The sequence below is a fragment of the Daphnia pulicaria genome, chromosome 1 (genome assembly GCF_021234035.1).
Source record: "Daphnia pulicaria isolate SC F1-1A chromosome 1, SC_F0-13Bv2, whole genome shotgun sequence".
Classification (NCBI taxonomy): Eukaryota; Metazoa; Arthropoda; class Branchiopoda; order Diplostraca; family Daphniidae; genus Daphnia; species Daphnia pulicaria.
The window spans coordinates 29,693,488-29,765,576 of NC_060913.1; the positions used below are offsets into that span (position 1 = coordinate 29,693,488).

General features: G+C 37.6%; 4 long non-coding RNA genes across 4 annotated transcripts; 2 read left to right on the plus strand and 2 right to left on the minus strand.

Annotated features, from left to right (window-relative positions):
- Positions 1-25,599: 25,599 nt before the first annotated feature.
- LOC124321167 lies at positions 25,600-49,715 on the minus strand. The gene is made up of 3 exons (XR_006914169.1): positions 49,638-49,715; positions 42,309-42,317; positions 25,600-25,611 (listed from the first exon to the last, which is right to left on the minus strand). It is a non-coding gene; the product is annotated as an uncharacterized LOC124321167 (long non-coding RNA).
- Positions 29,965-30,308, minus strand: LOC124321168. The gene is made up of 3 exons (XR_006914170.1): positions 30,245-30,308; positions 30,089-30,192; positions 29,965-30,030 (listed from the first exon to the last, which is right to left on the minus strand). It is a non-coding gene; the product is annotated as an uncharacterized LOC124321168 (long non-coding RNA).
- On the plus strand, positions 29,968-30,656 carry LOC124321166. Its single transcript, XR_006914168.1, has 3 exons — positions 29,968-30,047; positions 30,141-30,220; positions 30,589-30,656. It is a non-coding gene; the product is annotated as an uncharacterized LOC124321166 (long non-coding RNA).
- A 17,587-nt stretch (positions 49,716-67,302) lies between the features above and the next one.
- On the plus strand, positions 67,303-70,058 carry LOC124339292. The gene is made up of 3 exons (XR_006918017.1): positions 67,303-67,323; positions 67,392-67,488; positions 69,976-70,058. It is a non-coding gene; the product is annotated as an uncharacterized LOC124339292 (long non-coding RNA).
- The last annotated feature ends 2,031 nt before the right edge of the window (positions 70,059-72,089 follow it).

A 72,089-nucleotide genomic window follows, 5' to 3' on the forward strand; every position in this document is an offset into this window, starting at 1 on the left:
CCACGACCGAGAGAAGACCCAATGGTCATACGAAGGAATCTCGACCATTCTCTCAGTGCAGTATGTGCAAAATTTTTCTTTGTCTGTCCAAGAAAAGAAACTGCTTTTTGGAATTTCACGATGATCGCATACTCGATCCAACAAAGGCTGCTGCTGAAACGATACTTGCTGTCGATCCTGAAGAAGACATCGCAGTCCAAACTGTTGAAACGGATCCTTTGGGGATTTATCCTTCATCTGATTCCTCTGAAGATTCTGATTTTGACGTGCTGGACAATGGTGTAAATGATGGTGTCCTTTTAGATGAAGACGAATGGCTTGAATAAACTGTTTTATATTGTATCAATTTGTTATTTTACTGAGTTTGGGGATCTGAATGAGCGGTCACCAGCACGGGCAAAAGCCTGGATTGATATCAACTGAAATAGGAACGGTCGAAAGAAATGGATTCGAAGCGGATGTTGGATGTAGCTGTTTGGAATAAGCGAAAATGAACCAGAAGTGTCCGGTTCAGTAGTTTATTCCTTCGCTCCTTTCCTTCCGCCGTTTCAAATGGATTCATTTTGATTCCGTTTTTGGCCGAGAAAAATGAGAAAGAGAAAAGACGAAGAATTTCCGAAGTGTCAGATCATTTTTGTTTTCATCTTTCGCCTTCTACTCGCTGAAACCCCTAAGACGTTTAGTGCGAGCCGTCTGAAGGGACATTTTTTTTGTCCCGGCGGACGGCAGTCGCTTGGAAATTTGGCCGTTTTTCGGTGACTGAAGTGCCGGTCGGGATTTTCCTGACGGGACAAAAAACAAAAAAGCAAAAAAAGTACAGTAAAAAAAGGAATTTTTTATTTCTTTTTAATTGAGTGGTTTGAGACGTCCTTAGCAATCTGTACTTTTAATTTCAGTCAAGCACGGCCAAAATAACTTTGGCGTCGAAAAAGGGCTAAGGGAGCTTTGTGGAATGGAGCGAAGACAAAGAATTGGGAGTGACCTGTTCGGCGTTGGTTGTAGTTTCATTTCCTCCGTGGCAAAGCTCCTTTCCGTTCCAACGGTTCATATAAATTGATTGTGAAGTCGTCCAGGCGCTATTAGTGCCCGTGTAATTAAATTTTACACATAGCCTCTTGTACTTTATTATCCGTGCGTTGATTACTGCTGTCTCGTGAGGAAACTCAGAAGAATCAGCCCCGGTAACTCCTGCATGTGCATGCTTTTCCCCTGCATGAAAGAATAAACCGTCGTATAAGACTTAGGACGTAAGGCAATTCGTTATCCTTTTGGCGAATTCACAAAGACTAATCGTGCCTTTTCTTTCGATTCTGTATTTTCAGATTGATTAAAAATGGCGGGAAACAATAGAAAGAAGAAAGACCCAAGAACTAGGAGGTCAAAAGCGCTTAAAAATTCTGCCAAGAAAGCCGCTGAAGCCTCTGCATTAAAGAGGAGGCAGCAGAAAGAAGAAAGATAACGTTAAGCTGGAGATCAAGAGCCGGTAATCGATTTTGATACTGTACCGGAGGCTCAAGATAAGGAGGAGGAGGCGGTTGCCGCCGAGGAGCCAGTCGAGGAACCGGTTGAGGAGCCGGTTGAGGGGCCTGGTCAGGTGTCGGTTGCTTCCCAGTGGCAGGAGCTTGATCAGCATACGGAAAAAGAGTACGAACCATCTGCCTCAGAGGATGAAGAACAAAATTCTGGGACAGAAGAAGAGGAGCCGGTGGTAGAGCCATTAACCCCGAAGGACCTTAGAGTTCGACTTGAACGATTGGTTCTATCACCGGCGACGCTTCAAAGACTTACGGAGAAAAGAAAGAAACGTGAAGACAGTTCAGAGAGTGGTTCCTCCTCACCGAAACGAACCAGAAGTAAAACCAAAAACCAACTAGAGCGGGGTCTTCTTCAGAAACGGCAGATCCCGATGATAAAGTGACACGGTACTACATAGGAAAAAACTCGGTCTCACGAACACGACTTTGAGGTGTCGTGGGCCTCGCGTGCTTACAGCGCATCCATTCCGGTGGCCAAAAAAACAGACTCGGATTCGGCCAAGCTGAACATGCAAAAGAAGGCCGATGCCAAAAAAGTCGCCCAACATAAAGCCGTCAACCGGAATTGGAAAGAATGCAAAGTCTGGGGCGACGTTGGGAGACAATCACGGGCTGATGATGATTCACCGAGGCCTCAGTTCCAGGAAAGGGCAATTCAGTTTGCACCCCTAGAAGAACCAGGCCCCGTGATGTGTCAATTCAATCGTTTTTCGAATCCCCTCGGAGTTTTCAAGTCGATGCTTGGTGGTGAGGACACTTTGTACCTTCTTCGGGAGGCAACAAATGACTACATCGCTGAATTCTGGAGTTCAAGGAAGACGCCACCGTCTCGAAAAGTGAGTGGCAAGCCTGAAGGCAGGTTAATCGGCCCGCGGTTGCCTGCTGGAGGTTTTGTCACAGACCACTTGTAGCCTTCTTTGGCATACAGTTCTTGATCGGATATCACCGTTTGCCCGAGCTTTCGATGTTCTGGGAGCAGCAACCAGACGCTGGTCTCAGGCTCGGAATAATTCAACAGGCCATGACTCGAGAGTGATTCAAATTCATAACCAAACACATAGCTTGCGCAAGCCCATGGGATGATCACCAAACACATCATAACGGTTTTCAAAATAATAAACATGACGTGAATCGTCGGAAACCGAGGATGAAGAAGAACACACCTTGTTGGTAGGCTCATGGACACTAGGCCGTCTGATTCCTCCGAAGCGGAATAGACAGCTTCCATGTCTTCCAGTGGAGCAAATTCAACTTGAAAGTATATCTCATCATGATACTGGACAAAGCAATTTCTCTTCTGCCCGAGCCATAAAAATACATTACATCGTTTGCATATTTAAAAAGGTCTTGATTGCAATTTGTTGTGTGTCGTTGCCTGGCACAACTCCAACATGTCCTCTCCGACTTAAGACAAGGCTGTGTCTGAAACTTTTTCATGTAACAGACAAAGCCATGTCTTAAGTTTTCCTTATTTTTATTACATTGCCTCCTTATATTTGTTATACATTTATTTTATCCCTTTTCAATTCACAGCATAAAATTTTCCAAACGTTAATATTCCCTTTCATAATTTTATAAAAAAAATTCTGTTTCAATGGTATGGGTTACATAAAAAATTTCAGACACAGCCTTATCTTAAGTCGCAGAGCATATGTTGAGGGTTGCACATTTTGAGAATTTTTTTTCTTTTTAACTTAGCATTTCTTTAAAAAACTTAAACCTTAGCGTAAAGCAATTATCAAGTTTACTTCAAATCTAAGAATCTTTCATTTAAAAAATACTTCAGACAAAGCAACGTCTTCAGATTTTATCTATTTTTACGAAAGCGCTATTACCATGTAATTTTGGGGATTATGCAAATTTTTACTAACTAAGAATTGTTTTATTAAATGCGATTCCTTATGAAGATTCGCATTTAATTTTAAAAAATTTAAATTAACTTATTATAGTACCCAAGTAGAAAAAATAATGTGGCTAAACAAGGAAAATCTTTGTTTTTTTGTAATTTAAGTTTTATTTAATAAAGAATAACACAACTTATTTCTTTTTTAGTAAAGCAATCTTTATTGTTGTTTTTTTAAGCCAAAAAAGAAATTTAAAAAATTCAGACAAAGCATTTTCAGAAGAATTACCTTATTGTTTCGATTCGTTCGTTCGGTTAACGGTTCTTTATGGGAACCCAAAACCGGCACTTTTTCATAATACAAATACTTTCAAAATATTTATATATAAATCAGAAAACAATTATATAAATAAAGATGTAAGATTAAAACTGGTAAAAAGTATTATATAAAGAATTATGATTTTCACGAAATTTTGACTTGTCTGAGTCATGGCTACAAAAACATAGGTCAAAACAATAGTTATCCTTAATAAAGGTATACTAAAATGGGATGTGAACCATGATCCTCTTCGTCATCAATCAGCGCTATAGATCTTATTGCAATTCAAAAGTAGTCAAGAGTACAGGATTAGTCAAGCATAAAACCATTTCTAGTTCGGCTATAGGCCACAGTGGCAGTGGCAGTAGGCCACGATCGATAAAAACATCCTCCTCCACCATATTCGTCAATGGAGAAAATTGATGAACGACACGAAGGCCTCGTTCTTCAAATCGAAGATTGATGAAATGGGTAACGACAGGCGTGGCTTATTCCAGCTGCTGGACAAATGTCTATCGAGAGACAAAGTGTCGAAGCTTCCCGTGCATGCTGATCCGGCCACCCTGGCTGACCGGTTTGGACGATACTTCGATGAGAAAATTGTCAACATTCGTGCAAACCTGGATGCCAAGAATGTCCCTTCAGTCGACTCGTCTTCATCTGCCCCGAACACTTTCTTATCCGTGTTTGAGCTGGTTTTACCCGCCGAGATCTGTGAAATTGTTGACAAATGTCCGGCCAAGTCTTCCTTTGTCGAGCCCGTTCCCACCAATATTCTGAAGATGATTATTCATGTTCTTGCTAAACCTTTTGCTAGCCTTATCAATCTCTCATTGTCTAGTGGTGTCTTCCCTGACTCTATGAAACTTGCCTCGATTACTCCACTGCTGAAGAAAGCTTCTTTGAACCCGGAGGAGCTTTCTAATTTTCGTCCTGTTTCTGGTCTCTCATTTTTGTCTAAACTTCTTGAGCGAGTTGTGCTCAGAAGGTTAACATCTCATATGTTATCGCTCGACTTGATGGTGCCAGTTCAATCGGCATATCGGGCTAACCACTCAACAGAGACGGCTCTACTGCGAGTCATGAACGATTTTCTGCTGGCGGTCGACGAAGGGGATGGTGCAGCATTGGTGCTTTTGGATTTAAGTGCGGCGTTCGACACCATCGATCATTCTGTGCTACTGAGCTGCTTAGAGTGCCGTTTTGGGCTCAATGGTGTGGTTCTTGACTGGTTTCGCTCTTACCTTTCTAATCGGAAGCAATCAGTCCGCATCAGTGGGAAGTCTTCAACACCATCGACTTTACTATTCGGCGTCCCACAAGGATCAGTTCTTGGCCCAGTTTTATTCACTATTTATCTCAGCCCACTTGACGACATTGTCTCCCTGTTTGAGGTGCTGCGCCATTACTTTGCGGATGACACCCAACTTTACAAAAGATTTCGGATCTTGGCCGACGGTTCTGCTCAGCGTGCCGCTTTTTCCTGCCTGTCTGACTGTGTTAAGTCCACAAATTCATGGATGGTTAGAAACAAACTCCAGCTGAACGCCGGTAAGACGGACGTACTTATTGCTTCCTCTGCCCGCTCCAGAAAATCTAAACCGGTATCGTCGCCCTTGGACGTCTGTGGTGAGCCGATCACTCCCTCTCCGTTTGTGAAAAACTTGGTCGTGATTGTCGACTCCCATTTAAACATGGAGCGCCAGGTGAACACTGCTTGCCGAAATGCGTACTATCATCTCCGTCGCATTTCGCGCATTCGAAAATTTCTGGATGCAGCCGCCTGTAACCAGCTTGTTTGTGCCCTCGTCATCCCGCATCTTGACTACGGAAACTCCCTCTTCTATGGCCTTCCGGATTACCTTCTTGACAAACTACAACTAGTGCAGAATGCAGCTGTCCGTCTGGTAACTCAGACTAAGAAGCATGAGCACATTACGTGCAAGCGGAAAAGTCTTCATTGGCTCCCAATTCGTCAGCGTGTGATGTACAAAATTGCTGTCTTGGCCTATCAATGTGTTAATGGTACTGCCCCATCGTATCTATGTAAACTTGTATCCCCAAGGTCTGTTAATCGTCGCCTCAGGAGTTATAGTGAGATCTCACGTGATTTGGGGGTTACGGTGAAGCTACCGGGGGCGTACGGGTCTCGTAGTTTCACTTACGCAGCGCCCCAGATTTGGAACAGCGTCCCCATTGATCTAAAAATGTCTCCCTCCATCGAGAACTTCCGAGCCGGCCTGAAGACCCATCTATTTAAACTTGCTTACCCCGACTGATGATTGTAATCCCTGCCTTTGATCAGCGCTTTTGAGCATAATTAATTGGAAAAAGCGCTTTATAAATACAAACTATTATTATTAGTGGTGCGCATTGGCGTAAGCTGCGCACGACATTTGGCTATGTCGCGTACTTTTGAATTGCAATAAGATCTATAACCACTACATTAGTTCTTGTACCATGGGAAACTATTTTGAAACGGAATTGATTGTTGTGTGTCATTGTTTTTGGCGTGAAATTTTTTTTAATCGCGATATTTGGTCGTTACCAAACCTTGGCTTAATATACCCTTCCCCCACACGCAGATGATCACGAAGAACGATGTTGTTGAAAGTTGGGCTTGATCCACTTTCCTTTAAGTTACATAGCCAAAGCTAAAGCAATTACACCGACATCAGTTTTTCTTAAGAAACCTTTTCATAAGTGCAATGTCCTCCGGCGGTAAATTTGGTTTTCACGCGTAGCCTCCGGCGGTTTGCACGACAGAGGTTCACGCATGGCCTCCGGTGGTATATTTGCAGGATAGAGAAATCCCGTACACACCTTCACATGACCTTGACATGGCAAGTCTCTGTAAAAATCAAAACGAGGGAAGCTATTGTGGAAAGTGGAATTTAGACCTAAGGTGGAAAAGTTGTAGTCACAACCGCCAGATGTCACCAGTCGTTAAGCAATTATTTTAGCAGTTTTTCAATTTTTACGGGAGTACTAATTAAGTAAATGTATTTTTTTTTCTGGTCGCACCGCATATTTTTAGTCTAATTGTTAAGACGAAAAAGTCCGAAATCTGTCGTAAAACGCCCGAGTTATGGAGTGTTACAGACAGACAGACAAAGTGACATGGTTTTATTTTGCCCTTCAGGCTCGCAAAAAAAAACGAGCAAGCGCTTAAATAACGCTACTTAATGCGCGTCGCTCTAAATTATTTTTATTATTTTATTTAATGCGAAGAAAAACTACTGCGGTTGACTGCAGCGAATGGTCAGACGAGTAACGCGAGCCCGTCCGTTTTTTCAGTGCTTGTCGCTGGTCCGTCCGCTATTTAGCGCTGTCGCCCGTCCGCTGTTTTCGGCGGCTCATTAATATAAGCGAAAAATAATCCATTCAAATGTTTTGCGCTAGATTTAGCGCTTTCTAAGCGCGCGTGGCGCTAGCGATTTGTTTGCGATAAAGTTGCCCACGATGCGCTAAATATATATTTAGCGCAATTTATTTCATTGTATTATTTACGAAACGCGCAAGCGCTTCGTTAATTTAAATAAACGGTTGTGACAGGGAAAACGATTGCGGCGACTGGACAAGTAGCGGACACGCGTCCATAATTTTCGCGCTTGCCTCGAGTCCGTTGATAACTTACAAAAAACGCAAGCTTTAAAATGAATGTTTAGCGCTTCTTGCGCGATTTGAGCGTATTATTTTATCATATATTTAAAAAAGCGCAAGCGCTTAGATAACGCTACTTAACGCGAATTGCTCGAAATTTATTTTTTTATTTAATGCAAAGGAAAATGACTGCGCTGAGTCGCTGACTGGTCAGACGAGTAATGCGAAGCCGTCCGCTATTTCCACTGCTCCTTCCGGTGTTTTCGGCTGATCATTACGCGAAAAATAATTCATTCAAATGTTTCGCGCTAGATTTAGCGCTACCGAAGCGATCGTGAGACTAGCTGTGTGTTTGCGATAAACTTGGCGCGATGCGCTCAATTTAGCTCTATTTATTTCATTATATTTTTTAGGAATTGGGCAAGCAGTTCGTTAATTATAATAAAATGGGGCGAAAGGGAAAACGATTACGTCGAATGGAAGAGACGGGACGAGAAGCGCGCGCCAATAGGCTACATGATATTAGCGCTTGCTGCGAGTCCGTTCGCTATCTTATAGCGCTAATCGTCGCCCTTCACTGTTTTAGACGACTCGCTGGGCCAAAAATTTTAAATTGTTTCGCTGAATCTAGCGCTTTCCAAGCGCGCATTGCGCTAATAATTAACTTAAGATTAAGTAGGGCGCAATGCTTCAAATTTAGCGAATTTAAATTCATTGCATGATTCATTGCAAATCATTTCATGCAAATGAAGTCAAATATTTCGCGCTAAATCTAGCGCAAAATATATTAATTTCATTATTTTTCGTGCTAAAAGTTTATTTGAGCAAGTGGAGCGCGTTTCTAAATTATGTAATTAATTTAATTGCGCTACGTTTAGTGCATTGCACGCAAGTTAATATTAAGTTCATAATAGCGCCACGCGTTCTTAGATAGCGCTATATACAGCGCGAACAATTACACATTTTTTGCGCAGCGAGCCGCCTGAAACACGATAAGCGCTACGACAATAAGCGAACTGACTATTGATAAGCTCCGAAATAATGGACGGGCACGCGCTATACTCGTCCAGTCCCTGCAATGGTTTTATTTTCCGGAACCATTTAGTTTAATTGACGAAGGGCTTGCGCGTTTCGAAAAAAAATGCGATGCAATGAATTGCGCTATATTCAGCGCATCGTGCGCAAATTAATCGCACATACATCACTAGCGCCATGCGTGCTTAGACAGCGCTATGTCTAGCGAGAAACATTTGACTTCATTATTCTTGGCGCTATGAGCCGCCAAAAACAGCGGATGGGCGACCTTAGCGCTTAAATAGCGACGGGCCCACGCTAAGCAAGCGCTAAAAAAGGACGGGAGCGCGCTTTTCGTAATATATATTATATAAAAGGAATTGCGCTAAATTTAGCACATCGTAGTTTATCACAGGTAATTCACTAGCGCCATACGCGCTTAGATAGCGCTATAGATCCAGCGCGAACAGGTTAAAATAATTGGCCCAGCGAGCTTATTCATAATGTATGGGCTTATCATGTACGGGTGCACGCTTATCGTCCATTCACCGCAATCGTTTTCCCTTTCGCAACATTTTATTAAAATTAACGAACCGCTTGCGCGGTTCGTAAATAATACAATGAAATAAATTGCGCTAAATTTAGCGAATCGCCCTCAAGTTTATCGCATACCAATAGCTAGCGCCATGCGTGCTTAGATAGCGCTAGATCTAGCGCAAAACTTTTGAATGAATCATTTTTCGCTTATAATAATCCGCCGAAAACACCGGAAAGGACCAGCGGAAATAGCGGACGGGCTCACATTACTCGTCTGACCAGTCAGCGCAGACGTTTTCCTTTGCATTAAATAAAAAAATTTAATTCAGAGCGATTCGCATTAAGTAGGCCTATAGCGTTATTTAATCGCTTGCGCTTTTTTAAAGATATGATAAAATAATACGCTCAAATCGCACAAGAAGCGCTAAACATTCATTTTAAAGCTTGCTTTTTTTGTAAGTTATCAACGAACTCGAGGCAAGCGCGAAAATTATGGACGCGTGTCCGCTACTTGTCCAGTCGCCGCAATCGTTTTCCCTGTCCCAACCATTTATTTAAATTAACGAAGCGCTTGTGCGTTTCGTAAATAATACAATGAAATAAATTGCGCTAAATATATATTTAGCGCATCGTGGGCAACTTTATCGCAAACAAATCGCTAGCGCCACGCGCGCTTAGAAAGCGCTAAATCTAGCGCAAAACATTTGAATGGATTATTTTTCGCTTATATTAATGAGCCGCCGAAAACAGCGGACGGGCGACAGCGCTAAATAGCGGACGGACCAGCGACAAGCACTGAAAAAACGGACGGGCTCGCGTTACTCGTCTGACCATTCGCTGCAGTCAACCGCAGTAGTTTTTCTTCGCATTAAATAAAACAATAATAATAATTTAGAGCGACGCGCATTAAGTAGCGTTATTTAAGCGCTTGCTCGTTTTTTTTTGCGAGCCTGAAGGGCCAAATAAAACCATGTCACTTTGTCTGTCTGTCTGTCTGTAACACTCCATAACTCGGGCGTTTTACGACAGATTTCGGACTTTTTCGTCTTAACAATTAGACTAAAAATATGCGGTGCGACCAGAAAAAAAAATACATTTACTTAATTAGTACTCCCGTAAAAAATGAAAAACTGCTAAAATAATTGCTTAATGACTGGTGACATCTGGTGGTTGTGACTACAACTTTTCCACCTTAGGTCTAAATTCCACTTTCCACAATAGCTTCCCTCGTTTTGATTTTTACAGAGACTTGCCATGTCAAGGTCATGTGAAGGTGTGTACGGGATTTCTCTATCCTGCAAATATACCGCCGGAGGCCATGCGTGAACCTCTGTCGTGCAAACCGCCTGTGGCTATGCGTGAAAACCAAATTTACCGCCGGAGGACATAGCAAATATGAAAAATTTTCTTATGCGAATTGATGTCGGTATAATGGCTATAGCTCTGGCTATGTAGCTTAAAGGAGAGTGGTTCAAGCCCGACTTTCAACAACATCGTTTTTCGTGATCATCTGCGTGTGGGGGAACCTATGTTGACCTATGTTTTTGTAGCCATGACTCAGACAAGTCAAAATTTCGTGAAAATCATAATTCTTTATATAATACTTTTTACCAGTTTTAATCTTACATCTTTATTTATATAATTGTTTTCTGATTTATATATAAATATTTTGAAAGTATTTGTATTATGAAAAAGTGCCGGTTTTGGGTTCCCATAAAGAACCGTTAACCGAACGAACGAATCGAAACAATAAGGTAATTCTTCTGAAAATGCTTTGTCTGAATTTTTTAAATTTCTTTTTTGGCTTAAAAAAACAACAATAAAGATTGCTTTACTAAAAAAGAAATAAGTTGTGTTATTCTTTATTAAATAAAACTTAAATTACAAAAAAACAAAGATTTTCCTTGTTTAGCCACATTATTTTTTCTACTTCGGTACTATAATAAGTTAATTTAAATTTTTTAAAATTAAATGCGAATCTTCATAAGGAATCGCATTTAATAAAACAATTCTTAGTTAGTAAAAATTTGCATAATCCCCAAAATTACATGGTAATAGCGCTTTCGTAAAAATAGATAAAATCTGAAGACGTTGCTTTGTCTGAAGTATTTTTTAAATGAAAGATTCTTAGATTTGAAGTAAACTTGATAATTGCTTTACGCTAAGGTTTAAGTTTTTTAAAGAAATGCTAAGTTAAAAAGAAAAAAAATTCTCAAAATGTGCAACCCTCAACATATGCTCTGCGACTTAAGATAAGGCTGTGTCTGAAATTTTTTATGTAACCCATACCATTGAAACAGAAAATTTTTTATAAAATTATGAAAGGGAATATTAACGTTTGGAAAATTTTATGCTGTGAATTGAAAAGGGATAAAATAAATGTATAACAAATATAAGGAGGCAATGTAATAAAAATAAGGAAAACTTAAGACATGGCTTTGTCTGAAATTTTTTATGTCACCCATACCATTTTAACAGAAAACTTTTTAGAAAATTATGAAAGGGAATATAAACGTTTGGACGTTTATGCTGTGAATTGAAAAGGGATAAAATAAATGTATAACAAATATAAGGAGGCAATGTAATAAAAATAAGGAAAACTTAAGACATGGCTTTGTCTGTTACATGAAAAAGTTTCAGACACAGCCTTGTCTTAAGTCGGAGAGGACATTTTGCACAACTCGCACCTCTCTCTCTCCTCCCCGAAGATGGGTAGATGTAGGCCCATTTAGCTGAAACGGATGTCGTCCCTAACGCTCATGCGACGTTTCCGCCACTTTTCGACTGTTTTAGCGGAACGGTGAATGCTTGGCATCATTCACCCTGCTCTACCAGTTTGGTTCTTGTTTTCATTGATGGCGTGGGTCAAAATACCCATCGTGACGTTCCGTTTGAACTCGAGAAGCGTCAGCGAAACTTCAAAAATTGCCAGTCAATTATCCTCGACCTAAGTCAAGAAAAAGTGGAAATTATTGCTTGTATGAAAATCTAATTTCCACATGTGCGAACTCACCATATCGTTGAAGCATATCCAGCTGTTGACCAGACATGTTTCCAAGAGAGAGTATAAGAAACGGTGCCACCATTTCTTGGCTTTATGGTATCTCTAGTAGTAGAAACTCAGCTAGTTCACCGTCTTTAAACCGCCCATGTTATGGACATAATCGTCAATAGCTTTTTGACAAGATTTTTCGGAACAAACCATTACGCGCTTTCTCAAGACCTTGACAATATCTGAGCCGTGATAGTTGGAAGCTACCCGAAACGCTTTCGTGTCTCTCCAGACGAAGATTCCCTTTCGGCATAATCCGGGCTGCCAACCGAACTTGGCTGAAAATTCGTCCGGCCGAAGTTTCGACTCGTTCTTCGTCATGATGGGCTGGTTAACCCGACTCGGAAGAATCGTTCCAATAGCGTTAAAACCGTTTTCGCAGAGCTTGTCTAAAAGGGCAATGCTCGTAAAGAACCGGTAAAAGGCCATTACGAAACCTTGATCTGTCTTGGGCTGACATGCGTTATTACGTGATCTTCCTTTCCTTCCCCAAGCTTAGCTCCATGGTATCAAACTTAATGAAGTATAATGCGTATGGACTTATGCGCTTTCCAAGAAGCAGAAGACACTATCCAATTCAAGGCCCCTTGGGGGTCTCTTAGCAACCGACGTTTGACAGTGTTCGAGAATCGTCAATACGTCGTAGAGTTGCTGTTCTCTCTTTCTCTGTGTCGACTTCTTGGTGTCTCTCTTCTTCGCTCGTTCCCCTCTAATCAAGTCGTGTCTTGTTTTGTCCGTACAAAACTTTTGTGTGACTACTACTTTGTAACTTGTAAGTATTGTTAGTGGCTTTCTAGAGCCCAAACTTAACCAACAATACAATATTTAACCTTGTCTGATCTTAAACTTTAATAGGTTATGGGCCCAGAATAACGTTTTCAGTATGGCAAACCCTTTGAATCATAATTTCTCCCTGGAAATTGACAAACATGTGATCTGTTTAAATGGGACTAACTTTACCCCGTACAAGCACAACATGAACATGATCTTTCGTCACAAAGGTATTTCATCAGCTTAAATGGGATTCACTTTACCCCGTAAAAGCTTAACTTAAACATGATCTTTCGACTCACAGGTCTAAATGGCTTTGTTGAAGGCCGTACACCCAAACCTGAACCTATTTTTGCTGCTGTGCCAATTGTAGCAGCAGTGGAAGGACTTATTGTTCGTGATGCAGTTGCTGGTGTTGTACCACCTCACGTACCTATCATCACTAATGCCGTGGCCATCAACGATTGGGAATTGACTGATTGCTATGCCATGTTCCTGATCTACAACACTTGCGATGTCACTACGCAACATCTCTTGCTGACCTGTCGTACCAGCTTTGAGATGTGGACTCGACTTGAAACTCAGTTCCTCCAACGTGCAGCTAACAACATGCATCTTATCCACTTAGAGTTTATGAACAAACGACCAGAAGCCGAGCATGATATTATGATTCATGTCACTGCCCTTCAGACTCTTGCTGCTCAACTCAACGATCTTGGTGAACCTATATCAGTGATAATATTCTGATGACCACCATTCTTTGCAAACTACCACCGAGATTCAAATGGGTCACTCACGCCTGGCAAAATCCGCGTGAAAACGAAAGAACGCTTGAAGCATTCCGCGCTTGACTCATCTCGGAACAGAGAAGTTTGGACCTAGAAGATGCTGCTCAACGTTTAAATACTCAAGAGATTCCAGCTACCGTTCCGCCTCCTCCTACTGCTCCTACTTTTAATGGTGAAGCTAACACTGCACTCTTTGGTCAGTATGGTAACAAAGGGAACAAAAGCCGTAGCGGACGCTATCAAGGTGGACGTAATCGTTCTAACAACGACCGTGAAAGTACTAACAGATCGGAAGCTACCTGCAGCTATTGTGGCAAACCTTATCATTATCGATTTGAATGTAAGCAACGTATCGCCAACGAAAGCATGGAACCAGACCACAACGTGAGAAGACGAAGATAATCCCCCGACTGGGCCTTCACGTCACAAATCCGATATCTCTTTGGTCTCGACCTGCTATTTTATTGCGCCATCACTTGGTGATTTCTTTCTTGATTCGGGGTGTTCCAAACACATGAGCGGCGAACGTTCGTACTTCAAAGATCTACGTCTCCTGCCTCCCAAAAGTTGGCCTATTCACGGCATTGGTTCGACGGTCCTTCACGCTCTTGGCATTGGAACAATCACTATTCAGATTGATCATCCTAACACCGATCTGTCTCACGATCAGCATGCTATTGAACTTCACGACGTTCTTTTTGTTCCTGGACTTGGTGTATGTCTGATTTCCGTCATTTCACTTTTGAAGATAGACTTTGGCGTTTCGTTTAAAGGACAGTTGGCCACGATCACGTGCAACAACAAAATCTTCTTAACAGCATCTCAAGTTAATGATGAACTGTTTAAACTGGATGGCGTTACGGTGTGTAGCGATCTACTTGTCTTGCAGTCAGTTCCACGGCTGCCACACTCGCTGTTTGGCACGAACTTCTTTTTCACGCCAATCGTCGCACTGTATGCGCCTTAGCTACCAGCACAGCTATCACCGGCCTGCATGTCATCCCTGGTAACGCCAATTTGAACGACAGCTGTCATGAATGTGAACTTGGCAACAGTCACAAATAACCTTTTCCCATCAGCTCAACCGTTTACAAAGCCATCTATTACATCAAACTCAAGTCAGAAGCTGGTGACTGCTTCCCTCTTCTCAATACGAAAATATTCCCTGTAACTGGTCTTTGCATTCGCAAGTCCCGCTGTGTCATTGCCGGCGAATTTGTTAGTACAGCACACCGCATCACTAAGGATTTATTTATCATTTTTGCTTCTTGGGTCGATGATGGATTCCTGACTAAAAACAGTCTACCCTTCATGCTCTCAATTATCTCCTTCCTTAGCAAGAAATTTGAAATTACTGCTGTCCCGAACGAATTCTTCGTCGGAATTGTCATCACTCGCGACAGACCCAACAAGAAACTTTTTCTGTCGAAACCACAATTCATTGAAAAGATGCTAATCAAATTAGATTTGGCCGACGCTCATCCGGTTTCTCAACCTATGCTCAAAAGTACTACTCGCCTTTACAAGGCTTCTTCTTCAGCCGAACAAATCGGACGTGACTCTATGTCTGCCTCTCCTTATCGCGAGTTACTGGGGAGCATCTCCTAAAATACATGCACTGTTAGACCTGATCTTGTCTACATTGTCAATCAACAAGCTCAGTTCTGCCAGAATCCTGGTCCCGAACATTGGAACGCTGGCATTCGCGTACTTAAGTATCTCGCAAGAACCCGCAGCCATGGTCTTTACTTTGACGGATATACTCCTGACTGGTCCGTCCTCTCCGGCTATGCTGATGCTCATGCTGACGGTGATCCTGAAACCCGCCACTCCACTTCCGGCTATGTTTTTCGTCTAAGTGGCGCGGCCATCTCCTGGTCGAGCAGAAGTCAACTTGGCCTATAATCCTCTGGCCCACAAAGGTTCCAAGCAAATTGAGCTGTGCCACCACTACAGTCGTGAACTTGTTGAACTAAAGGCGTACGCATCAAACACGTAAACTCCAAAGCTCAATTGGCCGACATGTTAACAAAAGCAGTTGATGCAGGAACTTTCTAGGTTTGTGTACGCGGACTCGGAGTTGACCCTGTACCTTTAGTTGGTATCTAAGCGCACATTCATTTGCTACTGTTTACTTAAATTACAAATAAATCTAAATCATTTGCCTAAATAACTAAGCTGTCTTCCTGTTTAAAAACTAATCCTGAAAACAAAATTCTTCCTTTGTAATCCATGTAATACTGTTTCAAATGAAGGGGAGTAATGAAGTATAATGCGTATGGACTTATGCGCTTTCCAAGAAGCAGAAGACACTATCCAATTCAAGGCCCCTTGGGGGTCTCTTAGCAACCGACGTTTGGCAGTGTTCGAGAATCGTCAATACGTCATCGAGTTGCTGTTCTTTCTTTCTCTGTGTTGACTTCTTGGTGTCTCTCTTCTTCGCTCGTTCCCCTCTAATCAAGTCGTGTCTTGTTTTGTCCGTACAAAACTATTGTGTGACTACTACTTTGTAAGTATTGTTAGTGGCTTTCTAGAGCCCAAACTTAACAAACAATACAATATTTAACCTTTTCTGATCTTAAACCTTAATAAAACTGACAGGTATACCCTCTTGAGAAAAAGCGGTTCCAAATTTTAAAGTCTGACTTGACCGGTTTGATTTTCATCGTCTGCCTCAGTACGGAGTTGCCCTTAAACTAAACTATGATCTCGTCAATGCTCTGACTCCTAGGAGACTTTTTACAATCGTCAAAACGACGATTGAGTGTGTCGACCAGAGGATGGATCTTACGGATTGGATCCGGTCGCTCTGTCGTCTGGTCCTGGTCGTAGGAATTAGGGTCAACGTGATCCCATGAACTGGCGCAAGCTATGTGTTTTTAGATTAATTTGAATTGCTCGCGAGTAATGGCCTGCTTAATTATTCCGAGCCCGAGACCAGTATCTGGTTGCTACTCCCAGAACATCGAAAGCTCGGGCAGACGGTGATAACCGATCAAGTATCGTTAATCAAGTATGCCGAAGAAGGCAACAAGTTCGTGATCTGTGGCACCCCCCCCCCCCCAGCAGGAGAGGCCGGGCCAATGCGCCTACCTTCAGGCTTGCCACATACTTTTCTAGACGGTGGCATCTTCCCTTTATTCCAGAATTTGGCGATATAGTCATTCGTTGCCTACCGAAGAAGGTACAAAGTGGACTCACCTCCAAGCATCGACTTGAAAACTCCGAGGGGATTAGAATTTGGAGTGAATTGATCCAACATGAGGTATGGTTCTTCTAGGGTACAAACTGAATCGCCCTTTCATAGAACTGAGGCCTCGGTACACCATCATGAACCCGCGATTGAATCCCAACGTCGTCCCAGACTTTGCATTCTTTCAAATTTTGGTTTACCGCTTTATGGTGGGCGACTTTTTGGCATAGGCCCTCTTTTGCATGTTAAGCTTGGTCAAATCCGAATTAACCCTGTTGGCCAACCAGAACGGATTCGCTTTAAGCATGCGAGGACCACGACACCTCGAAGTCTCGTTCGTGAGACCGACATTTTTCCCTTCGAAGTACCGTGTCACTTCGCCATCGGGATCTGTCGTTTCAGAAGAAGACCCTACTCGAGTAGGTTTTCGGGTCTCAATTCTTGTTCGTTTTGGTGGTGAAAGGCCACTCTTGGCGGAAAGGAGGTTTGCCACGGAGGAATTAATTACTAACGCCGAAAAGGACACATCCCGTTCTTCGTTTTCACCCATTCTAAAAATCTCCCCGTAGATTTATCTTACCAAGAAATTTAACGCTTTATTATTGTATTTTTCGCTTCTCCGATTTATCCAACCACCGCTTTAAATTCATTTCTTTCGGCTTTCTTGCCAAAAAATCGACTATCAATAGATGGCAAGCAGCTTCACCACGCTGGAAAAAAACGAATTAGAACCGGACCATTCCCGTTCTATTTCCGCTGATTCCAAAGGGAATTCTCTGTAGAACGCGAAAAATCAAAACTTATTAGATCCGACACTTAAGGAAATGTTGACTGCGCTGCTCCTTTTGGCGAGCTCCGGAAGCTCTGCCTTACTTCGCGGTATGGGCGGTATGGTTCAAATCCTGAAGGGGGGGAACTACTGGGAAATCCTTTCGGAGCTCGCCAAAAGGGGCAGCGCAGTCTAATTCGTCTTCTCAGGAGGGAGAGGAGGTCAAAATTTTGACTGCTGGACTTTACACAAAGTAAGCTCCTTCTGGAACTCCGCACTGGAAAATTGTGTCCTGTTGTCAGACTCCAACTCCTCCGGCCGTCCAGAAAGTCACAGAAAAATCCTGACATCTCTTCAATGATCACTGACGACGTTGTTGACTTCAGAGGAACGACACACGGTCATTTGTTGTATGAGTCCACCAGCAAAATATAGTTCACGCGCTCAAACTCAAACAAATCAGCAGACACCAGCTGAAATGCGTAATCCGGAAGCCGGATGGGATGTAACGGCAGCTTAGGGTTTCAACCACGGATTTCTTGACAAATGCGAACAACTGGCCACCATGTTTTTGACTTGGTCTTCCCAACCGGGCCAGTACACAGCAGATTTCAACGTAAAACAGACTTCGTCACACCGAAATGACCGTCGTGCACACCCTCCATGGTGTCACGACGAAGGGACATTGGGACCACTAAACGACTAGCGCACAATAAAATGCCTTCCGCCATTGACAATTGGCTCCGTACCGACCAATACAGTTTGATTGCAGCCGGACACTGAGCACGCTTCTCAGGCCACCCTGTTTGAATCACCTTTATCAAAAGTTGAAGGGTTAGGTCCAGGGACGTGGCTTTGGCATAACACTTTCTTTTGGATACGGACGTGACGAGACTATGAAGCACATGATGCAATTGGTCTTCACTATCCTGGGTGACGTCATCCGTGAATAAACGCGGCGAAGGTGCTTGGCTTAGGGTGTCGGCGATGAAAAATTCCTTGCCGGGCTTATACACAAGCCGAAAGTCAAATCTTTGTAGTTTAAGTCTCATTTTTTGGATCCTTGGGGAGCTAGTTGAAATCGGCTTTTCCAGTACACCAACAAGAAATTTGTGGTCCGATTCAGCGGTCATTTTCTGTCCATAAACATACTGGCTGAATCTCAGTAAACCAAACTTAACCACCAACAACTCCTGTTCAATTTGACAGTAAAGTTTTTGAGTTTCAGTAAGTAACGTGGACAAAAAAGTCACCGGCTTGCCATCTTGCAATAACACTGCACCAATGCCGATGGGCGAAGCATCAACGGAGACCAGCGGCGATTTAGAAACATAAAATAAACGTAAAAAAGGCAACGAGGAAATTGCAGATTTCAGGTACTCAAGGCTTGTTCTTGTTGCGCGTTCCTCACCCATGCCGCATCCTGCTTCAACATGTGAGGGTGGTCTCGACATGGGAGTGGAAGATGGGAGGCCACCTAGTGGTAGACATTCCAACAAAGGGTCTTCTACTTCTCAATGCCCGAAGTCTTTCTCACTGTAATGTATGACAGTTCTAATGTCATGTGAGTCTCAAGTTAGTCTTAATACAAGACAGTCCTGCTCAAAGTATATTGTTCGTTATCATATAAAAACCTTCAGGTTATGGGCCCAGGTTACTGTTTCAAATTATGATGTGATGGAAAGCCTCTTGCCTGGATCGCTTAATATCTAAGAAACCGGACTCAATCGGTGATCGTGGATGGTGCTGAATCGGACCTGGTTCAAGTAAAGTATAGAGTCCCCCAAGGATCTGTCCTTGGTCCTAAACTCTATACCATTTACGTGAACTGTTTACGGCTGGTGGCTGAGCGCGGCATCAGCATCGAGCAGTACTCCGACGATACAGCCATCTACCTCGAGTTTGGTTTCTCACGTGACTGTCTCGACAAATTTGACGCCCTTAGGATCTTGTCAGAGTGCGCCGGCGACTTAATCGACTGGTTCTCATTCAACTGGGTCAAGTTGAACCCCTCAAAAAGTGAGGTTCTTTACTTTGCCCCCTCCGAGCTGGCTGGAAAATTAGCTCCACTGCCAATTCGTGTTGATGACAACCTTGTCACTCCTACTACATCAGCGAAAGTTCTCGGTGTTCACGTAAGCTCTGATCTGACGATGGACCGTCAAATTTTGGCCATATTGAAAGCCGCAAATTTTAATTTATATCGGCTCGGCAAAATAAGAAGTCATCTGACAACGGAAGCCACGAAGATTCTTTTGCAATCACTTGTCATATCACATCTTGACTATGCCAATTCCTTACTGGCTGCACTTCCAAAGGAGAAATTAAGACCTCTTCAATCGGTACAGGACTCAGTGGCCCGCCTAATTCACCGAGGCGTTTTTTCCACTGAAGAGTTAAGGTTTCGACTGCACTGGCTCCCTATCCACTACAGGATTCTCTTTAAGGTCCAACATCTTGTCTTCGACTGTCCGCAAGGAACTGCACCAGTCTACCTACAAGAATGCGTTGCTCTCCACGTACCCGGCCGTGCAGGTTTACGCGGGGGGGCGAGGAGTCTTCGTGTGGTGGCCTACACTAGAACTCGGGGGAAGAGGAACGCTCCACCAAAACCAGCCTACCAAAAGCGGTCTTTTACCTCTTATGCACCGCACTACTGGAACGAACTTCCACAAGCTATCCGGTCAACTTCTTGTCGCCAAGATTTCAAGAAACTTCTAAGACACACTTTTTTACCTTGTCATACCCCTTTTTAACTGCCCGTCACTGAATCACAGCTCGCTTTTAAACCGTCATTTGAACGTATTGTTATTATATGAGAAAGTGCGGTATATAAATTTTAATATACATACATACATACATACATACATACATACATACATACATAATCTATTTCTTTCTCTGCCAAGTTTTTTTTTGTTGAACAAGTAACGTGTCAAAATGGCGAATTCAAATCCTTTCAGTTCACACGATGTCGGCCATGTGGTGAAATTCGACAAAACCAATTTCCCTTTATGGAAATTTCAGATTTGCCTTACCCTTACCCAGCATGACCTGATGGGAATCATTGATGGTTACTCAAAACCTCCAACACCTACAGTAAATGCAAGTGGTGACACCACGAATGAAGCTGCAGTGAAGAAGTGGAAACTGCAAGACAACACCGCTCATGCTTTATTGCTGCAACTATTGAACAAGACAAACTGCGAACACTGAAGACTTGCAAATCAGCCCGTTACAAGTGGCTACGTCTAACATCCCAGTACGAGAAATGTGCAGCCGAGAATAACTATTTTCTTCAACAACGCTTTTATGAGTAACAATTTCAGGATGGGCATGATATATCCTCATATGTGACGGCCGTAGAAGTGCTAGCCAACCAGTTAAACGATTTTGGAGTGAGCATAGATGAAATGCAAGTTGTCACAAAGATTATCTGCACTTTTCGTCCCAGTTTCAGGAAAACTGTCCCGGTCTGGGATAATCTGGAAGATTCGTAAAATTCACTGCAGTCTCTGACATCCCATCTATTGAAGGAAGAGACACGAAATAAAAGCTACAGTGAAGATTCAAAAGAAGATTCTGTCTTTTTGCGCCCAAGTAATTTGGACGTCCAAACCAGGCTGAAGAGCCATCGTCATCTAGTGATCATCAACATACATCAACTGAAAGAGGAAGCAAGCAGAAAAGGAAGTGTACTTTCTTCTCAGCCGACGGACACTTTGAAGAGCAATGTTAGAAAAAGAAGAGGATCGTAAGAGAACTACATGGTGAGGCCAATGCAAAAGCAAACCTTGCACGACATGTACCTTTAGCCATCGGCTAAAAATGAACGTCCCTTTCCTTTTCCAGACGATTACGCTTTTACTTCTCGTCTGCTGGCTCTTCTCTTAAATATGAATGATAACTGTGTTAACACTGATTGGTAAATAGATTCGGTACAACACATTAAATGCCTGATCAATTTTCTATGTTCTCTAATGTCCGTCTAACGTTCAACTCTCAAGTATAATCCATATACATCTTGCATCAACGACTCAGGAATGTCAGCTTTCAAAATTTGAAAAAAAAGTCTGATATGGTCCAAGGGTTGCATGTAAAAAAGATCGAGGCTGATGACGATTTGTTCTGCGAAGGTTTCATTTACGGCAAACATCATCGGCTCCCATTTCCTTCAGGAGGACGAACCAGAACAACACGAATCGGTGGTTTGATCCATTCAGACTTGTTCGATTCAATGTCGATTCCATCAGTTCGAGGATTCAAGTATTTCGTGGTGTTTAAAGATGACTACAGCTGCTACTCTTAAATTCATTTTATCAAGAAGAAGTCAGAAACAGCAGACCTTTTCAAGCAATATGCTCAGAGTGTGGAGGTCGTGACTGGAAATGAAGTAAACTCCCTAAGAACCGATACCCAGCTAGCATGTCTTTATTCGTAAAATATTTTTTTCCGACAATATTCTTCGATCGATAACCCACATATTGGTATAATATTATATTATTACTTTGTTGCGACAAGGTGGCTGTTAAATTTTTTTGTTATCCATATATAATAAAAGAACAAGCTTTTTGGGGGAGTAGCCTGTGTCTGTCACGGATAATGTGTCAACACAGGCTCCTCCCCCAAAATGGAACATGCCCAAACATGCCAATCACCACCAGATGTCGTCGCCGTGATGACGCAACAACCAGCATCACCACCAGATGTCTCGCCTTGATTACGAAATCTTCAAGTAAGGTACTGGGCAGATTTCCCACGATAAAATCTATTACGGGCAGATCGTGCTACAGAAAAACGAATATTAAAAGAGTCCGACTTTACGCTAGACCAAAATTCCCCGGATTTGAACGGGGCTCAGGTTGCTTGTTTTCCCAATAAATGACTATTATCAAAGATGAATAAATTAATATAATTTTTTTTTTATTTTCCCAATAACGGATCATTAAATAAGGAATACATCGTTTTCTATGAAAAAGCTATCGTCTTTTACATTTACCACATGTTTAAAATCCTACATGATAAGATAGCTGCTGCCTTTTAAGCCGATAGTGGGTTTGAACCATCGTCCTTTGTGTCACCAATCCAAAACTATAACCACTACATCAGAAACGGTAATGATAATAAAGTCCCGATGTGACCAGATGGATAGTGCATACTTACACATTGTCATGGTTATAGCCCAGCGTGAGCAAAATCGATTTAATTTACATCAGTGTAGGAATTTATGATTATTGAGACTATTTGTTTCATAAGTTATTTGTTTGCTGAAAGTGGGTTTGAACCAACCTCCATAGAATTACCTATATGGATATATAATAATAGCAGTTTTAACATTTCATCTCCTTAACGTTTAAGATAAATTATATCACGTTAGCGTGAAGGTAGAGTTTGAAATTTGAAGTACGTAAGTTAGTTGTTCGAGACTTGTGCAAGATTTGGATTTTAAGACAATTGGATTGTTCAGTTAGGCAATTGAATGCAGAACTAACGAATTGAATACGATATAAAACATTTAGGATTTTGAACACATGTTAAATGTAAAAGACTATAGCTTTTCATATAAAAAGGATTTATTATTTTTTTAATGGTCCGTTATTGGGAAAATAGCAAAAAGTAATATTGATTTATTCATCTTTCATAATAGTCATTCATTGGGAAAACAACAAAACAATTTAACAGCCACCTTGACGCAGCAAAGTAATAATCTAATATTATACCAATATGTGGGTTATCGACCGAAGAATATTCTCGGAAAACAATATTTTACCATTACGGGACTAGACTTATCCATTTTTTGGCCGTAGGGACATCCTTGGCGAGATCCTCTGCATCTGTCTATTGCCTGTCGGGACAAACCCCTACAGGGAATCCCCTCTTAACCCTTGTTTACGTGGCTTCTAGAAGTTAAAAACTTTTATTGCCTCAAGTCGAAAAACATATGTAATACCGCTGTTGGTGTAGTGGTTATAGCATTGGATTGGGGATTCAAGGTGTAATGGTTAAAACCCACTCAAGACCAAATACAAGAACATTTCACGCTAGACATTATAAAACCATAAACACAACAACCAGATTTCCGTCAAAATTTTAAGAGTAGTAAAACTGTTATTTCACCAATAAAAGTAAAATAAGTAAAACAAGTTGAAAAAATATTGTGAGCCAACAAATTTGGGTGCAAAAATATATTGGAAAAATATTTAAAAAAATTATTTTACCAACATCTCAATTGTAGGAATATAATATTTTAGCAATATTTGGGAAATATACTCTGCTAGCTGGGTAATGACGGCGAGTATTTTGGCAACGACTTTGATGATTGGCTCAAGAAAATAGGGATTTGCCATGAATCCAGCACACCAAGAACCCCCGAGCAGAAAGGCGTCGCAGAACGCGTCAATCGCACCATAAAGAATCGGTAAGAAGCATGCTCCATTCGTCCGGAAGGCCAACATAACTATGGGCAGAAGCAAATAGCTGTGCTGTTTACTTCCAAAATTGAATGGCATTAAAAGGATTTGATGGAAAAACCTCCAATGAAGTGTGGAACGGAGTAAAACCGAACCGGTCACAACTCAGAATCTTTGGCTCAGATGTGTTCCTCCACATTCCAAGAGACGAAAGAGGTAAATTTGATCCAAAAGCCATAAAATATCAACATGTAGGGTACTGTGAGACCCAACAGGGTTTTGGGACCCTGTCGGACGAAAAGTCCATATTTCAAGAGACGTGGTATTTCACGAAAAGGTATTTCCCACCTTTCAGGGGCCTACTGTTTTTGATTTAGTACCAGAGCTTTTCATTGAATCAGAACTTTATGGCAGTGATTTCCCTAGCAAAAATTTCAATATTCCATCAGTTGTTTCAGAGGTCAACGCTGATCAGATGAGCATCAGTGAACAACATGAAACTACAGATCCTGTGCATCCAACTCCATACGTCCATTCAGCAGAACATTTGCGACCAATGAGGATAACAAAACCAGTTGTCCGTTGGTCAAAAGAATCACCCACACCAAGATACGCTTGCTTAGCTAGATCCAAGGGTGTTCCTGAAGAACCTAATACCCAAGAAGAAGCCATCAATACAGCTGTATGGAAAGTGGCCATGGTGGAAGAGCTAAGTTCACTCGAGCGAAACGACACTTGGGAGTTGTGCAGTTTACCTTCCGGAAGAAAAGCCATCAAGTTCAAGTGGGTATTCAAGCTCAAGCAAAATGGAGACCAGTTTCGGTGTAAATTTCGCCTAGTCGCTAAAGGTTTTACGCAACAGGCGGAAATAGACTACGAAGAAACTTATTCTCCGGTGGTAAGAAAATATTATTCTCTACGCGTTATTTTTTCAATTGCTGCTCAAAGAGATTTGTGGATGATGCAGTTAGATGTCACGATTGCTTTCTTAAATGGAGACCTTAAAGAAGAGTTGTATATGGAGCAGCCGACTGGTTTCGAAACAGCGGGAAAAGAAAGTAAAGTATGCCGTCTGAAAAGAAGTCTATACATCTCATAACAATCATCGGTAAAAGTCTATTTTAGAAGACCCCGTTTTACTGAACTCGACTTAACTTAACTGCACTGTAACTTAATGCAGGAACTAATAAATACACGTCATTCCATAAGAATGCTGTGTACTGATACTGAATAGTGGCCGCAGCAGTGGCTAAGCGGTGCTGCCAAAAATTGTATTGCAACGTTGCCACAATGCAAAATAAAGTAAATGTTAAGTAAAGTACAGTAAAGTAAAATTCTTACTGGACTTCAAATACTTAACTTTACTAAACGCACATACTTACTTTACTCTACTAAACTGAACTAAACTAGTACTACTACTTTACTTTACGTAACTACTATACTTAACTGTACTGACTATACTGAACTTTAACTAAAAAATTCGTATTATTTGGCGCCAACACCTCATCGGTTTGTGGTTGTGAGGTAAAGAACTGAAATTTGAATCTGAAGGTTGATGGTTCGAATGAAGAGGATCGACCAACTTCGAAATAGGTTTTGTATCTACACATCAACAACTCGTCGTCTATTCCTACTCAAATTATGCGGGATATTTGAACGGCAGATCTTCAACAACTTCAACTGGCGCAATTTGTTTCCCAAATAGAGAGAATTGTATCATGTAAAAGCCAAAAACAAAAATGAGTGTCACAATCAAGTACAGAGGCGGAATATGTAGCTGCAAGCGTGGCTGCAAATCACGCAACCAGGCTTCGAGAACTGCTTCGTGAAATAGTATGTACAGATCTGAACCCAACTCCGTTATTATTTGATAACCAAGGGGCCATTCGACTAATTCACAACCCTCAACAGCATAATAGAACGAAGCACATGGATGTGCGCTATTACCTTATTCGTAAGCTTCAAGAAAATGAAGTCATCAAGACAGAATATATCAACACAAAGCAACAGCTGGCTGATTTCCTCACCAAACCGCTGTATGGTCCACTGTTCCTTCGCCTGCGGTCCGAAGCTGGGATCTATGATTTTTATAATGACTGTAACTGATTGATATGTTATAAATTTGAGTGGGTATGTTGGAAATTGGAATATGCAAATTTATAGTGAGAAGGGTCATCTATTTCTCCTTGCTCGTAGTCTTTCCCACTGTAATGTATTTTAGTTCTAATGCCATGCATGGACTACTCTAATTAAGGACGGGACTCTTCAGCGTTTCCTATGTCGGTCATGTAAATTTTTTTGTGGGAGAATCAGAATCAGAATTTAAAAATTACCATAAAATTACCATATGTTCCTATACCTAACATTTATCTTTATAAAGATATTTCCAATTCCTTAACGGAAAATTTGAAATCGGGCAAAACACCGGTGCCATCTAGGAACCAAACCTCCTAAGCTCTTGTTAGTTTGCAAGCAGATGCCCATGCATGCATAACGAGAGAAAGAGAGACCACTCTCTTATCTCTAGTCCTCTGACATAGCTGCCTAACTATCTTTTACCTTGTAGCGTATATTCTTAAGAGCTTAGGATGTTTGGTTGCTAGATGGCACCGGTGTTTTTTCCTTTTATCCCTACTCCTGAAAGTAAATTTATAATATCCCAATGAATAGTTTATTTCACTAAGATTTAAATCCATAGTTGGAATCAGAAAAAAATTTAATTTAATTATATTTTTTATTAATGTTTTCATGAAAATACCCCACCCGACTAGCTATAACAAGGCAGGATAGCGAAGAATCCCGTCCTTAATTAGCGTAGTCCATGTGTCATGTCAGTCAGAGTCTCAAGTTAGTCTTAATACAAGACAGTCCTTCTCAAAGTATATTGTTCGTTATCATGGAAAAACTTCATCAAACAATCAACAGTAACCCCACGAAGGAAGAAACCAAGAAAACCACATCAACCAAGCACAAAATACGGTCCAGAAGGCGAGGCTTTTCTCTCAAGAATATCAAGACCTCAATCACAATATTTACATGACATTACATAATTAATATAATTTTTTTTTCTTTTACTCTTTGTCAAAATTTTTTATCGCGACTGAGCGTTCTTTGTTCTTTTTATGTGAAAGGGTTAGATCAAGATTATCTCTTTTTCAAACGTTCGGAAAAATTTTTGGGGTCTTGCGTGCGCTAGCTTGCAGACACGAGAGAAAAAAATTCAGCTAAATTTCAGGTGGAAGCAAATCATCAAAACCCCTGGATGCTGAAGGGGCAGAAAAGTCGCGGTCAGAACTGACCAGCCAGGCAGTTGCGTGTTTGAAAGGAATGGAATCATGCGACGGAAGGATAGATTGTTTTAGCGCAAACCTTTTTATTATTTTCGACGAAAACACCGTATTCTCTTTCTCCCTTTCAATAGTATTTTTTTCAAACAGATCAACTAATATAAAGATTAGCTATTTTGTGATTTAAAAAAAAAAATGGACAGCTGACCGGGGTTGGGGCTCACACTACCTCTCCGGTCTCTTGGCCCCTGTATTTCTAACGGGGAAAACCGTTGACTGACAATAAAAACTAAAAATTTAAAAATAACCCAATTATGCAACCCATCAACGAAATATCAATAAGATAGGTTTATGGTAGTAGACTAAAAACATGAAAAAACTCGAAAAAAATTTTTACTTCTGTCATATTCAACTTTATATTCGCCAAATTTACCCGAAGTTGAGTGGCGAGTGCGCCCCAATCAAAGGGGTCTTAGAAAATTCCTGAATATCTACTATTGAAACTTTTGTAAATATAATAAAAACTTAACAGGCTGAAAGGCAAGATGGTGTAGATTATTTTCCATATTTTGTATAACTTTAATGTTAATGATTAAATGATTGAAGTTTATAATTAAAAACTGATTAATTATAAGAAAATATCCAAATATTTCTGCTTAATAATCACCAATTTTTTCATATTTCTCATCTGAAAAATCTGCCTTAAAATCATCAGATTGCTTTGAGTTTCAAATTATTTTATGGGAGTACCTCATTAAAAAACATCAATAGAAGTAAATGATTAAAAACTTAGAATATATGATAAATTCTTGAATTTTCAAAGCAAATATCATGATATTTCTGCTTATTATCACCAATTTCTCTCATATTTCTTATGAAAAAAAAAGATGCGTAAAAATCATGACATTTATATGATTCATTTTTGATTTCCTTTTACGGAATGAGTTATACCTCAAATTAAATTAGACAAAAAGACGAACGAAGACGAAAGAAGGCTAACATCATTCCCAGTAACTGTACTCTGCCTTAGAAGGCGACATGCTTCTGATCCTCTGTCCACCCCCCCCCCCCCCCCCCACATTTAATTATCAAACCACATTCTTTATTTTTAATAGCAGCTGTTCTCCCACCTTCAACTTAACTATCAGAGGAAGAAACATGGCAGCTATCCCTTGCATTCATTGCCCTTTGCAAAAACGGCAAAGTCCCGCCCCCCCCCCCTTTCCCCTCCCCCCCAAAGCCGAAGGTACGCATTCCTGGCCTTCACTTTAGACCTGGGGACATACTGTAGGCCCTTTCATTTAGTCTAGCGGCCGGCAATATGAAGCCCGAGGTGCAGAGAACTCGTATGCTTCGGCTGTCATCCGCCAGGAACGCGAGGGAGAGTGATAAAAAATGGCGACTAGGCTGGGTGGGAAACTTGTCAAAATTACACTTTACTAGATTGGGAATAACTCAGCCAATCTAATCCAGAATGTAAATTCCTTTTGGATTCGTATTGAGAGATCGAAGAGCAAACTTTTGGGAGAATTTGTTTTTTTTTAAGGTTAGCATTTACCCATAAAGCGATACCAAAGACCCCCTCAAAATTGTTACAATTTGAAAAAACCCAAACTTTAACATGAAATATCTCCCGAACGGCAGAGAATATTTAAATTCTGCAAAAACAGGTGAATCCGGAATAGAAAACTGGATATGCCTGAATTATTTCAGATTTTTAGGTTCCATAGTGGAATGGGAAAAAGAGTGGGGTCCATGGATTTGGTGCACTTGAGTAATGGATTGCTTGTTAAATAGTAGATTGTTAAAATTTATCTACCAGGTGGTAGAGCCAGACAGAGCATGACTTTCTACCACAATGGTAGGCGAATATGGTAGAACCATTTCAAGTCTGGTAATTAATTTAAATATTTTTTTGCAATAAATAAGTCAATATGAATTTCTAATAATATTTCCTCTAAAATAAAAAGATGCAGAAGGTTCTTATTTCTTGATTGATCGAGTAAACAATATTTGCATTAAAAATAAAACACTCGGATTTTAAGGATCAACGGATTTCTGTTTTTATGAACATCGTCGACTGTTTGTTAAAGAAATCGAGATGGTGCTTAATTTAGTTCCACCCTGTTCCCGACTAGAGAGGGAATGCTACAACAGACTAACAATTTAATTTCCAAGTAAGTAGAAAGGTCTTCAACATTTATTAGTCTGTAAAGAACTTTTCAATGTTAAGAAAGTTGCCGAGTCATTTACAATGTAAAACCTTAATTATTTGGTGGCTTCTACAGTTTCTCCATCTGAACTTTCAGCCGCCATCCATTTTTTCAATTCTTCAACCTGCTTGGTTACTGGATTGGTTATTGGTTTGGATTGTTACTGGACCGTTATTATGTTAGCTGAGGGAGAAACATGGGACAGAATGGTATGGACTCGATAACGTCGACAACTTATTAGTTTGGTCTCATTTCCACTCGACCAAACCACTTTTTGAAATATAATTGCAATTCACCGTATTCTTATTTGAATTTTCTTATTCTCTTCATATTTGTCCAGGCCGACTTCTAGGACTTTCTAAAGAGATATCCGAAGCTATATTTGTGGATCTGTAAGTGTTGTATGTATAGTAGCCTGTGAACTGTATACGTGTAGTGGTAGTGCCCAGGTGTGGGAGCAACTATGCTCACCAGGGGGAGTGGAACTCGGATACCCCAATTTTTTTTTAAATTTTATTTTAAAAAAACTTGGGCCTAAATGACGTCAAAATTGGGCTTGAAAGGCACGTAAAAAAAGGTGGGCCTGAACATCGCGGTCCTGAATGACTGGGCCTGAATGTCGTACACCCTGGTCTTCAACTCTTCTATTTTCATTTTTTGCAGGAACTGTTCAATTGTTCAGCAACCCACTTCCATCTGAAATTAAAGTAAAGGTATTATCAAGAATTTTAAAGCTGTCTTTCATACTTCTCACCTTCTTGCCTTTGTCGTCCAAAATTTTAATACTATGCTCTTCTTTGGTATAGGACTGCAGCGATATCACCTTCTTCTTTTTTTTGTAGAAGATCCCTATCACATCTATACAAAAAACCTTTTATTAATTGAAGTAAGTTAAAAAAAAATTCTCCACCAATTATTTCTCGATCAGGAATGTACCCAATGCTGCTGACAGTCATATACTTGTAAGTCAAGTCAGGAAACTCATCATTGCCTTCAGCAATTTCTATAATGACCTGCAGGTTGTCTAATTATTGATGTATTTCACAAAGTGTTGGTTTAAAGAAACTTACTGTAGTTGACTGTGTAGGAACTAACGTCTTTCCGTTTAAGATCCTGGAGTATTCGTTAGTGCTAGTAACAACTGAATATTTCCTTATTAGGTGAACTTTTCCTACCTAAACACGAACATTTAATCACTTTATATTGTTGTATATTTTATCCAGCTTACTTCAAATTTATCCACATATTTTGCAGATTTCTCCGGGCCCCAGACGTTGAGATGGATTTCGTCACCATTTCCGCCAATCAAATTTATTATAAGGCAAGTATTCGAATGCGAAAACGCGAATTGGGACACAAATCGACTTTTTTTTCTTAAAGAAAAATATAAAAATTTTTGAGGTTTATTGATAAATCTAATTAATTAAATTTAAAATGTAGGGGGGGGGGTATACGCAATTAAGCTAAAGGGCGTCATATAATATTCTGAATTAAACGAGATATCGTTAATTGAAATTTCAGAATTTTGCTTATGGCCAAGAAATTTGGGCTCTGTGTTGGCTATTCTAGGAATATCTAGAGTATAAGTGAAGTTATCCCTTAAATAATTATATCAAAAGATAGAGAATGAAAAGTTCTACAATATGGTAAAAGGTTTTTTCAGTATTTTGAATATTTATCGAAATATTTCATTACCAGGAATTGGAAGAAAAATGCGAATTTGGGACAGCAAACGCGAATTGGGACAACAAATTTTGAAAAAATACAACAATTGATTCGTTATTTCGCCATGTCTGTACATCAATCGACGCAGAATTTGAAGGCGAATTGATTTATGTATAAGGTTTAGGGTTTTATTTTGTCATTCAAGCATTTTTTGAAAAATAATATTTCAGGGAATCAGAATCGATTCTATCCAGGTTCAAGAAAATTGTAATTTCAACATGTTTGTTTTTTATTCTTTTCATAAAGTGGCATTGAAAGCGAACAGGGTTTCAGGAATTTTCGCGAAAATTTGTCAATTTTATGTCAATATTTGAATGAGATAATCCCTCCCCTTTAGTTCCCTATCTTATGTCCCAAACTATAGCCCCTTATTATTTTATTGGCAATATCATTTAAGTCTTAACTTTTTTCATTAATCCCGTGCACTTTCATAAAATGTTTGGGTTTCGCTTTAAAAAATGCAAAAAGAACGAAAAACCGATAATTTTTTTGAAAAAATAGTTGCAGTTTTGCTGCCATAAGGTGCTATGATGCTAATTGGGACAGCCGAATGGGGGACTTTGTCTATACTCTACAATACTCTATCGCAGACTTCTATGTAACAAATCGTAGGTCCGAGGTTTAATGCTAGATTGGAATGCGCGTTATCCTTTAGGTGTGGGGTTCGAATCTCAAATCCGGTAAAAACAATTAATCAATCCATGGTGTAATTCCCAATTGTATTTATATCTTAAAAAAATTTGTGATTAACGTCCATTGCCAAATGAATTTTCTAAAACATTTATTCGGTATAAATCCCGCTATAGATCACTAGTAAGATCATCATCATATTCAAGGCTTGAACCTTTTGATATTTTGTATTACCAATCTACTACCTTATCCACTAGACCACCTATATCAAATTTTATAAAATAATAACATATTAACATTTCATTAGCGAAACCTAAGCCAACCTACACAATTTCATTTCTATTTTCATTTGATATCACGATTTCATTTCAATTGATCGCAATTATCAAAGTGAATAAGAATTGTTGCCGATAACATAATTTTAAAAACATTTGGTCATTTATGAGTATCGGACTCATAACAATCCTCTTCGTACGCCGAGATTATACCGCTACGCCATTATATATTGATGAGACATAAGGTAAAGCGAAAGGTTCTTTTGCGTAAGTTTGGGACATTCGCAACACGGACGTCCAACTTCCCAATCGAAGTTCTCGATAAATGAACAACTGAATTTAGTTAAGTTTTTTATTTTTCAAATCGTATGTTATACCTTTTAGATTAAGCTAATAAGCTCATAAGATAGTCAAAAGCACATTTTTGTGTTGTTAAACAGTTTTGACACACGATAGAAATTGTTTAGAAGACTGAAAAACTTTTTGACAGCTCAATATTTTGATTTTTTAAATCAGAATATCTTAATATTTTTCTATTGCACCATACTTAGTGTCTTAAGCAATTCGATTAAGAAAAAAATTCTGCGTCGAATGAAATAATTAGTTTTTAAAAATAAGTCTGTCCCAATTGGCATTTTTTGTCCCATGATTAAACGTTTTGTCCCATAATTCGCATTTCGTCGATACACGTAAATGCCATAAGAAAGTCTATTAGGAAAAACGCTGTCCCAGTTCGCTGTTTTACCCCTCGACATTTAATAGGCCCTCTACAAAATTTTAATAGTTAATACATTTTAGGATTTCATAATAAATGCGAATAAATGCTATTACCTACTCTAGAAAACTCAGAGAAATATCCGAAAAACCTTTTGATCTAGTAAGTGTTAGAACAAGCTCATCGAGGCGGTGCGGCAACACGCTCCGGGCGTCAAGTTGCTGAAACCCATGCGCACACAGGGTGCTGCTTAGCACCCATTCTTTTCCACTATCTTTCGTTTTAGTTCTTTCCTTTCTTCTTCTTTTGTCACCTCATGTAGAAGTCAGAAGCTTAATAGCATCACTCTTTCTTTCGTATCTAAGTGTTCAATATACAACTGTACCTCATCACATTATAGTAATTGTAAGTACTCGTTGAATATTCAATGTATCTCAATACAGATAGTCAATCACAACAGTATGTTCGACGTCAGTTTCCTCACTATACTCTAACAGTAAGTTTGCCTGAACAGAAACGCAAAGATTTTTCACCTTTGCTTTTTCCCTTTTCTTCCATCTTTCTTTTTAACGCCCTAAATGACATGATGTTAATTCGGGAAGTCCAAAAAAATGCGTGTTCATACAACTAAGAGTATGGTTTTTAACTTCAACACCTTTTCAGGTTGATGATGCTTCAGGTAGTGGTGCGTTATGCACTCTTGCTTCCCCACTCCCTACAAATTCATAGTTTTGTATTCCCTTACCCGTACTTCTTTTGTAGAATTTTGCAAAGATAAGGTGGTGTTTCCTGTTTCAGACCCTGACTCTAACACATTTTTATTTGTCTTTTCTTAGGAACAGTCTCAAGGCTAATCCACAGTTTGTTTTTCTGGTAACGTATAATTTAATTCATTCGGGCTTAGTTTTCCTTACCATCGTTTAAATTCTTTTCGTAAGATAAGGTTTTTATTTATAGATAATGACCGAAGATTCTGAAGGCCTCGTCCATAGATTCTCGTCATTCGATTGACTCGTCAACTTAGCCATCACTTGTTGATCTCTTTCTGCCAATTCCCTTGGTTGTAAAACAAAATACAGCAATTAATAAATTTCAAAGTGAATTATAAATGTATCATTAAATCAATGCACCTTGACCAAACTACTAGAGACAATGATCCCTTTTGTAATTAAGGGCTTGCAGTCTAGGCCTTGTTTAAGTAGTGTCCAAAGCAGGGTAATGCCATGGTAATGCACTGCAAAGTTTTTCCCAATCCCATTTTATCATTCATAATGCTACCTTAATTGTTTTCAATGCATACAGTGACACAGTCATACATGAACTTCACTCCCTAGCAATAGAAAATTAAAATAAAACCATAATTGAAGCAGTATAAGTGGAACTTACTTCACGTTGAAAAGGTCTAAGTACTTTGGTCAACACTGGATTAACAACGACATGAAAAGGGTGTTTATCACTAACAAATGATTTAAAGATGTGATGATTTAATCTGTAGGGGTTCTGAGATGCGCCTTTCTATTTTGATCTGGGTCAAGGTTGATCCAAGTGCCTTTCTCTTTTGTGACCTGTTGTGACCTACCTATTTGCCTTTCTCTTGACCTATTATTACTCACTTTCCCTTGACTTGTTTGGTCCTTGTTTTTGGTATAAAACCCGACGCCGAGTCTAATTCTATAGTTCAGTCTTTCTGACTCACCCTTCACAGAATGTCACTGTGTAGCTCAGTGTCTCACTAATGGCTCACTAGTCACACCTCTCGGGTTTATTCTTCATTTCATTATTGTTTCCATATTCATGTTTTCACCCGTCTCATGCTAGAGAAGTCTTGCGCTTCGCATGTAGTCACGTAAGCTAATGTGAACAAAACAATCTGTTCACCTTTAAATTAATCTGCAAGTTGACGATTGATCGGAAACAGCAACACGGCCTATCCATTCAATTTGTAACAAATCCTCTAGTCTTTTCACATTATTTAATATTGTACCTTATGAATGAATTCAGCTTGTCATGAGCAGACAGTTCTGAAGGGGAATACAAAATCAAAGCACAAAGTTCATCTGGGTCATGTAAGATTGTCGTACTACAGCTCGCCTCATTCCAAGTCAATTGCTAAGGCTTGTTGAGTAGTGTCTAAAGCAGAGTAATGCACTGCAAAATTTTCCCCAAACCCATTTCATCAGCCACAATGCTACCTTAATTGTTTTCAATGCATACAGTGGCACAGTCATACATAAACTTCACCTTAGCAATAGAAAAATAAAAGAAAACCAGAATTACAGCAGTATAAGTTGAACTTACTTCACGTTGACGTGGTCTAAGTACTTTGGCCAATACTGGATCAACAACTACATGAACAAGGTGTTTATCACTAACAACAAATTTAAAGATAAGATGATTTAATCCACCAGTCTTTTCACACTGTTTAATATTGTACCTTATGAATGGATTCAGATTGTCATAACTCATAAGCAGGCAGTTCTGGAGGGTAATACAAAATCAAAGCACCAGGTTCATCTGGGTCATGTAAAACTTGTCGTACTCCAGCTTGCCTCATTCCAAGTCAATTGCTAAGGTTTGGCACATTGTAGTTTGGTATTAGTATTTTTTTGATAATTTTTTCCTAATAAATAGTTAATAGCTATAATTTTGAGGCCATAGAGTTAAGTAATTATTATAGTTAATGTTTTACATGGAATGACGACCCAGCAATTTCCAATTGGTTTCAACTGCTGGAAGACTACATCGTGCAAGTGGTTTACGAAGTAGACAAAGAAACTCTGAAGCTTTGTCTATTATTTGTGTCTTCTTATTCTTGCCCCTTTCTTCTTTCCTGACCAAGCTGGATCATCTTCATCCTCACAGTATTTTCGTTTAATTTGGCCCAACTGACTTGGGGCCATACTCCGCCTCTATCATTGTAAAATTTAGTAAAATATATCAAAACTGTTAAAATTCAAGAATAACTTATCACAAACCCCTTTATTCCCACTTTTCCGTCTTCACTTTGTTCTCCTTTCTCGTGTTGAATAATGAATATAGTGAAACAATGAATTAAGGGTTAGGTTCAGAACAATATTCTAGTTAAATTAAGGAAAATTTATTTGTACATGCCCTGCAATGACAGGTTTACAGCATCTTTATCATAAATTGGATTCATCTTCCTTAGTGTCTTTGAGTGAGTTGCGAAAAAAATTTAAAGAGTATAAAACTTAGCAAAATATGTATAAAAAGACCCGTATGAAAACGCCCCTTTGATTAATCAATGATAATTCAAGGATATTTGCTTTATTAATTTTGTTATGATTTTTGCAAAAAAAAATTTTGACTATAATTGACGAAGCAAAAATTTATCACTGATAAAATGAATGGTTTGTTATTGTTTTTCAGATGATATTGACTTCCTTTTGACTGATTTAAAGTGAAATTTCAAATGCTTTTTTATTAATTGATTTTTCAATGCTTGTCCTGTGCTTTTTTTAAATTAAAGGCTCAATTTTACTATTCTAGTCTTCTTTCTCTTCCAGTTTCTATCTTCTACTGTCGGTTTTCCAAACCCTAATTCCCCTTTTTAAAAATTTATGTTAGATTCTAAATATGGATCGCAACGTTAATTAATTTTTTTTAACAACATATTTATGCAACTTATTTACCTGACACCTAAAGAATTTTATTGAACTGAACTAAACAATAACTACTTTGATAAGCAGCCATTTTCCAAGCTCCATAACGTGGTTAGGTATTCCAATAAAGCACAATTGAAAAAAAATATAATTTTTTTAAAGAATTTAATTCGGTAATTTTTAAGTGTAAGAAATTGGAAAATTACTGTGGTACTTTAATACGAAGGGGCAGTGGGGGATGCCTTTGCAAACCGGGCAGGGTAGGCGTCATGCACTTGATCTAGAGTTTGATATCTGCAACAGATGAATAAATGGTACTGCGGTGCCCCGCGCTATTGCGCAACTGTTAAAAAAAATAAAAGGCAATGGAATATTAGCCCAATTTGTAACTTAGGTTAATTAATATTCAATATTCACACTAAAATAGCAAAAATTTCGCGATTACTTCAATAAGAAAAATAGTAATAGTAAAAGTGCCAAAACTCTACGCGAAAGATTGTTATTGTACAGGGTAGTTTTCACAGCTTTGCAGCTTACTATATGTTTTTTTAAACTACTTATAAAGCAAATCTCTTTGCTGAATAAAGAAGCTAATCAGAACAAAACTCACATAAAGTTTAATCTCTAGAAAAAATAATTGCGAGCCCGAAAGGCGAAGCTAATAATCGCATATGCAGAAAAATAAAAATCATGTCAATTTGTCTGTTTTTATGTCTCGCTCCATAGCTTGGGCGTTTTACGACAGATTTCGGACTTTTTGGTCTTAAAAATTAGACAAAAAATATGCGATGCGACCAGAACAAAAAAGATTCTATTTTCTTTATTAGTTCTCCTGTAATTAATGAAAAATTGCTAAAATAATTGCATAACGACAAGTGACATCTGGCCGTTGAACTACAACTTTTTCACTTTGGGTCGAAATAAATCACCACCAGATGTCCATAGCATTAGATTTGCATTTATGTTTTACAGTTATTTTACTAAGAGATAATTATTTTTAAATTCAATTATTGAACTTTATGTGTAAAAATAGAAAAATATGATTTGAGTAAACTAAACGTAAATAACTTCAAGGATATTGAACTGTGACGGAAAAATCCCGTTTTAAGACCAAAAAGTCTCTGAAGAAAAGTGTGAATTGTGAATAAGTCCAAGTTAGCAAGAGACCCTGAATTTGTCATTTAAGACAGTTTTCAACTGGCTTACGACTATCCCTTCGCGGCGAGCTGATAAGCTTGCTTTTCTATCTTAAAATTGTAAAATGTGGGTAGCCGAATGTTTATAGGGTCGGGTTTTGACACCAGAGGATAGTAGTTCGAAACAAGGTGCAAAAATTTCTTCATTTTTAATGTATGAACTTGGTTATGTATTGATAACGTAGCTATATTTCATGCCAACAAGTATATTTAAGCCCGTCAAAAGCCGGGTTCCTAGTGCACTAGACTTGTGGTGTGCGCTGAGCGAAGGTGAGTTTGTATATTCGTGGTGAAGTATACTTCTGGCACGTAGTTTTTGATGAAGCAAGCCAAAGGGTTTAAACATAATTATATAAGAAGACGGCTCGATTAAAACATGGGGTTTTGGGTGGAAAGTAACTAAGAAACGTAACGTGATAATGTAGTGTAGCAATGTAGTGTTAAAATTGCAGTACATAACATTATCACGTTATATTTCTTAGTTATCGAGCTTTCCCGTAAGATTGTAGTGTTTAAATGTACCGTGGTAATGTGGTAGTCTAGTGTCGTACTGTAGTGAAATGATGTTGTGTTGTAAAGCAACACAGAAAATTAACTTAGAATGCCTCAAATTTTACTGAGAAATTGTTAAAATATTACACTATACGTTTCAAGGTTTAAAAGGCGAAAACAAATATTGAAGCTTTTGATGTCTCACTTAATGGCTTCAACACTTTTTGGAAATGTACGCTCAAATAGTTTTTAAAACATTTAAATTGCTAATTTAAATCTTAATATGACCAGCCGACCACGCGATACTTTCAGTTTTTACAGACTGAATAAAAGAGAGAGAGGGGGAATAGCGCTACATTGTCAAACACTACTGAAAGATATTGCAAAAACAAAAATTATGATTAACATTAATGGGTTTGAATAATTAAGAAAAAGTAGAATACAAATTTTTTTTTATAGGTAAGTTGATAAATCAATGGAACGTAAATGCTAGAAAATTTAAAGGCAAAAATTTTTGCGTTTTTTAATATCTTTAAAATATCGCGATACTTATAGCGTGGTTGACCAAATGGGTTTTGGTTTTTGTGTCCCCTTCTCCCCTTTACCACCCCCACTAACTAGGGGTGGGGGTGGCTAACTTAAGTTACCCATACCCCCACTAAATTTGCCGATGCAAGCGGCAGCGGAGCGGATGCTGCGAGGATACCTCCAGCGTGACTCGAAATGATGAGAGAAGTGCTGGAGATCCTCGCGGCTAAAGAGCGGAGCCCGCGAAAAATGGGCAACGTTGCCAAGCCAGAATATATTTTTTAAGCCCAGAACACTGTTAGCTCAAGGGCATCTATAAAAAATCTGTATAATGAAACACGCTTGATTGGCAACGCAGGTTTCGTAAACTGCAGTCGTTAATCTCGCCATTGATGGAATCAGGAAACCGACGTCAGGGCTGAGAAAAGAGCAAATAGCAAACAGCGTGTGTAATAAATAAGTTTAATTTCGCTGTTAGTGTTAATTAACGAAAAAGATTGCAGTAATTGTTTGCCACCTTCACGGTAGCACACTATTTTGATTTGAAAATTCCAAAGGCTACATTAAAGTTCTTTGGTGATCTGAGTTATTTATGTTATTGAGCAGAATTTTGTTGTATTGTGTGTGTTAGTACAGTTTGTTGACATTTCCAAAACTAAAAAAATGTCCATTTAATAGTAATGTTACAGAGAGAAACAGAATTTGACAGTGTAATGTGAAAAAAGTGATGTGATATTGTAATGTTGTAGTGTAAAGTTATAGTGTACTATGGTACCGTGGAAGTGTAGTGTTGTGATGTTGTATGTAGCGTAAATCAACTCCTCTAAACTAGACTTTTACCCATTAAGTAACATAAAGAAACATTAAGTAACCTAACATAACTAATTAACATTTAATAGTGAAAAAGGGGAGATTCGTCCGGGTTGGCCAACTTTTTTTTTCTCTCTCATTTCCCTCCATAAATACTTTTTTATATGTTTAGTTTTTAGAAATTTTAGCAAAAATTATTTATTTAGAATCTATTTTTGACATTTTCATTAGTTAAATAAAGCTTGATTTAAGTTTGAAAGCGAAACATAGATTGGCCCAATATTCCCAAAGAACAGGACTAGTTGCTCGAACAAAGTTCTCAATTTCATTACAATTTTTAAATATTTTTATCATTTTTCAAATGAAATTATTTTGAAAAAAGCTTTTAAAATAACCATATAACAGGAAAGTTGAAAAGTGTATTTATTTTTATCTTTAGAAAAGTTAGTCATATATTATTAGTATTAGTCATAAATTATAATATTAGTCCGCAATGTACATATGGTAAAAAGTTCAATTTTTAAATAAAATACAGATCTAAGTTACTAGAAAAGAGCAACATGCCCCGGGCCTTTTAGCCCCACTCTCCCCTTAAGTAACTAGATATCCTTAACTTATTATGAAAGATGTTTAGGTAAAAGTAAAGTACAGTCACTCAGTAAAGTAATTTCACTTAACTAAATAATAGATTAAGTAAAGTAAACATTATATATACTTTAAATTCCAACTTTAATTTATTTTATTCATTATTTATCGGTATACGGCTGAATTAGTGGTTGCAATATTATGTAGTAATACCTAGTATTATCTAATTACCTAGTAATACCTAGTTTTTCAGCTACTTTTACCTAGTTTTCACAAAATATCTATTTACTAGGTATACCTAGTAATAGTAATACCTAGTTTTCAAAAAATACCTAGTAATAAAAAAATTACCTTAGTAATTAGATTTTTTTGCAATGTTGTTAAATAATTCCTCGAGAAACTTGTCTCATTTAAGTTTCTGAATCCTGAAGACCCCGTCTTTTTGCCAGTCTAAATTATCGTTGATCAAACCATTATTCAATTGGTCAACTGCTGCTCAATAATTGTGGACTGTGGAAAATGGAATCTTTGAGTCTTGACTTATCTTATTAACTGAGCATTAATAGGACTGTAAAGGATCTCAGTGAGATGTCTGTAATTTAATCATTTTTCATCGTAAAATCAAAGTGATTTTTACTATCATTAACTTCTCTTCTCTCAACGTAAAAAAAGAACCAGATTTTTTTCACGAGGAATTCTAAAAACATATTTTTTTTGAAATGATTCAGGTCTCTGATTATATGAGCATCAGTAGGCTACCTTCTTTGTTGAGCAAGTTATTCTGTTTTTATTACTGTTCATTAATTGTCGTATCAAAATCATGAGTCGCATGAGCCATCATTCACTTTCAATACTCGAGCTCAATTACTGTATCTGGTTAACAGCAAATTTGATTGAGAACAAGTTTCAGAACTCAGTTATGCAAAAAACATATGAAACTGCCAAACTCATAAATTATTTGGCATTTTTTAACTAGGAAACCTAGTAATACCTAGTTATCTAGTTTAAAATAAATACCTAGATTTTGTTTACTACCTAGTACTTTACCTAGTACCTATTTGTTCTGTGACTACTTTACCAAGTAATTTTTTTAAAGTACGTTTTTAGTAAAAGCAATACCTAGTTTTTTTTTTGAAAAAATAGGTACAAAGTAAAAGTAATACAAACTTTCGAAAAAAAACTAGGTTGCGATAGGTTGCGAAAGATTAAAATCCAGCCGCTGGATTTTAATCTTTATTCAATCGCGTCGGAAAACATGGGTTCTACCACAGAGCCACACAGCACTATCAAAACTATTTTTACAACCATATCTCAGAGCTAATCTATTATAAAAAATTATTAAAACTGCTAATAAAAGTTATATTAGATTTTACACTTGAAACATGGGCTCTACCACAGAGCCACACAGCACTATCACAACTATTTTTACAACCATATCTCAGAACTAATCTATTACTAAAAATTATTAAAACTGCTAATAAAAGTTATATTAGATTTTACACTATTAGATATAAATGTAATAAAACCAATTTCACAGTGATATATCCATACATAATGAAAGGGGCAACACTGTTTAATAATATTGCCTGTAAGCCATTGAAATGTGACGATTGAAAAAAATCAAAAGAGTATCAATGAGTATCAATGAGTATGAAAAAAGATCAATGAGAGTATTGGAAGATCATATTATGATTTTTTCACCACTTCTATTAATCATTGACATATCAACAATGTCTTTTTTATTAATTTTTCTTATGATTTTGGGCTTAAAATGGGGACAATATTATCGGTGACTAAGCAGCAATTTATCACTGACAATATACAATTATTTATCATGGAATTTTCATTATTCATTTATTCTAAATTTCATTTTTGGTTTTAGAAATTCACATTTCCATATTTATAGAACAAGATAGGGTTTATATCTTCCATTAATCCAAATATCAATTTGTTTTTACTTATTAATCATATGTTTTTACTTATTTATCTAAGATAGAAAAGCAAGGTTATCAGCTCGCCGAAGGGATAGTCGTAAGCCAGTTGAAAACTGTCTTAAATGACAAATTCAGGGCCTATTGTTAACTCGGACTTATTCACAATTCATCCTTTTCTTCACAGACTTTTTGGTCTTAAAACGGGATTTTTCTGTCACAGTTAAATATCCTTGCAAGTTATTTACGTTTAGTTTGCTCAACACAGTTCAATAATTGAATTTAAAAATAACCATCTTTTTGCGAACCCAAGGGGCAAAGCTAATAATCACATACGCAGAAAAATAAAAACCATGTCACTTTGTCCGTCTGTATGTCCCGCTCCATAGCTTGGGCGTTTTTTATGGGATGGGCGTAATTTATGGCATCCAGAATGGAAGGGAGCGAATTGAATATGATATTTGAACATGAAAAATCTAGAAGTCCTAAAACCCACCATAGAATCAGTACGGTTCTTTGGTTACGGATATTTGATATTTAAAATGGCAAATCGGAACACCATTCGATTGTGATCCAGGAAACCCGTGTTGAGATACCAACCGAAGGCTTATCTTTTACTTGGGAAACAGCATACTTAAAGAAATTCATACTAAAAAACCATACAAAAAAAATACTTGAATTATATCGGATTTAAGTACAAACATAATTTAAGTACGAAAATAAATTAGGTACAAATTGGCCCGACTTTAAGTATCCATATTAAGTGCTTTACCACTGCTATGTACTTAATCGAAGTTGGGAGGACAACTCGAAATTTTTTTTTGGTTATTTTACGTCTGCAGTTACTAATTGACAGTTTAATTTTTTTTCTTATTCAAATACGGGAAAATAAAAAATATAAATATAAACTTGACTTTTTAAATAGTTTAAAACTACTCAATTGCTTCATTTAGTTAGTTTAGTTTGTTTAAGTAGTAAAGTAGTTAAAAACAACTTCATTGCTGTAATTAACCTAAAGTTTTCGAATATTATGGATGAAAACTTTAAATCAGTAACTTTTTTTAAAACTACTTATAAGAAAACTACTTTTATTTATGTGAACTAATTGTTTTTCAAAACAAAAAGTGAAAAAAAGAGTAACTACTCAATTTCAAAAATAAGTACACTACTTATGAATTGCGTTGGGAAAGTTTTTCTACTTGGCGCTTTTTTGGTTTTTATGATGGGGAGAGAAGGCTTCCTTGTGGGCATCCTGTTGGTATTGGTAATGGATCTACACTCTTTTGTTGGTCGAATTTACCTTTCCGATTCGTCAGAAAATCTCTGATGATTTTTACGAGGAATATTGGGCACTTTCTTGCGATCAAGGCTGATAGGATGGCTCGGTTCCATGCTGTGTCGAAAGCGCTCTTTATATCTATCATGGCGCAGGCCGTAGTCATCTTCTTCTCAAATCCTTTTTCAATTTCATTAACGAGGGAGTGGAGTGCGGATTCTGTTGATCACTTGGGTTGGAAGCCGTGCTGGTTATGATGAATCCAGTTTCCTATTGAGGCAAGCTGTTGGAGGCGATTGAGTAGAATTTTTTCGAAGAGTTTGCTCATGGCTGGTAGGACGCTAATGGGTCTGAAGCTGTTCACTTCGGAGTAGTCGGACTTGCCAGGTTTCCGGATGATACATACTCTTGCTTGTTTCCAGCTGTTTGGTAATTTCCCGTGGATGAGACACAGATTTAAAAGAATTAGGAGATAGTGCATTACCGTAGATAGGGCTAGAAGAAGTACATCAGTTAAAAGCTCATCCCATCCAGGAGAAGACTTTTTTTTAGAGACTTGGCTACTATTAGCACCTCACCTTGGGTGATTGTTGGGGCCAACGTCGACTCTGCTATTGCCTCTTGCAAGGCGCTCTTGATGAACTGTTCTGTTTGACGGTGCGATTCGTCTCAGACTCCTTCAATGGGGAAGAAATGTTCAGCTAAGCGGGTTAGTATTAAAGCTGAGTCGTTGTTTGTTGTTGTAGGAATTCCGTTAACGTTTATTTCCATTTTAGATTGTGCAGGCTGGGATGGATTTACCGTTTTCTTCAATTCTTTGAACGCGCTTTTCGGGTTCCCGTTCATTTCCTCAATGAATTTTTTAAAAGAATCATTTTTCGCTTTGCGGATGCGGTGCTGGAACACTCCTTTGGCGCTATTGAAGGACAGCCTTTCGTCCGTCCGGCGTGAGCGAGACCATTTTTTGTACGCTTTTCTGGTGCGTTTCTGCAAGATTTCGAGCTCTTCTGTCCACCATGGGGCCATAAAGCGGAGGCTACGTCTCTGAGTTATTTTTTTGCTTCGACTAGCGCTGGAGGTTATTATCGATGTGACGTTCTCGGTGTAGCTGTCGTTTGCTGACAGGACGGTTATCAAATATTCGCTATTATGACGGTTGTCAAAAGCCTCTAACTCATCCTTCAAGGTTTTGTTGGAAAGGCCGGTGTCGATGTCGTCGGCTCTTGGTGGTTTGGATTTGCGTGACGTAATAGGTGATTGCAGAAATTTGGCGAGGTCGAAAAGGATATATGGATGATCGGATAGGGAGTGGTCTTTCAGAAAATACCAGTGATTCAGCTCTAAGTCACATCCAACTAATGTGACATCTACTAACGCTGTACCCGCCGAAATGAAATTTAGTGAAGCTAATTCGGCATTACCTATCTTTAGGTGGAAGCGAGATCTCTAGTTCTTTTCCCTTTATGTCAAGAACTAGTGAGTTCCAGGCCGGGCTTTTAGCATTTGCATCCAAACATATCCCGGCTTTCTTCAGATCCGCTTCATATGCCAGCAGATAGCTCTTGATGGTGGATGAGATGGAGAGAGACGATGGACGGCAGTAGGCACAGATTAGGAGGATAAATGACGGACTTTAGCGTACTAGAATTATAGTGCCAAAGTGATGATTATCATTAAGATTGTGAAAAGCGGAAAAACCTGGTGGGACGTTCGCTGGTTCGATTCCGTGGATATTTTTTATGGCGTAGGGTTCTTGGATTATGACTATTTGTACAGCGGAATTCATTCCGCTCAACCCTAAGGGTGTAGACTTATTTTATTTAGCACTTCAAAGAAAAAATGAAGGCCGTCTAGCCTTCCTCGACCGCGGCACGCCCCCTTTTCCTCAGACTTATTTTTGCTCTGTTACAAGTAACACGCGTATATAGAATGTCTATAGATATCGCCCATCGTTTTGTGAATTTTTCGATGGCCAGTTTTTCGGGCCACGTTGGTTTTTCGAACAACCTAGGCTCGAGTGCGATAGAACACACGATCGTGAATTGCGTAGCCGTCCTCTATCATCACCAATCATCTTGATTTTCAAGTAAGACCCCGCTCACCCGTCGCTCTTTCTCGTTCGATTCTCGTTACGTTCACCGCTGCTGAACAAGTACAATCTTGACGTTTCTGTTTTTTGGGACCTTGTTGAGGGGTTCGGCCTTGTGCCCCCTTTCGACGACCGTTTCGTAGGAGTCAATCAGGTCAGCAGTAGCCGGCGCGACGACAAGAGAGGGTATGCAGAAATGGTTTCTATTGGTATAGCTAACGACGACGGTTGCTGCTAGGATGATGATGGTTACAGCTATCGTTTCGACCAAGATGGTTTCATTGCGATACAGAGACTGGCTTATCGTTATGGCGATGGGAAAGACGTTCGTTTTAGTCGCGTAGAACTAGAATTGCGAGACCAACGCGTTAGATAATCGTTCCCCCCTACCGCAACGAGTACCGGAACAATTTCCTCTCTTGCAGAAAAGACTTCGTTTGCTATCGTACCGATCAGTGATCAAGTGGCTCACGAGGAGCAAGACCACTCTGATAGGAAGTAGTAGTAGGCTGTTGCCTACCAGAAGATCGAGTAGTTGAAGAAAAGGAGCAGTAAGGGCGGAAGCCACATCTTGTGCAACAGCAGCCACAGCTAGTGATTCGGCAGCAGTACGGGAGGTAGTGGATCTAGTTCCAGCCCCTATGGAAGACCGAGTAGTCAAAGCACCATTTGAGGAGGTGATGCTCCCCAGTATCTCAGGTTCGCGACCACCTTCAGCTCCTAAAACCATCTCCGATGAGATTTAAATTATTTAGGACGACCGTGCTGATCCACCAACATGTCGAAAGCAATCTCGAAAGAGTTTTCTCTCGATGATGCGACACCGACTTTTCTCTGATATTCTCCAAGCTTGAGTTGGGGGATTGGATTACTTTTTTTCTTGAGATGGTGGGTTGGATAGTTGGATTCCCCGCCGGGTTCTCCTAAAGTCGTGCAAGACCTCGCTAAAATCTATCAATGCGGAACATGAGTCGTTGCTTATAGCTGTAATTAAAGCTATGTATAGGCCTATCGCGCAGACACTAGCGGACCTTTACAGTCATCTGCGTTTCCTGCCGGACAAGTAAGCGGTTAAGAGCCAGTGCAGGTCGTTCCCCAGCAATAGGGACGCGCTTATGTTCTCATAACCAGAGAGCGTCGGAAGGCATTGTTCGCGTTCGCCGAGCCGTCGGCTAACTATTTGTTGGATGACCCATAGCGAGTTCGACACAGGCAAGGATGCGTGCTCCTTTCTGCTTATCAACAGATTCTTACAAGCAGTGCTGAAAAAACGCCAAACGGCAGAAAAAAAGCATCGGGAGTAGCCGTGGCGGCCGCTGCTGCTAATGCCCCGAGGCGTTCGAATATTAGGCGGGTGCGTTTCGAGCCACGTAATATTTCGTCTCAATCGCGACAGCGTTTCAAGCCAGAACCGATAGTTAGCTTGAACTTTCGCTCCATCGCTTGGCTACAAGGAAGTCGGAGGTATGACGGTACGTTTCATTCAATCCGGCCTCTTGATTTCTTGAAAGACGATTAAGGATCCGCACCTTAACTTTTAATCACAGTGGGAGTGCCTTGGCGCTTCTGTTGTTATTAAAGATGGCCTAGTATCTGGGCTTAACAAGGCTTCAAGATTTTTCATTTTGACAACAAATCAGAGCCTTTTTGGTGACGACGTTCGTTTTAATCACCACCACGTTGTATTACGGACCAGAACTGGTCGTTTTAGGTGGAGAAGGCAGGCGGAGTAGAGTAGCGGGCCATCGCAGTGGTTATCGCTCCATCGCTTGCCTCCGAAAAAGCCGGAAGTACGTTACACGAATCCGAACCCTTGGCTTTTTGAAAAAAAAAAAACGATCCCTGAACGTTAAATCTTGATCGCAGCGGAAGTGCCTCGGGGGCTTCTGTTGCCATTAAATATCGCCTAGTAACTGTCGCATCAAAGCTCCCAAATTTTTCATTTCAATTTTTAAACTATAACGAATTAGAGCCTTTTTTGCGATGACGTTTCAATCACCGCCACGTTTCTCGAGGTGGAGAAGGCAGGCGGAGTAGAATAGCGGACCATCGCCGTGGTCATCGCTCCATCGCCTGTATCCTAGAAAGACGGAAGTACGTTACACATATCCGAACCCTCGACGAATGGAAAGACAATCAAGTCGTGCACCTAAAATTAATCTCAGCGGAAGTGCCTCGGGCTTCTGTCGTCATTAGAAAATTGCCTAATATCTGTCGCACCAAAGCTCCCAGATTTTTCGTTCCAAAAAATCTGAGCCATTTTCAGTTTTGCGGTGACAAGTATCCGACTTGTCCGATAGGCAGAAGACATTTTGATCTTAAACGGGTTCAAAAAGCGAGCTGTGAGCGGTCATTAACACAGCTATTGTTTACCACTGCGCACTAGGCCGTCGGCCGAGGTGCCGTAAATGAACTCGCGGGACAAATTCAAACTCTCGAAGACGGCCATCAAGTTGTGGACGTGGACGTAGACGTCGTCGTAGGACGAAATGGGCTTACGTGCAACAGCTGTCGATCCAGTTGAAGCCACTGTGACTTTGCGCTTCAAATCAAAGTAGGTTCCAATCACGTTCACCTGTAAAATGTCGCCGTGGGTGACGCCTTTTTGGTTCGATCCGCTCTTTAAATGTCTCTTTCTTGGATCAATATGACGACGAAACCGTGGCCCACCAGTTGAACGACGACGGGTGCAGCAGCCGGTTGCATTATTCTGCCAGGCAGATCGGCTCAACGCCTTTGCGGATGACTTCTCGTTTGTCAAGTAGCCCGGCGCAGAAATGACGGCCATAAAGAAGCCCACCGTGCTGGTGGTGGCATTTTGGCACGACGCGAGGTCAATCGGGTAGCCAAAAGACGTCACTTCCTTGAACACCAGCCGAAATCGACTCGCAGCGGCCGGACGTGGCTGGGCAACATTACGAATCGTGTCGGATGCCGGATGAAATGCAACTTTTTGAGTTGCGGGCCCCCGGGGAAAGTACTGTGGCGCAAGTACCGACGAGATGATTGAGAGACAGGCGCGCGGCGGAGTCTCACCTCGCTTATGCTGATTTCAGCTTTCAACCGACTATCAATAGTCTCAGCATCGGTTGCGTTGGATCCTGTTCTTTTCTGAATAACTCGGTGGAGATCAGCTAGACAGCTACGCTAAAAAGGTGGATCGATGTCCGCCGCTCGCACAACCGTTTGGGCAAGGCGAGACGGATTGAAGTTGAAGCGAGAAGCTGAAGCTAGCGATTCGGATTAGACACTGCCATGATCTCTCGTTTTCTAGAGGTATGGAGTTATGCGCTGATATGTCACCGCTTTCTGGAACATATCATTCTTCAAATTATCCGGAATTGGCGCTCGGAATTTAGTCGCCTGGTAGCTCGCAGCCGCTCGCAGCCGCTCGCAGCAGGTGATCGTACGATGGGCAAGTTCTTATCAGCCAGATATCGAACCTCTCCTGGCGGATGTGTTGACCAGTTGTTGATCAATTGGTGTTTGTGGTGGAATATCGATTCCTGATGTAGCAATTTAAACTCTGTGCCAGTCTATCCAGCCCAGTTGCACGCCATGTTCAGTCTAAGCTTTCAGTTTATGCCCTCGTCGGGCAGGAATGAGCTTCTATCTTTTCTTTCTAACTTATCCCGAAAAATTAATTCGGCCTACCCTGCTGGCTCTCACTACCTTGGTAAAGTTGCCCGAGAGAGCCTCCGTCACCTTCTCGTCGGCCAGACGGACAGAGAATCAAATTAGCCTCTCTCTCTTTTTGAGCCTCGCAAGGCACTGTGAAGGTCCGTTGCAAACTTTCACATTTTCAGCATGCCGATCTCAACACCTTTCAGTAGCGGCGTTACGATTTCATTTAAATCACGCGAGTATCGGTAGACCACCGATTAAAGAAGGCAAGTTGTCCATCTCTCTCTTTGTCTCTTTTCGTGCCGTATTCGGCAAGACAATCAGTAGGTGGTTTTTAAACCGTTTCGTTAAAGGCCGGAATTGATGCGAAAATATACAGCGCCCACTTGGCGGGAAGTGAGGCTTCGTCACGTCACTGGCCGTTGTCAGTGGCCTTGCTTATCAGTAGCGGCGTTACGATTTGATCTAAATCGCGCAAGTATCGGTAAACCACCGATTTAAGAGGGCAGGTCGCCTATCGCTCCCTTCGTCCTTTTTCGTGCCGTAATTGGCAACTCAATCTCAAAAGGGCTTTAATTTATACTAAAACATGCAGAACCCACTTGACGCATAGTGCGGCTTCGTCACTGGCCGTTGCCAGGGGCCTTTTTATCGACAAATTATGGCAAGTATACATTTGGGCCCTCCAAATAACGTTCATCAGATTCTACAATCGCAGAACATCAGCAACATTCGCAACATCGGCTATGGCCGACGCTTAAGCTTTAAAGTCACCCTAAGGGTTGAGCGGAATGAATTCCGCTGTACAATTGAAAATTACCAGAGTGATCGCTCAGCGATCACGATAGGTAATTAGAATTGTACTAGGAAGAAATGAGAGAGACCCTAAGGGTCTTATATCCCACCCGCATCCTCCCTTCTCATTTCTGTCAATTTCAGTTTGCTTGATGTTGCAGCCTGCCTTATCCCAGTGTCCAGCCGGACAGTCAAGCCAAGAAGGGCCGGAGAGGAGCGTTTCGATTTCGAGCACCTCGTGAAGCGTGAAGGCGTGAAGGCGCACCAAAACTCAGCCCAACTTTGTTCTTTACGTTCAATTATGTTACGAAAGGCCATGTCGGCCTATTCTGTTTTTCTTGCAATCTGCTTTTTCTGGCTAATAGCCAGTTTTTTATGCCTCGATATCTCTTGGTTCATGTTACATTTTTCACCTTTTCTTTCTCTCATTCTTTTCCTTAAAAGGTGAAAAAGGGATTAAAAAATGGAGGAGTAGTTTGATTCTTAGTATACCTTCCGTCAATTTGAAATAAAAACACACAGAGCAATTTGCCTGCTCAAGAAATTAACAAGCGTGACTGTATATTAAAGTAATATGGGAGAATAATGTCAATTTTTTTTAACTTCAGACATGTCTTTGTCTGTGTAGCGACCAATTTTGGTAATCAAGAAAACGCGACAGCAGTATGAAAATAACAAAATTAAACACTGTTTACTAATTTTCAAAATAAAAGAAAAAATCCTTTTGTTATTATACAGTCGTTGCTGAAAGTTTGTATACCTTGTGCTTAAATATACACCTTTTTACTCTGTATTGGCGGGTAGTGTGAGCCTATCACAAGAGAAAGGGGTTGTTATTTGTGCGCATTTTTCCTTGTTAACCCAAACCCCTCTACCCCCTCTTTTCTTAACTCTACCCTTCAACATCACTAACTATTTTACCGCGAAACTGGAGACGGTTAAACAACCCTTATACGGAACTTTTTAGGAAATTTACGAATGCTAGATTAGCTAGAGTTCTATGAATTAAACGGTGATGTGACAGAATAGTGGCGATTAATAGAATTTGTCTATCAACCTTATTCTCTATTCATTTAGCGTCAGGTAAAAGGGCTGCTTAACCGTCTGCCGCATCGCGGTAAAATAGTTAGTAAAATGTTTGACTACCAATCTTCCACTTCCATTAACTCCGGAAGCTTTTTAAGCGAATTTTTAAGTTAAATTTGTTAAAATATAAATTTTTGAATTTAGTTCTCCCGCTGAGACCGAGATTCTAAACTCGGTCCTTTGACTTGGCAGCCCGGATTGCTGACCATTAGTCTGACGTTGCCATGTGTAGAAACAGGGAATGCATGAGCCGTATGGGTGCTAGCAATCGATTAACTAAGACATTGACTAATGTAATGCAACATGTGACAGCATGATATAAAAGTGACTGGTGCCGTTGTCTTTATAAAATTTCATAATTTCAAAAAATTTCAATTATTTTTAAATTTTTGTTTCGACTTGTCCGAGATACGATCCTCGTACCTTAGATATTAGAGCCCGGGCTTCGAACCATTAGACCACAGTTGACCGAATAACAGTTGACCATTAGACCACCGTTAATCGAATGCAAGGCGAAAAGAAAAACGGGACACTCTACTCAACAGTCCACTATCTATTTCACCTTGATAAACGCTGGTACGTTGGGAGATCTATTGTCTATGATATCTATTGTCAATTAATTTAATTTAATTTAATTTAATTTTTAGCGAATATACTACTGTCTAATATTTTTTAAATAATATTATTCGGGGGATGCTATTGTCTAGAATTTAGAGTAATTTGAAAAATCTGCACCATTTGAACCTATAAACGTGTGCCATATCCATTCATGTATGTGTATATCCAGTGCTCTACTGGCACAGCTAAGGTACCTCACTGAAAAAAAAATTTATGTGCAAATAAATTTGTATGTTATTACTTACAACTTTTGCATTCTCAATCAGCAACAAATTATTCCATCTAAACAATAATTGATATGAAAACCTTTATCTTCTGGCCATCTCCTTTATAAAAACAGGTTGGAATTCTGAAATAATGAATTTTTCACTAATTTATTGGAGTTAATAGATTGCAATGGGAAATGTAAATAAATTGACAGCGTTCCTAAAATGAGGAAATTTCAGAATACATACCCTGCTAGCACGGCTGGTCTAATATCCGTCTATACGACGTTTGTTTATCCATTTTCCGTCGTGTCTATTTTTCGTAGAAGAAGTACGACGATACTACGTACTTTTCACGTCTTTCTTCGATGTTGTGATCTTGTCTACTTTGTATGAATTTTAACTGTCTAATAGACGTAATATTTTCACATAAACTGGATCTACTTTCCCTAGCTACAAATTACGTCCATTAGATGACCAAAGTGGACGATAAACGGACGGACCTAGTTTGGACGTCCTTTGGATGCAAATATACGTCTAGTTTTGTTTAAGTTCATTTTAGTACAACAAATGGACGGTCAATGGACAAACACCAGAATCAATAAAGCTAAAATTTTTCTATCAGTTGATAGAACTCGCCTAAATTCACCATGTGAAAATTAGAAATTTCCATAAATTTATGTTTTAAGCCAAGTAACAATAAAACAGTAACATTTAAATGAACAAAAAATTTATTTCTAAATCTTTTTTTTATTTTACTTCTTTAATCCTATTCCTTGTTTAACGTGATTGTAATTTGTGTTATTTGACAATATCCAAGTTATAAGATATGGATCATAAGTTTGATTAGTGTTGATAACAAGCGTTGGTCGAGTAGATAGAGTGGTGGAATGCGATGCGGATGGATGAAGGTTTAATACCAAGGGAAGTCAAATTTTTTATCTTCGTTGTAAATCTAGTGTACGTTTTACGTGTTACGGACGTCCAAGCTACGTCCGAAATGGATATCCTAAAGACGTTAAAAATCTACGTAGAAAGATGTGACATTAGGATGGACATTCAACGTACCATGGATGACCAAAATGTATATCCAAACGTCGAAAATGATTAGCAGGAATACGTTGTTGAGATGTAAGCGTGCTAGCAGGGTACTATAATTGAAGTTTTATTGTCCAATAAAAAAGTCAGTTGCATGACTGATGTTGCCTGTATTAGGTAAAAACTGTCCATTGAAGTTGTAAAAGTTTATTAATAGTAGGTAAATACTATTTTTTTATTTCAGCACTGTCACTTTTTTCCAGGTCTTGTGTGAAAATATTATTCTTTGCTCTTATTTGATTTATATTATATTTTTCTTGTGCTTGTTAACTTTTATATATTAATTAACTAAACCCTTAATTACTAAGTATAATAAGTTTTTAGTTCTAAAAAATTATTTTGGAAATCCCGAAAAATAATTTTATTTACAAAGCTACTGAAAACTAGTTTTCGTTCTCTACCGTCCCTACCGAAAAAAACCATTTTTATACGTCCCACCAAAGAATTTTAAAAGATTTCAATCCCCGTACCAAAAACCAAAAAATTGGTAAAAGTCTTTACCGAAAAGCAATTTTTCATTACATATACTACCGAACTTAGAAACAATTTGGTGGTATATTTTTTACCTTTTATGCGAATTAAGGGTTATGTTAAGAACAATATTCTTGTTAAATTAAGGGAAATTTACTTGTACATGCCCTGCAATGACAGGTTAAGAGCATCTATATCATTAATTGGATTCATCTTCCTTCGTGTCTTTTAGTGAGTTGCGAAAAACATTTTAAAGAGTATGAAACTTAACAAAATATATATAAAAAGACACGTATGAAAATGCTTCTTTGATTAATCAATGATAATTCAATGATATTTGCTTGATTAATTTTTTATTATTTTTGCCAAAAAAATATGGACTATCATTGACTAAGCAAACATTTATCACTGATAAAATGAATGGTTTTTCATTTATTTTCAGATGATGTTGACTTCCTTTTGACTGATTTGATGTGAAATTTCCAATGTTTTTTTATTAATTGATTTTTCAATGCTTGTCCTTTGTTTTTTTTAAATTAAAAGCTCAATTTTACTATTCTAGACTTCTTTCTCTTCCAGTATCTTCTACTGTCGGTTTTCTTAACCCTAATTCCCCTTTTTAAAAATTTATGTTAGATTCTAAACATGGATCGCAACGTTAATTAATTTTTTTTAAACAACATATTTATGCAACTTATTTACTTGACACCTAAATAATTTTCTTTAACTGGACTTAACCATTACTACTTTGATAAGCAGCCACTTTCCAAGCTCCATTACGTGGTTAGGTATTCCAATAAAGAACAATTGAAAAAAACTATATAAATTTTTTAAAGAATTTAATTTAGTGACTTTTACAACATATGCTCACCAACTTAAGACATAGCTTTGTCTTGATTTTTTCAAAGTAACAGACAAAGCATTGTCTTAAGATTTGTCTGTTTTAAATACGATATTATTCCTCGCGCTAACGATTAGTAGCTGTATTTAAAGATTAATTTGTCATGTTTTTGTCATTATATGTTAAGTAGAAGGTTTTTTTGCCTAACGAAGAGGGCTGGTTCTCTCTTTTTTTAGACAAAGCATTGTATTAAGATTTGTCTGTTTCAAATACCATATTATTAATTGTTCTAGTGATTTTTAGCAGTTTTTAAAGTTGACTTATTAATGTTTTTGTCATTATATGTTCAGTTGAAGGTTTTTCGGCCTTTACCAAAAGGGCTGATTCTGTCTTTTTTTTACTTCAGACATAGCAAAGTCTTAAGTTTTTTTCAAACGTTATTTCAAATTAAATTAAAAAAGTATTTAGAATTTCATCATGACATTTTACAATGAATAATTTAAAATAAATTGTGATTAGAAATTTTTGAATGAATAATTGTAAAAAATTTAATATAGTAATTTAATTTAATCATTTCATTATTAAAGTTTCCTATTGATAATTTTTGAATATTTAAGATTATAATTGATTGTTGAAAGAATAATTGATAACAATTTGTGAATAGAAACAAAGCGAGCTTTAGATATGTTTTTTTCTTAATTACAAACGTTGTTTTAATTCATTTGAAATTTATGAACTAAATTTTTTGTCAAATAAATTACATTTATTGTTATATATATGTTTTAAGGTTAAGTTTTAAATATTAGAAATTGCAAATAACGTGGGATTATGAACAAAACAACGAACGATGTTTTATCAGCTATTTATTGTCTGAAGATATTGCATTGTCTGAATATTATTTTTATTTTTTAAGGAAAGAGCCATTTTACGAGGAAAATCTTTTTTATTTTTTAATTAAAATTTTATTTAATCAAGAATAAAAAAATATATATATTTATTTTTTAGTCAAACGATCTTTAGAGTTCAATATAAGAAGCAAAAAAAGAAATTTAAAAAATTCAGACAAAGCCTTTTCAGAAGAATTACCTTGTTGTTTCGATTCGTTCGTTCGGTTGACGGTTCTGTATGGGAATCCAAAACCGCCACTTTTTCATTATAATATTTTCAAAATATTTATATATAAATCAGAAAACAATATAAATAAAAAAATGTAATATGAAAACTGGTAAAACGTATTATTTAAAGAATTTTAATTCTCACGAAATTTTGACTTGTCTGAGTCATGGCTACAAAAGCATAGGTAAAAACAATATTTTATCCTTAAAAAAAGTATACATGAATGGGATTTGAAACATGATCCTCTTCATCATCACCAGCGATAACCCCTACATTAGTTGTTGTATACCAAATGGAACTATTTTGTAAAGGACTTGATTGTTGTTTAGCATTTTCGTGTTTTTTGCTTGAGAATTTTTTTATCACGATATTTCGTCGTTACCAAGCCTTGGCTTCACATACCCTTCCCCAACACGCAGATGATCACGAAAAATGATGTTACTGGAAAGTGGGCTTGAACCCCTTTCCATTGTCTAACGTAGCCAGAGTCATAGCCACTATCCCGACAGCAATTACATTTATTTATTCTTTGCATTAGTGCAATGGCCTCCGGCGGTAAATTTGGTTTTCACGCATAGCCTCCGGCGGTTTTCACGACAGAGGTTCACGCATGGCCTCCGGTGGTATATTTGCAGGATAGAGAAATACCGTACACACCTAAACATGACCTTGACATGGCAAGTCTATGTAAAAATTAAAACAAGGGAAGCTATTGGGGAAAGTGGAATTTAGACCTAAGGTGGAAAAAATGTAGTCTCAACCGCCAGATGTAACCAGTCGTTAAGCAATTATTTAAGCAGTTTTTCATTTTTTACGGGAGTAATTATTATATATATTTTTATTTAATTCTGGTCGCAACGCATATTTTTTGTCTAATTTTTAAGACCAAAAAATCCGAAATCTGTCGTAAAACGCCCGAGCAATGGAGCGTTACAGACAGCCAGACAGACAAAGTGACATGGTTTATTTTTGCCCTTCGGGCTCGCAAAGAAAAACGAGCAAGCGCTTAAATAACGCTACTTAACAAGCAATCCACCACTCAAGTGCACCCATGGACCCCACTTTTTTTCCCATTCCGCTATGGGACCTAAAAATCTGAATTAATTCAGGCATATCCAGTTTTCTACTCCGGATTCAACTGTTTTTGCAGAATTTAAATATTCTCTGCCGTTCGGGAGACATTTAATGGTAAAGTTTGGGTTTTTTCAAATTTTAACAATTTATTGGGGTCTTTAATACGTAAGGACGCTATTTTTTAGGTTGCGAAAAAAAATGCTACTTAGTGCTACTTAAGGGAGTGCTACCAGATAAGTAGCACCCAATGAAATGAGTGTGTACATGAATATAAAGCTTGTTACTTTTAAGTTGTAAGTGTATTTGTGGCTTTCAATGACATTTGTAACATTTTTTGGATCGCGGTCACTTTTTTCAGAGTACAGAAAAATAAGGTTTTATGCACAATTAACAGGTCATCAACATGACTAATGTTCAATATTAGTGTAAAAAGTGTTACTAATATGTTAATAAGTGTAATTTTAGCTTGTAATAACTATTTTAAGATTTGCTGGAAAACGCGCCTTTAATTTCAAAATTTAAGCGATTTAAGTATTTATAACCCAAGCCCCTTAGTAGTTTAAAACAAGTACGGAAATAAACAATCAGTGCGTTTCCCGAAAATACTTCAAGTATTTGAAATACTTGAAGTATTTTCAACTTCAAGTATTGAAATACTGTATTTCAATACTTGAAGTTGTTTATTGTTACTTATTTTAGAATAAAAGTACTTAAATACCCTTAAATCTAAAAGACAAAAAATTTTAAGCATCACAATTTTCATTTAAGTATCCTAGGAAATATTCAAGTAGGATATGAGTTTTTCAAGTTTTTGAAAATGCCTACTGAAACGTTTCAGTAATTTCAAACTGCTGAAACACCTCAGATTAAGTATTCAATCGCTGCTGTGTATATCTAGCAAGAAACATTTGATTTCATTATTCTTGGCGCTATGAGCCGCCAAATACAACGGATGGGCGACCTTAGCGCTTAAATAGTGACGGGCCCACGCTAAGCGCTGAAATAAGGACGGGCGCGCGCTTTGCTTAAAATATAAGATAGAAAAGCAAGCTTATCAGCTCGCCGCGAAGGGATAGTCGTAAGCCAGTTGAAAACTGTCTTAAATGAAAAATTCAGGACCTATTGTTAAGTCGGACTTTTTTCTAAATGCCAGCCCTAATTTTTCAGAATTTTTCTATAAATTCAATGTTTTTTCTATGAAGTTTTGTGAAAAAAAATTCTATCGCGAAATTTTGATTTGTATGAGTCATGGTTAACAAAGGGCATTGTTCAAAACAATATTTTTATTCTAAAAAAAGTATTTCTATAATGAGACTTGAACCATGGCCCTCTTCATTATTATGTCAGCGCTATAATCAATAATCTATTTTTCGTCTTTTAATTCCATCCATTATCAAATGAAATTGATTGTTGTGCGACAGTGTCGTGTTTTTTTATTGAAAATTTGTTCATCACGATATTTCGTCAGTACCGAACCTAGACTACAAATACCCTAACCCATTCACGCTGATGTTCACGATAAACGATATTGGTGGGAGGCGGACTTAAACCAGTCATCTTCGCAACACGAATCTAAAGTTAAAGCCACTACAACGACAACTAATTTGGTTGGCCATCCTTTTTGCAAGAGCAAATGGTTTCCGGCGATATATTTGCAGGATAGAGGGTTTTCACGCATAGCCTCCGGCGGTAAATTTGCACAATAGAGTTGCACTTTTATCAAATCAAAGATTGCGTCATCACGGCGATGCTATGGACATCTGGTGGTGATTTATATTGACCTAAAGTAAAAAGTTGTAGTCGCAACCGCCAGATGTCACTAGTCGTTATGCAATTATTTTAACAGTTTTTCATTAATTACAGGAAAACTAATTAAGTAAATGAAATTATTTTTGTTCTGGTCGCACCGCATATTTTTTGTCTAATTTTTAAGACCAAAAAGTAAAAAAAGTAATGGTGACCCAAAACAAGGGAAGCTGTAATGGAAAGTGGAATTTAGACCTAAGGGGAAAGAGTTGTAGTCACAATTATTTTAGCAGTTTTTCATTAATTACGGGAGAACTAATTAAGTAAATGAAATTATTTTTGTTCTGATCGCACCGCATATTTTTTGTTTAATTTTTAAGACCAAAAAGTTGAAAAACTGTCGTGAAACACCCGAGCTATGGAGCGTTACATACAGATAGACATACAAAGTGACATGGCTTTTTTTTCTTCGTATGCGATTATAAGCTTCACCCTTCGGGCTCGAAATTAAAATTCCCGAACCGCTTGCCCGTTTCCTAAATAACACAATGAAATAAATAGCGCTAAATTTAGCGCATCACGCGCAAGTTTATCGAAAACACATAGCTAGTCCCATGATCGCTTCGATAGCGCATGATCTAGCGCGAAACATTTGAATGAATTATTTTTCGCTTATAATGAGCCGCCGAAAACACCGGAATAACCAGCGGAATTAGCGAACGGGCTTGCATTACTCGTCTGACCAGTCAGCGTAGTCGTTTTTCCTTGCATTAAATACTAAAATTTAATTTAGAGCGATTCGAATTAAGTATAGCGTTATTTAAGCGCTTGAGCTATTTTAAATATATGATACAATAATACGCTCAAATTGAGCGCATATCGCGCAAGAAGCACTAAACATTTATTTTAACGCTTGCGCTTTTCGTAAGTTATCAACGGACTCGAGGCAAGCTCCAAATTATCGACGCGTGTGCGCTACTTGTCCAGTCGCCGCAATCGTTTTCCCTTTCGCAATGGTTTATTTAAATTAACGAAACGCTTGCGCGTTTCGTAAATAATACAATGAAATAAATTGCGCTAAATATATATTTAGCGCATCGCGCGCAAGTTAATCGCAAACCAATCGCTAGCGCCACGCGAGCTTAGATAGCACTAGATCTAGCGCAAAACATTTGAATGGGTTATGTTTGCTTATAATTAACCATCGAAAACAGTGAACGGACGACAGCGCTAAATAGCGGACGGACCAGCAATAAGCGCTGAAAATACGTACGCCCTTGCGTTACTCGTGGCCACAGTCGTTTTCCTTCGCATTTAATAAAAAATTAATAATAATTTCGAGGAAAGCGCATTAAGTAGCTTTATTTAAGCGCTTGCTCGTATTTCTTTGCGAGCCCGAAGGGCAAAAATAAACCATGTCACCTTAACGGGACTTGCCATGTCAAAGTCCCGTTAAGGTGTGTACGGGATTTCTCTATTCTGCAAATATACCGCCGGAGGCCATGCGTGAACCTCTGTCGTGAAAACCGCCGGAGGCTATGCGTGAAAACCAAATTTACCGCCGGAGGCCATTGCAGTCATGCAAAGGATAATTAAATGTTATTGCTGTCGGTATAGGGGGTATGATTCTGGTTTCGTGAGAAAAAGTTATGAGGATCAAGCCCACCATCCAATTACGTCATTTTTTGTGATCATCTGCGTGTGGTGGAAGGGTATGTGAAGCCAAGGCTTGCTAACGACGAAATATCATGATAAACAAATTTTCAAGCAAAAACACGACAATGACAAACAACAATCAATTCCTTTTCAAAATAGTTCCATTTGGTATACAAAAACTAATGTAACGGTTATAGCACTGGTGATGATGAGGAGGATCATGGTTCAAATCCCATTAATTTATACCTTTTTTAAGGATAAAATATTGTTTTTACCTATGATTTTGTAGCCATGACTCAGACGAGTCCAAATTTCATGAAAATTATAATTCTTTAAATAATACGTTTTACCAGTTTTCATATTACATTTTTTTATTTATATTGCTTTCTGATTGATACATAAATATTTTGAAAATATTATAATGAAAAAGTGGCGGCTTTTTTGTTCCCATAGAGAACCGTCAACCGAACGAACGAATCGAAACAACAAGGTAATTCTTCTGAAAAGGCTTTGTCTGAATTTTTTTTAATTTCTTTTTTGGCTTCTTATATTGAACTCTAAAGATCGTTTGACTAAAAAATAAATATTTTTTTTATTCTTGATTAAATAAAATTTTAATTAAAAAATAACAAAGATTTTCCTCGTAAAATAGCACTCCCCTTACAAAATAAAATAATAATCAGACAATCCAATGTCTTAAGACAATATATAGCTGATAAAACATCGTTCGTTGTTTTGTTCATAATCCCACGTTATTTGCAATTTCTAATAATTAAAACTTAACCCTAAAATATATATATAACAATAAATGTGATTTTTTTGACAAAAAATTAAGTTCATACATTTCAAATGAATTAAAAAAACGTTTTTAATTAAGAAAAACAACATATCTATAGCTTGCTTCGTCTCTATCCACAAATTATTATCAATTATTCTTTCAAAAATTAATTATAATCACAAATATTAAACAATTAACAATTGGAAATTTTAATGATGAAATGATCAAATTAAATTACTATATTAAATTATTTACAATTATTCATTCAAAAATTTCTCATCACAAATTATTTTAAATTATTCATTGTAAAATTTCACGATGAAATTGCTAAATACTTTTTAAATTTAATTTGAAATAACTATTAAAAAAACTTAAGACTTTGCTATGTCTGAAGGAAAAAAAGACAGAATCATCCCTTTTGGTAAAGGCCGAAAAACCTTCAACTGAACATATAATGACAAAAGCATTAATAAGTCAACTTAAAATACAGCTATAAATCACTAAATCAAGGAATAATATGGTATTTAAAACAGACAAATCTTAAGACAATGCTTTGTCTAAAAAAAAAGAGAATCAGCCCTCTTCGTAAGGCCGAAAAAACTTCGACTTAACACATAATGACAAAAACATAACAAATTCAACTTTAAATACAGCTACCAATCACTAGCGCAAGGAAAATTATCGTTTTTAAAACAGACAAATCTGAAGACAATGCTTTGTCTAAAAAAAGAAAGAATCAGCCCTCTTGGTAAGGCCGAAAAAAAATTCAGTTTAACATATGATGACAAAAACATGAATAAGTAAACTTTAAATACAGCTACTAATCACTAGCGCGAGGAATAATATCGTATTTAAAACCGACAAATCTGAAGACAATGCTTTGTCTTTTACTTTGAAAAAATCAAGACAAAGATATGTCTGAAGTTGGTGGGAATGTTGGACTTTTAAGTGTAAGAAAATGGAAAAATTATTGTGATACTATACTACGAAGGGGTAGTGGGGGATGCCTTTGCAAACCGGGCAGGGTACGCGTCATGCACTTGATCTAAAGTTTGATTTCTGCAACAGATTAATAAATGGTACTGTGGTACCCCGCGCTATTGCGCAACTGTTAAAAAAAATAAAAAAAAACAACAAAAAATATTAGCCCAATTTGTAACCTAGGTTAATTAATATTCAATATTCAAACTAAAATAGTAAAAATTTCGCGATTACTTTAATAAGAAAAAGAGTAATAGTAATAGTGCCAAAATTCTACGCGAAAGATTGTTATTGTATAGGGTAGTTTTCACGAATTTGCAGCTTACTATATGTTTTTGTTAACTACTTATAAAGGAAATCTCTTTGCTGAATAAAGAAGCTAATCGGAACAAAACTCACATAAAGTGTAATCTCTAGAAAAAATAATAAAATTATAAAATGTGGGTAGCGGAATGTTTTTAGTGTCGGGTTTTGACACAAGAGGACAGTAGTTCAAAACTAGGTGCAAAACTTTCTTTTTTTTTATGTATGAACTTCGGTATGTATTAATACGTAGGTATATTTCATGCCAACAAGTATATTTAAGCCCGTCAAAAGCCGGGTTTCTAGTGAACTAGACTTGTGTTGTGTGCTGAGGAAAGGTGGCTGGTAAGAAAATTGATCTGGCTAATTTATCGTGAGTTTATATATTCGTTGTGAAGTATACTTCACAACGAGCCAAAGGTTTTAAACATAATTATATAAGAAGACGGCTCATCGTGTCACGCTGACTCTTGTGGAATGAGCAATGCGATGGGAGACGTGATCTGCAAGGATTGACTCGCCCACAACCCGCCCACACTTTTTTGCATAAGGAAAATCCTTAAGCCCCCCTTTTCAATTGACGTTTCCTAAATATAAACAACTAAAAGTTAAAAATTTGCAGTGCCTGGCAACGAAAAGCAGTAAAAAAAAATTTATTGGGGATAACCCCCCTCCCCCTTTATTTTTACTTTTTCCGAAAGAGAAACCCACAACCCCTCTTTTCAACTTTCTCTAAATCTAAATCCCTAAATATCAATAAAATTGATATTGTGTTTCACATTGTGTTTCCCATTGTGCTTCACATGGATTCGCAGTAAAAAGTAGTATTAAGTAATATTAAGTAACATTAAGTAACCTAATATATCTAATTAACATTTAATAGTGAAAAAGGGGTGATGCGTCCGGTTTGGCCCACTTTTTTTATTTTTTTTTTGTCTTTCATTTCCCTCCAGAAATCCTTTTTTCAGTTTTGTTTTTAAAAATTATAACAAAAATTCTTTATTTCAAATCAATTTTAACATTTTTATTAGTTAAATCCAGCGTGATTTTAGTTGGATTGCGAAATATAGATTGGCCCATTATTCCCAAAGAACGGGACTAGTTGCTCGAACAAAGTTTTCAATTTCATTAGCATTTTTAAATATTTTTATCATTTTTCAAATGAAATTATTTTGAAAAAGCTTTTAAAATAACCATATAACAGGAAAGTTGAAAAGTGAATTTATTTTTATCTTCAGAAATATTAGTCATATATTATTGAAGTTTCTAATATTAATCCGTATAATGATAATGTACATATGGTAAAAAAATCAATTTTTAAATTAAATACAGATCTAAGTAACTCGAAAAGAGCAAAATGCCCCTGGGCCTTCTAGCCTCACTCTCCCCTTAAGTAACTAGGTATCCTTAACTTATTAAGAAACATGTTTGGGTAAAAGTAAATTACAGTCACTCAGTAAAGTAATTTCACTTCAGTAAATAATAGATAAAGTAAAGTAAACATTATATATACTTTAAATTCCAACTTTAGTTTATTTTATTCATTATTTATCAGTATACGGCTGGATTAGTGGTTGCAATAGTATGTAGTAATACCTAGTATTACCTAGAAATACCTAGTTTTTTTCAGCTACTTTTACCTAGTTTTCACAAAATATCTATTTACTAGGTATACCTAGTAATAATAATACCTAGCTGAAAAACAATACTTAGTAATAAAACAATTACCTAAGTAATTTGACTTCTTTGCAACGTTGTTAAATAATTTCGCGAGAGTCTTGTCTCATTTCAGTTTCTGAATCCTGGTGACGCCGTCTTTCTGCCAGTCTGAATTATCGTTGATCAAACCATTATTCACTTGGTCAACTGAAGCTCAATAACTGTGGACTGTGGATTGTGGATTCTTTGAGTCTTGACTTATCTTATTAACTGAGCATTAATAGGACTGTCAAGGATCTCAGTGAGATGTCTGTAATTTAATCATTTTTCATCGTAAAATCAAAGTGATTTTTACTATCATTAACTTCTCTTTTCTCAACGTAAGAAAAGAACCAGATTTTTTTCACAAGGAATTCTAAAATCATATTTTTTTTAAATGATTCAGGTCTCTGATTATATGAGCATCAGTAGGCTACCTTCTTTGTTGAGCGAGTTATTCTGTTTTTATTACTGTTCATTAATTGTCGCATCAAAATCATGAGTCGCATGAGTCATCTTTCACTTTCAATACTGGAGCACAATTACTGTGCCTGGTTAACAGGAAATTTAATTGAGAAAAAGTTTAAGAATTCAGTTATGCAAAAAACTTATGAAACTGCCAAACTCATAAATTATTTGGCATTTTTTGACTAGGAAACCTAGTAATACCTAGTTATCTAGTTTAAAATAAATACCTAGATTTTGTTTACTACCTCGTACTTTACCTAGTACCTATTTATTTGGCGACTACTTCACCAAGTAATTTTTTAAAATTAGGTATTTAGTAAAAGCAATACCTAGTTTTTTTTCGAAAAAATGGTACACAGTAAAAGTAATACCTACTTTCGAAAAAAACTAGGTTGCCACCACTAGATGGAAAAAAGGACTAGATGGATAAAGATAAAATCCAGCCGCTGGATTTTAATCTTTATCCAATCGCGTCGGAAACATGGGCTCTACCACAGAGCCACACAGCACTATCACAACTATTTTTACAACTATATCTCAGAGCTAATCTATTACTAAAAATGATTAAAACTGCTAATAAAAGTTATATAAGATTTTGCTGTATTAGATATAAATGTAATAAAACCAATTTCACAGTAATATATCCATACATTATGAAAGGGGCAACACTATTTTAATAATATTGCCTGTAAGCCATTGAAATGTGACGATTGAAAAAAATGCGTGAAAAAAATTTGCTTAACATTTTCATGAAATCTTATCGTTAACAAAGGGTAAAAGATCAATGAGGGTATTGGAAGATCATATTTAGATTATAACACCACGACCTATCAAAAATGTCTTTTTTATTAATTTTCTTATGATTTTTGGCATAAATTGGGGACAAGATTATCGGTGACTAAGCAGCAATTCATCACTGACAATAGACAACTATTTATCATGGAATTTTCATTATTCATTCATTATAACTTTCATTTTCGGTTTTAGAAATTCACATCCATATTTATAGAACAAGATAGGGTTCCATATATCTTCCATTAATCCAAACATCCATTTGTTTTTACTTATTAATCTAAGATCGAAAAGCAAGCTTATCAGCTCACCGAAGGGATAGTCGTAAAACAGTTGAAAACTGTCTTAAATGACAAATTCAGGGCCTATTGTTAACTCGGACATTTTACAATTCACACTTTTCTTCACAGACTTTTTGGTCTTAAAACGGGATTTTTCCGTCACATTTCAATATCCTTGAAGTTATTTAAGTTTAGTTTACTTAACTCATATTGTCCTATTTTTACACATAAAGTTCAATAATTGAATTTAAAAATAACCTTCTTTCAGTCAAATAACTGTAAAACATAAATGCAAATCTAATGCTATGGACATCTGGTGGTGATTTATTTCGACCCAAAGTGAAAAAGTTGTAGTTCAACCGCCAGATGTCACTAGTCGCTATGCAATTATTTTAGCAATTTTTCATTAATTACGGGAGAACTAATTAAGAAAATGGAATCTTTTTTGTTCTGGTCGCATCGCATATTTTTTGTCTAATTTTTAAGACAAAAAAGTCCGAAATCTGTCGTTAAACGCCCAAGCTATGGAGCGGGACATACAGACAGACAGAGTGACATGGTTTTAATTTTTCTGCGTATTCGATTATTTTCTTCACCCTTTGGGCTGGCAATTAACACAATAAGATAGGAAAGCAAGCTTATCAGCTCGCTGCGAAGGGATAGTCGTAAGCCAGTTGAAAACTGTTTTAAATGTCAAATTCAGGGCCTATTGTTTAGTCGGACTTATTCACAATTCACACTTTTCTTCACAGACTTTTTTGTCTTAAAACGGGATTTTTCTGTCAAAGTTCAATATCCTTCCAAGTTATTTACGTTTAGTCTGCTCAATTCATATTTTCATATTTTTACACATAATGACATAAAGTTCAATAATTTAATTTAAAAATAACCATCTTTTATTCAAATAACAGCAAAACATAAATGCAAATCTGGTTCTTGCGTCATGGTTGGGACATTAAAGATTGCGTCATAACGGCGATGGTATGGACATCTGGCGGTGATTTATTTTGACCTAAAGTGAAAAAAATTGTAGTCGCAACCGCCAGATGTCACTAGTCATTAAACTTTTATTTAACAGTTTTTCATTAATTACGGGAGAACTTATCAAGTAAATGCAATTATTTTTGTTCTGGTCGCACCGCACATTTTTTTTGTAATATTTAAGACCAAAAAGTCTGAAATCTGTCGTGAAACACCCGAGTTATGGAGCGGGACATACATACATACACACAGACAAAGTGACAAGGCTTTTTTTTCTGCGTATGCGATTATTAGCTTCGCCCTTCGGGCTTGCAATTATTTACCTGAAAATTTTAAGAATAATGTAACACGAGATTAAAATTCTTCTTTCATTTTAATTTTTACAGGATGGTGTAGTGGATATCTTAAGAAATTGCAAAGTTTGAGGTTGCATGTTGGAAACCAACCTAATCCAACCTAATCTTAAGTAATACAATAATAACTCTATAAATACTGCATCGATCACGGAAAAGATATTTGGAATGAATCACTGTAGAAATCCATTTTTTATTCTTACGTTTTTGTCATTACTAATAATTTTAATTTTTAATACTGCAATAAAAATTGTCAACATTCCCAGAAATTCAAGAAAATTGGAAATCGGTGTGAGTATGGAAAAAGAGTAAGTTGAAAACTACTATTTATAAAAAAAATCATTTTTTGCTTCAAACCACAAAATGTCAGATACAGAATATGGCGATGCATAAGACGTAGTAATTTCAAAGGCCGTAAAAAAAAAGAATAAAAGTGGAACAGCCTAAAGTACTCTATTCTGTACGAAACTTTTTTATTGTACATCTAATTGTCGTTAATTTGGGTGGGAAAAATTACAGATAGAAAGGAAGACCAGGAGATAATTTAAATCACAAAATAAATCCGAAAAGATGGAAATGTGTGCTATTTAGTATATATTCTGCTATTAATATAGAGCCTTAATATAGATCACATTTTCCTGCTAAAGAAATTTACACGCAACACTGTATTATAATTAGGGGAGAGTTAATTTATTGGCATACTTTTTTTTATTTCACTTGCATTTCTTTTTTTTATTGAGTTTGTACAAGTCTTTTAAATTTTGTAGCAAATTAACTCAATGCAATGTCTGAAATAGTTATTATATGACAATGACACTATAATTATTGATTTAGAAAAAAGATCAAGGGGCCAAAACTGTTGAGACCATTCAAAATTAAGAATTTAAATCAAATTCGGAATTGTGAAGTTACTTTCAGGATTAACTCCTATCCAAAAACAGCCTCCACCAATTTTGGCCCCGTTTAATGGGAGGTTGCTTGTTAAAAATGTCTATTTCCATAACCAGTTTTATTTAATTTATAAATGTATTGGAAGCAGCAAATTTCCAGAAAAAGGACTCCCTTTCTGCGAAGATAACGTTCTTAATCGAAAAACCTGTAATTATGGAAACATGCAAAAACAACTTAACAGTAAAAGAGAACCGTGGAATGTACGGTCTCACTACCTAACTTCATTTAATACGGAACAAATCGTTACCTGTCTTGATTTTCTTAGTAGTCAAGGGTACACGCTTGGGCATTCGCCTATCGAAAAATTTAAATTTTTGTTCATAGGCGATTCAAGGATTCGCCAACAGTTTTTTAATTTTCTGAAGGTAAACAAATTCATTTCTATTTCCTTTTTATTTAATAATCATAAGGCAATTTTAAAACGATTTGATTGTGTCATGTCACGGAAGAAGAGAAGGAGAGAAAACGCCTTGTAAAAAATCGACTGCTGGGGTCACCCTTTTCTAAAAAGTTTTTATTTTGGGGATATTATACTCTGGGACTCAGGTAGCTAGTAGCGAGAAAGAAAGTAGTAGCAGACGACAACGACTATATGTCGTCATAGGACCTAAATTTTCCAATACTTGAACGCAAGGTAGTGTTTATAAAACTTGCCCCCTCAGTTTCCAAGGATAAATCCCTCAATCTGGCATTTTTCAGTAGGGGGGAAGGGGGTAACTTTTGTCTCAAATTCATTCTGAAGGGGCTTATGGAGATTTGTCTCTCATCTTCTCATCCTCCGTCGTCATTACAGAATAAATTAATTCAGTACTAGCAACCAACTAAGGAGAAGAGGTTTAAATTAAAGTCCAGATTTTGAATTTTTCAACCTGTACTTTTTAGTACTGGTGGGTACGAGACCCCTTAGACCACCTTTTTAGAGGTACCAAAAGAAGAGTTCATAGAGGAGAGTGGGGCTAGAAGCCCAAGGGGCAAGTCTTTCAAAATAATTTCTTCTGAATAATAAAAAAATATTCTTAAATACTATTGAAAAAGAGAATTTTGTTCTCTATCGACTTAATGCTGAGGCATAAACAAAAAAAATGAACTAAGAGGCTTAAAATATACTTTTGTGTAGACGACCTTTTTGGGGCATGTTCTGCCTTTTACCGTAGGGCTAGTTGGCTTTTTGTAAATTTCTATGCTTAGAATACCTTGAATAAGCTCAAATTAATTATGAAAATTAAAAAAGAATCGAGGTAAATAAATAAAAACCACCCTGAAAAAATTAATCGTTGTTATTACGATTTTTTTTATCAAATCGAAGTTTAAAATCGTCCATTCGTGGGGAGACTATGTGGGACACTTCTTTTACGCTACAATAATTTTTTAAAGAACAAATAAGAAAAATTAAAGTATTGAAGTGATTCCCTGGTATTTATTTTAATTTGTAAAATTTTTATTTTTTGGTAAAACTAATTAATAGTTATTTAATAAAATGTAAAGAGAAAAAAAAATAAAGAAAAAAAAAACATGATTAAACGGAACAAAGCCAGGGGAAAATGGAACAAATTGTTTCTCTGCAACGGTTGAATTACCTTTATTAGACGCATCGGTGAAAATAAATTTCCCTTTTCCTTTGTCTTTCAGGAGTGCTGTCTTTTTTTTATTCTATTAAGTTGAAGGGGAAAAACTACTCAAAAAATTAGTATGCCTTTTTCAATCTTTTTTTCGTTGTTTCTCTCGGAGGGTACTTATGTACCAATCAGCCCAACCCAAGCAACATTAACTAACTAAGTAATTGGATATTAGGAAACGATTAAAAAAAACCACCTTAAACCACGTTGGTCACAGCCTGTGACCAACGTGGTTTAAGGTGGTGACTCACAGGCAACTAGTCTATAAGTATGGACGAATTGCACAGGCTTTTTAGTAGTAGATCTTGATGTTCATCGAGTAGACCATGCTCAGACCTAAACTCGTCAGCAACCATTAAAAAAATAGATTCTCACTTGGCAATGTTGTCTATGCAGAACGGGCTTTGTTCTTTAAAATAGGAAATTCGAACCAATAACCTCTCGTGCCACTGGCCAGTTCTTCAACCACTAGGAGAGAACGGGACAATTAAGGTAGTGTGTAAGTTGGCATCCACCGTTTTTCGTTCTCTTGCCATCAAGGGGAACGCGAGGGAGAGTGATAAAAAATGGCGACTAGGCTGGGTGGGAAAATTTTCAAAATTACACTTTACTAGATTGAAAATAACTCGGTTAATCTAATCCGGAATGTGAATTCCTTTTGGATTGGTATTAAGGGATTGCCGAGCAAACTTTTGTGAGAATTTGTTTTTTAAGGGGTAGCATTTACCCAAAAAGCGATGCCAAAGACGAAAATTGTTAAAATTTGAAAAACCCAAACTTTAACATAAAATATCTCCCGAACAGCAAAAAATATTTAAATTCTTCAAATACAGGTGAATCCGGAGTAGAAAACTGGATATGCCTGAATTTTTTCAGATTTTTAAGTCCCATAGCGGCCTGTAAAAAAAGGGGGTTCCATGGATTTGGTGCGCTTGAGTGGTGGATTGCTTGTTAAAATGTAAAAGTCAAATTTTTCGCTGGTCGTAATCTAAGTTTTGGTCGGTTTTAAGTTAATCAGAGAAATGTTATGATAAATTTTAACTTCTGTAATTCTAGAAAGAATTTAGTGGTACGATTTTCTACTGTTTTCTATTGAAGTACTCTAATGGATAGCAGGTACTGCTTTAGGGTATCACCCTTCACAATAAAATAGCACAAATGCAATTAGAGTAACAAGATATGATCTTTATGTGCTAATTAAAATGGACATCATTTCGTCTTCTCTTCTTAATTAAGCTTATTCCAGATTTCGATCAAATCATTGAACCAAGTTCAATCCCTAATTACCATGGTGACATTGACGTTACAAGTCGTATTTTTGGATTTAAAATTTCGTTCAAGTGGAATCCGCTCCTTAACGATAACGTCAACAAGATATTGCAGCAAATATTACTTTCTCGTGAAACGGAACGGCCAACCATTATTTTACTAAGTAACATTGTGTTGATTAAATTAAAAATTCTATTTAAATAAGATATATTCTCACCTTAATAGCAAAACAAATTTATTCAAGGAATAGTAGTGAATAACGGTGGGATATTATGGGAAATTTTTTTCCTTAAACATTACTTTTTCCGTCAAAATTGAGTTAAGCGTAGGGGAGTCTGAACCCAGCTGGAATAGTCGCATGTAAACATAATATATGATCTCGTGATTCTCATATGATCACCGCATATTAGATTGCAGTAGAACGTGTGAGGAAAATTTTTTTCATAAAACTCATACGAAATCACGTCCTCATAAGAGAAAACTAATGTGATCTCATCGAAGATCATATAAAATCGCACCTTCTTATGAGGAAACCACTGTGATGTAACATGAGATGGCATTATAATTTTGACTCATAAATCCTATTGCAGAATAAAATCGTGTGATTTAACATGATTTGATTCTGCAGTAGGATTTTCTCTCCCATTTGAGAAGTAGGGAAGAGTGGTATAACTGGCTCATTTTTTCTCTTAGCTCCCATTCCCTTATTTTTAAACGAGCTCCATCCAACTAAAAAAAAAGAGAAAACAATTCCTGCTTTAAATGGAGATTTTTCAAGGCAATATTAGTAATTTAAGACTAGGTTATTGCCGATTAAAGAAAGATACAACTTTACCCTGATACGGGGTCTGTTGCTTATACCAGCGGGGTTTCTTGGCTCCTGTATTCCCTATGGTAAAACACAACTAACAAAACTAAGACTTAAATTAATTAGAAAACAGTTTAATGAAAACACTGATAATCAATGAAAAGTAAAATGGCTTTTGTTCTAAACTTTTTCATTATTGCCGAAGGGTATATTAACATTATGGGGGTTTAAGCTAATTATCCTGCTCAATGAAGTTGCTTAACCCTTTATCTACCATCGGGACAAAAAAATTTTTACGGCTTTTCAGTAGGGACTGGTGGGCTCACAGACACGAGAGAAAAAAAGTCAGCCAAAGTGCCTTAGACTAAAGTGGTTTTCTCTATGACCTACGGTAGGTTTTTTTATTTATTTTAAAAGGTCCTTAGCAATATGTGCACAAAAATTGACCTATCTACAGAATTTAATCGCATTTTCACTATATGCCAATTGACCGATTGTTTGTCAAGCGTTCGAGATTCAGTCCATTCTTGAGCGTTGTTATCAATTTATAAAATATTTTCGTTCATGGCATTAGCTGACTCGGTGCAATGGCCACCAAAGGACATCATGCAAATTTTTATGCACGCGCTGATCACTCTTTTACCGCCGGGAAACCGGTGGTCTGAGGGTGAAAAGCGTTGTATAAGGAAAATGATTAGTGGGAAAACAGACAAATTTGGCGAACAAGATAAGGTTCGTACAGTTGATATGACTAATACGGTGCCTAAACTCAAAAGACGTGCAAGCGATATATTTTTTGGTAACCGACCGTCCGACGGGACAAATATTCACAAGAGTGGCTGCTGTATGTAACTGTGGGGACATTTTGTTTTCGCCAGATATCCCCCCCCCAGACTTCAGCGGTAGTGATATATGGCCATTCCTGTCGGGAAAAAACAACAAAACGAGCAAAAATGTACATTAAAAATCGGCGGAACTGTTTTTTTTACTGGGTAATTTTAAAAGGTCCTCAGCAATATGTGCACAAAAATTCAGTTGGTTACGGCAAAATTTTTCTTCTCGTCGATATAGGGTTAAGGTTCACAGATGGAAAGGTTTCTATTTCTTTTCATGAAAGCATGAAGGTTATCCACTCTAGCAATTTTATTCATTATCCAAGTTGCAATTTTTTAATATGATCAGCCAAATTGCATTTGTGGTAACAGCATGTCAAAGAATCTTCTTATTAATCAACAATTTTCTAACTACACAGTAAATGTGAGAAAAAATTTAC